We start from the raw sequence: 72,089 nt of genomic DNA, 5'->3' as shown, positions 1-72,089 counted from the left end.
ATCGCTTGAGGAGGTTAAGCCGATTTTGTGCGTGGCGTATGATCTTAGTGAGGTGTGGAATCCAAGTAAGTTTGGAGTCAAATATGACACCAAGATAAGTGAGAGTATTTGACGCCAGGACAGGTGTATGATCTACTTGGAGGTTTAATCGGCTTGGATTCCTGTATATTCGTGAACGACATCTATGTGGAAAACAATAGCCTGAGGTTTCGTAGAATTAATACTTAGCCGCCATACATTACACCAGTGAACGAATGCGTCAATTGCCGTTTGTATGGTTTTACTGATGGGTAGCACTGTGCGGGCCGTCGTGAAAAAGACAATGTCTCAAACTGAAATATGTTTATGTTGTTTGGAACAACAAGGTTGGCAACATAAAATAGGTATAGTAGAGGAGACAGTGACGAGCCTTGAGGAACGCCAGATTGGAGGAAGATTGGATGAGAAAGTGTTCCGTTAATAGAGATATATTCTAGCCGCCCTAATAAGAAAGAATGGATGAATCTGATATATGAAGATGGTAGAAGATATTTATGAATTTTGTATAGTAAACCAGGGTGCCAGACTTTGTCAAAAGCTTTTTCTAGATCAAAGGCTACCAGACAAGAAGGAAAATCTGTATTATATTGATTGTAAACAGCCGTAGATAGTCTTAATAACTGATCCAGCGTACTAAATTGAGGTCGAAAATCGGTTTGATGAATAGGAAGTAGATTATGAGTTGCAAGATGAGCGTGCATGCGGCGGACTAGAATGCGTTCCAATATTTTGCAAAGGCAACTGGTGAGGTGAATAGGGCGATAAGATTGTACGTCAGATGGAGGTTTTTTAGGTTTGAGAAATAGAGGAACTTTTGAGTATTTCCAGTCGATTGGAAAAATTCCAGTGCGCAGGATGAAAGTATATATAGTACTGAGAAAAAGTAGGAAAGCAGGTGATGCTTGCCTGATGAGAACATAGGTAATAGAATCAAAGCCTGGGGCAGTGTTCCTTTCACGGAGCAATGTTTGGCGAATATCGTCTGGTTGAATCGAAGTGGTAAGTTGATTATTTATTGGGTTCTAAAGAGTGGTTGGTAGATGGGCACAGAGAAGCAGAGGTTGGATCTGTACGTCGGTTTATTGGATTTTGTAGGCGCTGCGGTATATGCCAACCTGGGAGAGGTGTAAAAATATTTTGAAAAAATGAAGCAAACGTATTAGCTTTGTCCATATCAGTAATAACTGCCTGATTATTCTGGACAATGGGGTATGGTGTGCGGGATACTGTCCCGGTGAGTTGATGGAATTTGCGCCAATACAGGGTTTTCATAAAGTCTGGACGGATTTAATTTGCTTATAATTTTCATAAAAATGCTCATAATGAAATCAAATAAAGTGCAAACGGTAGCGGAAGGATTAAATTTTTAGTTGGCAACACAACCCAAAGGAATTTGAGACACATGAGAGAGATAGCCCTAAAGTGAACGTTTGGTGCGCTGTGTCCTATGATCATCTGATTGGACCGTTCTTTTTTGAAGAGGAGACCGTGAATGGAGATTCGTACCTGGATATGTTGCAGAAATACCTTATTCCGGAACTGGAATCACGTGGAATCCAGAACGACATCGTGTTCCAACGGGACGGGGCACCCCCTCACTATGCAATCAAAGTGAGACAGTTCCTTAACGAGAAATTCCCTAACCGATGGATTGGCCGCGGTGGCCCGACCGCTTGGCCGCCAAGATCACCCGATCTTACCCCCTGCGACTTCTGGCTTTGGGGTCATGTGAAAACGGAAGTTTATGCAAATAAGCCAAGTGGTTTGGAGAACTTAAAGGACAAAATCAGGGCGTCTGTGGCTGGCATTTCGGATCAAACACGGCGGAACGCTGTGAGTGGATTCCAGTGCCGCCTACGCGAATGTGTGGACGTAAATGGCGCCCAGTTGGAGGTGTGGCGGTGAATGAACTGAGCTGGTGCAGATTACAGGTAAAAATTTAATCCTTCCGCTACCGTTTGCACTTTATTTTATTTCAATATAAGCATTTTTATGTAAATTATAAGCAAATTAAATCCGTCCAGACTTTATGAAAACCCTGTACTTACTGAAGTGTGATTCACTTGCAAGTGTGTTGCAAGTTTGAATCCAACGGCGTTTCTTATATGCAACAATATAATTGTGCGTAATTCTAAGGTATTGTCGATTAAGTCGAAGCGCTTCAAGATTACCCGTTGCGAGATACTCACGATGTGCTCGACGAGAACTAGATACAAAAGGTAAATAGTGCGGAGGCAGTTTTGGTTTATGTAATTGTATTTCTGTTGTTGGAATGGAACGGCGTGCTGCGTCTTGAATAGATTCAGTAAGCGCAGCCATTGTGTTATCAAGATCATATTGTGTAGTAGGCATGAGTAGGGTTTTAGTAGCATTGTCCAGATAGGTGCGATATTATTCCCAATTAACTCGCTTGTAACAGAATACTTTCTGAGGAGGTAGCTTAGGTTGAGAGTGTGGAGAGCAGTAAAGTGCAAGTTTGACAGGCACATGATCGCTACCAATGCACATCGATAGCAAGCACATCGATATGGAATGACAAGCACATCGATATGGATACTCTGCAAGAGAGATGTTGATGTGATGACATCAGGATTAGTATTGCTGACGGGGCGTGTAGGCTTCGGTAACACAAGGAACTCTGCAATTTAGCACAAAGACATCGCCTTCCGAGCATATCAAAAATAACTCGTTACTACTCGAGAGAATTTGCATTGGTATTTATCATTTAATATTAGCAAAGCTTTACGAAATATCTTTGGGACTTCTGCCATGTAACGAACAATGTTCTATGTTTTCAGTAGTCGGTCACAATAATATTGTTGTAAACCTGAGAATCGTCTGACAACAGTAACACGGGCAACAGTTCTGTCATCTTATGTTCATGTATGCTAAGACAAAAAAATAACAGATAATGAAAACAGATGGAAGCACAGCTATCTGTTTAACTGCTGTCAGATGATTCACAGGTTTACAAGAATATTATTCTGACCGATTACTGAAAACATAGAATATTATTCGTTACTTGGCAGAAGTGCCAAAGATATTTCGCAATGCTTTGTTCATATTAAACGATAAATTTCAATGCAAATTATCTCAGGTAGTAACGAGTTATTTTCGATATGCTCGAAAGGCGATGTCTTTATGTTTCATTTCCGATCGATTGCTTAATCGATCAATCGGCTGTGACGTACCAGACGTCAGAACAGCTGCTTTTTGGAAATACCTTCCTGCTCCTCATCCTCGGCTTTCTTTCCTCGTCATTCTGTCGAGTTCCGTTCGTCAGACTAATCAAGCCAAGGGCGAACGGTACTACAGGTCTGACTGGAAGCTAGCTGCACCTAGACTACTATCCAAACGGGTAGTCTTACCTTTCATCAAACATCACGTTTCATCAAACCATTAGCAGACATTGACGCAAACACACTTTGGGCAGTAGCCCACGGACAGATTTTCCATGGCGGACCCGCGCACAGTCTCTGGTTACAAAGGGAAAGGTACACATGCAGGTCTCCCTCCTCTGGTAACCGGCCCATCGGGGAATAGTACGAAAGTGCGACCACGGAAGGACCAACCATCGGCCAGCTCCAGCAAAACCAAGGGTCAAAAACGCCATGATTCTGCAGAGTCCATTGCCTCAGCCGTTTCTAACGCTTCCATCCGCTCCAGATCGCCTCCAGCGTCCGACAAAAATATCACCTATGCCGACAGAGTACAGCACTCTCCACCGTCCAAGAAGCATCACCTGGATTCCACTACGGCTTCCGAATCTGACCAGATGGACGTAGGAACCTCCAACACTGATGATCTCTCACCTCCGATTCACTCCATGCTGCTTACCAACTTCGATCCGAAGTTTAGCAATGCTAAGATGGTAGCGATCCAGTTGCGCAAATATCTGCCACGTGCTACGATCTCACAAATAGTGCACACCAGGAATGGGATAATCCTCAAAACTTCAGATGCTACACTCCTCAGCACCATTAAGAACAAAGTGCCAATTGACATCTTTGGGAAGAACGCCCAGCTTCAGTCTCTTACCTCTTCAAGGCGCAAGCAACCTCCACCACCAAGACGTCCACCAATGCTCTCCGTCGTCATCCGAGGGGTTGACCCTTCCTACACAGATGAAGAAATTGAAGATGAGCTCAAGTACGAAGGACACACCATCCACAAGGTGCTGAGGATTCGAAACGATCGAGGTCCCACATTTATGGTTCGAGTACTTTCTCCGAATCAAGCCACCATCGATGAGCTGTTAGGACACGGTGCCTCTATCTACAATCACATCCATCGAGTAAAGCCTTCTCGATCTTCAGCTCCTATGCCGATTCGATGCGAACGTTGCCAGATCTATAACTCTCATCTCACCAGTGATTGTAAGAATCCAATTAAATGTGGTTACTGTGCTGGTCATCATAACACGCGCACTTGCACCAATCTACAACAGCCACCGAAATGCGCCACCTGTAACGAACAACACCCGACCTATAGCTATAAGTGCAAGGCAAAACCGGAACCAGCTCAAGAACATCCTGAACTCATAGTTCCTCTGCGACCTCCGGCACAGGCTCCTGATACATCTCATCCGCTTGAATCACCAGTTACCCTTGATCAACTTCTCACTTTCATAACACTTTCACTACAGAACATACATCCATTCATCCGACCACATATACTCCAACAAATCATCCATGCAGCCAAAACGACGTTTCATATCACCTTCACAGCTACGTACTCTGGCAACACCGTTCACTTTCATAGATCACAAAATATATCGAACTCATAACCTCATCATGGCTTTGGATTTCCTGTTTCTAAATATTCGTTCTTTGCCGAAAAACAAACTTCTATTTGAACAACTTCTTCTTGAAGAACACGTAACGGCTTTCTTACTAAATGAAACCTTTTTAACGCAGTCTCGCTGTTGTCGCATACCGCGCTATACCATGCTTCATGCCGAAAATCCCACGCCGGCTCTTCGTGCCAACGGGGGTGTTGCCATTGGATTTTCTCCCAACCTACCATACCGTCAACATCACTATCTGACGACACCTTTACCGGAGTATTTGCTTACCACAATTTACTTTAAAAACGTGATCATTATACTAGCCACTATCTATATACGACCAGGTCATCCACTTCCGTATCAATTTCTACAATATATATCAAATACTTACAAAACATATCTTATCATGGCAGACTTCAATATGCACAGTTGCACACTTCAAGACAAAACTACCTTTCACAATTTCATCACGACCAACACTACAGGTATCGTACTAAATCTGCCAAAAGCCACTCGCCCAATTTCGAATACAACACCGGACATTGTCATTGCATCTTCTAATATCATCTCACATTGTACAGTTGAAATACTAGATACTCTAGGCAGTGACCTTGCTCCAATTAAAGTCATTTACAAACCATTAGCAGTCCCTAACTCACATTCTCTTGTACCGCCTCGTACTAGCTTTAGGTACGACAAAGCTAACTGGGAAGAGTACCGTAATCACATTACTCAATGCACCATTCATCTCACCGAGTCCACCTCTGAAGAGACCTTATACGCCACTATTGATACTATTACAACTACCATACAAGAAGCCAGCACATTATATATACCCACTACCACAGCTAAGCCATACCATCCTACCCTACCACCCAATACCTTACGTTGATTCGTCGTTCACGACAGTTTTATAAAGAATTTCTACGCACCCGCAATCCAGATGCACTGAGACACCGCAGGCAACTCCAACGCACGGTCAAAAATTATGTCAAAGCCTATAAACTACGATGTTGGATGAAAACATGTAACTCTCTTTCCGACGTATCACACCCTAGTAAATATTGGACTCGCTTCAATGCGTTATGTGGCAAATTCTCCAAAACTCCGTATCCAGTCTTAACTGTCAACAATGCTCTCTCGACAGACAAAGACAAAGCTGACGCCTTTGCTGACCACTTACAACAGATTTTCACTCCAACTGCGCTAGGTCACGCCCCACATGCTGCTGATACTCTCAACCTATCATCACCACTCCTTCAACCGAACCTTCATCATGTCTTATCACAAAATACACCTATCCTGGCCCCTATCACCGTACAGGACATAACTCAAGTCACTCAAAGTAAACGCAACACAGCCCCCGGCTTCGACACTATGACTTACCGCCATATTAAAGAATGTCCTATCTCATTACTAGTATTACTAGCTACTATCTATACCTTTATCCTACGCACTGGATACTATCCTTTGCCCTGGAAAACATCCAAAACGTTAATGTTTCCAAAGCCTAACAAGTCTCCTCAGGATATTACGTCATATCGACCTATACACTTAGTAAGATCTTTGAACGTATTCTAGTCAAACGATTACATGCTTATCTGAACGACCATAATATCATTCCTTTCACACAAGCTGGCTTTAGACCATCCTTCTCCATAAACGATCAACTTCTCCGACTCACAACTCTTATCACGGAACACTACAATTCAAACCAACCTTCTTGTTTAATCCTCTTTGATTTAGAAAAAGCTTTTGATAAAGTGTGGCATACTGGACTTATCTATAAGCTACAACAACTTCGATTACCCATAGTATACATTCGACTCATCTATAATTTCATTACTAATCGACTGGCATACATTTCAATTCATGACTGTTTATCTCATCCCATTTTTCTTCTTTCCGGTGTACCACAGGGTTCAGCTTTGTCACCCTTATTGTACCTTCTTTATGTCTCAGACATGCCTCGACTGCCCGAACATACTCATTTATTTCAGTACGCCGACTATACGGCATTCCTCACTCTTGCTACAACCATTCAACAGATCAACCTTCTCCTTCAAACCGCAATAAATCGCTTTATATCCTGGTGTACTAGATGGAGACTTACAATTAATGCGGCCAAAACCCCAAGCCATAGTGTTTTTACCACGTGGACGCTACTCTAGAGTTCATCGAAATGAACGACTGCTCACTTTACACGTTGATCACGTTCCTATCCAACCCCGTCACACAGTTACCTATCTAGGTAAACATACGACAGACATCTAACTTGGGCTAAACACCTGGAACATGTCACCCTTAAAGCATACAATAGGCTGAATTTGTTAAAGCGCTTGACAGGTACTACCTGGGGCCTTCGACCGAACACCATTCTAAATACTTATAAAGTGTTCCTACGCCCAGTATTAACATATGGCTTTACCGCCTGGGTAGCCGCTTCACCTAAATTCTATAATAAGCTACTAATCCTTGAACGCCACGCTTTTCGCATCGCCTTCCGCATCCGATTACCTAGCCCAACTCAGGATTTATACCGCCTTATTTTATTCCCAACTTTACAATATCACATCGAGAAACTTCGCCTCACCTATATCAGTAAACGCCTACAAACTCAGCATCCTTTACTTCAAGACGCAATGCATCATCTCGCACTCTACCCTACGCCACACCGACATCTTCATCCTCCATTATCGCTACTGTTTACCAAACACCATTATACTTTACCATTATACTTTACCGCCCGGAGATCCCTTATTATTAGTCATTGGAGATTACATTCTTCATGAACATCTTCCTTTCATCCATCCATCTTTTCCTGCACAGTAATTCCTTTTGTGTCTAACTTGGGCTCCCTTCGTCTCTCATTATCGTCTAGAGCTACCCCTAGGCAGAAGATGACTTCATTTGTCTCACTAACAGAACCTATGTGTTGTCCTGTGTAATGCACCTCACTTCATACCTCATCTCCATTTTTCATGTTACATTTTAACAATTCCCATGCCTTACCTTTCTCATCATAGTGGCTCCCATTTTCTACATGTTCAAACATCATTTGTTATTTCGTTATTTCCACGATTATTAAGTAATATTATTCTTATCATTCTTCTTCTTCTTCTTATTATTATTATTATTAGAGAGTATTATTATATTAATATGTTACATTGTTTACTCTGCATGTATATAATATGTGTTATGTAATGTGTTTTATCTATGTATAAATATAGATATGTTTATTCTCCTTTCCTTCCACACCTCATGTTAAGGAACGAAGTTCCTTAAGTCCCACCCATTACAAGATTATGAAATAGATATGATAATGCAATAAAATAAAATAAAATCTCTTAGCTCACCAATCTCTTTCCCATATCTCTCCTTTCTTCCTTCGCACCACGCACCTCAACGAGGGCGTAACCCTCTTACAGGTAGCTAGTCACTACGACTAGCACTTAAAAAAAACTTTATGTTTCCCGAAGAAAGGGCAAAACCCTTTAGCGGGACGACGGAGAAAAAAAAAATCTTTATGCTGAATTGACACACAAGTAACACGCTAAAGTGGTAGTCATTTTGTGTTATTTCAATACCTCATTTTTTACAGTGTAATGACTCTCACAGGACAACAGTACCTGGCTCAAAATTATTACAGATAAAGTCTAATTACTTTAACTTTACTAGAAAGTTAAAAGAAACGTACCATACCATTATATTTCTCAGAGCCGCTCATATGTGGTATAAGAAAATGAAAGGAAAGTTTTATTTCTATCTTTTACCTTGCAACGACATCTTGTATTTTCAGTGTAATTTTAAATATCTTTTATTACATTTCCGGGCAATGTATGATTTTAAAATATGCACTAACCAGTTTGAAGAAGAAGAAGAAAATACGAAAAGAAATAGAATGAAAATTGATTCTAATATGATGATTTTTGATGAGTTTTTGTCTTTACGTTGTCAAAACAACGTTTTGTAAAATAAACGATACAATTCAGGAACCATCATATAAAAAGATGTACGCATTATCATAAAGGTGTGTATTTATTTCAATAAATGTGTGCCACAATAAAAGCCAGGAAAGCTAAATACAAAATAAACTGTTTTAAGTGATTTTAGTAATATAATCTAGCTCTAATTATGACTGAGGACTTGTGTATAACGAGTTACGTTGCAACCTTACATCACTTCTATAAAAAGCTCTCTAAATGGTCTATTGTTTCCCAACGGCCTGTTTTTGTTCCAGCACCCTTTATTGGAAACGAGAACGTACTCTGGAAGCCCTTAACTCCCATATTCAGACTCACTGGCAAAAACAACCATCACGCTCGGATGTGTTTCTTTTTGTGGAGTTTGTGTTTTATTAACCATTCGTTCATTTTTTTTAATTGTTTCCACTTGTCCCTCACTTGATCACAAACGATCAAAAAGTGGGTCAAGCGTTGCCAAGTGGAGAAATTGGTGGTTATTACAGGAATAGATTGGCTATTATCTACTGATACTGCAAGCACTTGTCCACAATACGAGAAGAGTTTAGCGGTATACAGGTGAAAAATACCCATTTCAGTGTCGAGAAATAGTGAAACTCCTTGCCATACATTAAATTACACTGAATATGGTTGAAGTGCTCATCGAACTTTACATGTCAATCATTTCCCATCATATTTTTTTTTTTTTCAAAAATATTAATACTTTAGACGCGAATCAATATTGTCTTTTGCTGAGGGATGAAGTTTTACTGAAACAGATCTTTGATAATTATATATAAAAAAGTTTCTAAGGTTAAACAAGTACCGTAAGACTTTGCATAAGATTTAAGGAAAATCGCATGTAACGTACAAGCTTGATGATTTAGAATTAGAACATTTTATTTTAAACATATAATAACTGGATATATAAGGAAAATATTAGTGCAAGTTCATTAGTAAGCATTCAGTATGACCATAGTTATTGAAATATAAACTTTGATGTAAAGTAACCCCATTGGCAGGGTAGTTTGCACAACATACAAAAAGTATGTTCAACATACGAACATTATGTTTCTGAGCAATGTTTTCCCTTCAGTATTTATACATTTTACTTTCTACACAAAATTACAAGCAGTCTACAAATATTAATATTAGAATTAGGGTACCGTTATCGATACTTACTAGGGATGTTACCATACCGGGACCAAGTACCTGGGGACAATATATATATGTCTTCTGAAAGCTATTGCCATGAGAAGTACGAAACCGTTTTCAAATAACGGGCAAACCCGCAAACTGACCCTATATCGGGCCAGTTTGTTGGTATTTGTGACCCTATGTATGGTATATTCGACAGAAGTAAAAATGAATGTTACGATACATCACATGTAAGCCCCTGAGCCCATTATGTTCCTGTTTGGCTCACTGCTAGAACGTGACTCGGGTAAGGGCTTGATAATATCACTTTGACCCAAACGTACCCATTTCGACAGTGTTGCCAACGACTTGTAAATATAACGTGGCAGATGCTTTTTGTACCACTCGATGTATATCCATGAAACGTGGCATAAACATCATTCGTCACTAGAGAAAATATACTTCGTACATATTTCTCTCTCTAGGACCTCAGTTTGTAAGTATTGCCAACCAAGTATAAAAATAAGAAATTGGGAAACAGTTTCCGTTCGATGAGACGTTTATACACCAAGCTTGGCAGAAACATCAAAAGAACTATAGCAAAGGATGTTCAGTGTGGCCGTCTCCCAACCATTCTAGGTTGTTAGTGTTGCCAACACGTGTAAACATCAAAATTTTGAAAATGGTGTGAATGCCATTGAACGAATGTATGACAAATGTGACAGAAGCAGCATTGGACAATGGAAAACATAGTGTGTGTCCCCGTCTCCCAAGCACCCGAGTCTGGCAGTGTTGCCAACCAATGCGAACATTCAAGATTTTCGCAGGAAGTCTACCGCATTGGTGGACATAACTGACAACATGAGTGTTTGTGGGTTCACTAACATACTACAAACCTAGTATGGGTCACACTCTAATTATATCCGTCAATGCTCTAGACTTCACGCGAGACGGGGACACTCACACTATGTTTTCCATTGTTCAATCCTGCTTCTGTAACTTTTGTCATATATTCGTTCAATAGCATTCACACCATTTTCAACATTGTGATATTTACACTTGTTGGCAACACTGACAACCTAGAATGGTTAGGAGACGGCCATACTCAACATCTTTTTGCTATAGTTCTTGTGACGTTTCTGCCAAACTTGTTGTAAACGTCTCATCGTACGGAACATGTTTTACAGTTTCTTATGTTTATACATGGTTGGCAACACTGACAAACTGGGATCCTTGGGAGAGGAATAAGTACGAAGTATATTTTCCCTAGTGACAAATGGTGTTTATACCATGTTTCATAGATATACATCGAGTAGTACAGAAACCATCTGCCACGTTGTATTTACAAGTGGTTGGCAACACTGACGAAATCGGTACGTTTGGGTGCAATGTAATCTTATCGAACCCTTACCCGAGTCACGTTCTAGCAGTAAGCCAAACAGGAACATGATGGGCTCAGGGGCATCGTAACATTCATTTTTACCTCTGTCTAATATACCATACATAGGGTCACAAACACCAACAATCCCCATATAGGGTCAGTTTGCGGGTTTGCCCGTGATTTGAAAACGGTTTCGTACCTCTTATGACTAGAGCTTTCAGACGATATATAGGTTTTCCCCATCACTATAGAATCATCCCTAGTTAGTATGAATTACCAATATTTGTAAAGAAAATCATGTATTTTCTGGTACAGGCACAGGAACTACATTCTAGTAGTTTAACATATGCCCCACAAAAATAGCAACTCAGGAACAGAAAAAAGTCTCCTTAAACTGATTTGCCTTGGTTATTTCTCATGTGCAAGAAATTCATCCCAACTGTAATCAGTGGAAGATTTACGGGGTTTTTGGGACTTTCAGACTCAAGCCCACCCAAATTGCATTATTTCCTTTTAAAAGAATCTAACGTTAGTCATTTCTATGCGTATAAACTTCAAGCCCCCCAAAAAGAGCCTAGTTATTTCTAGAAAAAGAAAGCCTTTGTGAATGAGGGTCCTCTCAAATTATTTTTCTGGATCCGCTACTGTTCATAATTTATTTCCCAACAAGAAATTTGTTCCGGCATCTACCTAAATAGGAAATTTACCTAAATTTAGAATGCAGGAGGTTCCAGTAGTAATAATTTTCTTGGAGCGGTGCAAAGTAACCCCTAGTAGAGGTAGAAATCGCCTTCTATCAGCTTTACCGTTTTATGATTTTAAAATATTTCACACTTCAATTTCAACTGTTGCTTCAATGTCCCATTATACGCAGTCGTATTCTACGAAACTGACTTAAATTTGATCGGAAATAGTTGTACGTGATATATTTCAAATTTTGGCGGCCTTTATAGTGTCTGCTTTTCAACCTCTACAACAACAAACCGTTCGTGTAATTAGGGCTGATGTTAACCGTCAGCATTATAGCCAAAATACAGTTAGATGTTCTATTTTACGGTGGCAGTTAAAACTATCTCTTTACAATTCATGGTTTTACCGATAGAGGACTGTGAAACTCTTTTCATATTTTGTGCAAGGTAACCCCTGATATGCAAAGTAATCCCATCTTACGGTAGTAATATCATGTGTACGCAACGTGAGAAAGTTTCATTTAAACTGCGTGATTTTTTATCAATTAATATTGAATCCGGAAGTAGTAGAAGATTTATATCATTTCCGGTTTTAGAGGAGAGATTAGAGTAGAAATAAAGTATAGAATATTCTTAGAATGCGTAATTGCAAGCAGAAATCTATTTCTCGCTATTTATTACCGTTTCACGCATACCGATCAAAGCTGAAACCGAAAGTGATTTTTTTCTGCCACTTCCGGCTTCAGGAGGGAGATTAAATTGCAGGTGGGATATGTTCGTGACACTGGTAATAGTTACTAAAAAAATAATTTATCGCAATATATTAATGTTTTAAATCTATAATCAATTTTAAACAGGAAATGCTCCTTTATTTCTGCCACTTCCGGCTTGAATAGAGATTTATGAGAGAAAATGGTACCTGTTCTTAGAATGCAAAAACGATGAACATTGAAACTGGTACTTGTAATGGGTTTATATCACTTCCGGTTTTAATACAGAGTAATGGGTAGAGATAAAATTTATTTATTCTTGGAATGGTTAATTTATTGCAGATAAATGCATCTCGCCATCTGCTATCAATTTCGCTCTGTAATGATGAACGTGAAAAATCGGAAATGGTTAATTTTTATTACTTCCTTTTGAATTTAGCTTCTATCCAACGAACTCGATTTCTAACTGGAGGCGGGGTTGCTCACTGGTAGAGTGTTCACGTCAAGTGCTTGGGGTTCCTGGTTCGATCCCAGCTCGCGCCATGTGGACTTTTGGTGGACAAATACCGTGCTCGTGGGTTTTCTTGGGGTTCTCCCGTTTCCTCCCACTTTCTTCATTCCACCGTTTCATTCATTTCTCATCACCACCGTCTCCTATAGTCTAACCGGCATAACCGTAACTTAAAGATTTCATTTCATTTTTCGATTTGTAACTGTTGACTGTGTCTAAAATTGATAGAGATGCATCAAGTAAATCTTGAAGTAAACAATATTCTTTCAAGATTAGCAGCTACTGTACCTGAAAACCTAAAGAAGCGACCGAGTCTCATAAATTATAATAATTTTGATAGTGTTTTAGAGTTATTTCAGTCAATAGATGACACTCAAATTATTACTTTCAAAGAGTGCTTCATAACTGTAAGAGGAGTTAAGAAATCTGAAATCTAAAAGTTGATTTTAGTACATTCTTTAAAGTTACATAGTTTTGCAGAGTTGTAGATGCTAGTGCTCAAAAAGAAAGAAACTTATGGCCCGACTTGACTTGAAAATCGTGAACCCATATATTACTAACTCGATATTAATATAGAACTGACGATGAATACTTTAGAATAAAATGAAATATGGCAAATTTTATGACTAAAGGTTATGCCGGTAAAAGAAGACGGTGGAATAAATAAAGTCACGCACAGCCCACTTGCCGCGAATTGGCATCAAATCAGACACCACACACCAGAGGTGAACGCTCTAGCATGGAGCCAAAGTGCTCCCAAGTTTGCGTTATAGACATCGTTGATGACACTTGTTGATAGTCATGTAGTAAACGTTACAAACTTTATGTCACTGTTAGGGATAACAATAATACGATCTTAAAAGAATTTTATACAATATTCGTACCAAACATATATGTTCATAGTTTCCTTATACTGTACATAAATTAATATATAAAAGGTATTCTAACAGAATATAAACTACTAACTCTATGAGATTAGAAACGAACGACATATTTTTTTTAAAGACCATGAAAATTTATTTGGATTTCTACAAAAAATGCGCATAAGAATTCACCTTCAAGTATGGCATTTTGTTCACCTGCTCACCTGTGATCTATCAATTCATATGTATTTATTTTGGACATGTTAACTTTAAAAAAATGAAGAGTAGATCATAATTTTAGGTTATATGTTATTAACTGTATAGTATATTGTTGTTTTGCCAGTGGCATAAAGAAATACTTGATTATTGTATATTTCAAGATCAGTTCTACCTTAATTGTGGTACGATTGTTCTACAACATACTTTATCAGCATAATCATCACCATATTTTTTTTTTTTTGCCATTGTCGGCAGGTCATCGCAACTGAGGAGCTTCCATGATCTACGGTATTCCGCTAATCTCTTCTCTTTTACGTCCGATTTTTCTGTTTTCATAACGTCCATCAATTGTAACCTTTTTCGTCCCTGCCCTCTTTTTCCTGCTACTATACTCTCTAAAACAACCCTCATGATACAGTTCCTTCTTAGTCAACGCCCAAAACAGTTTCTGTTCCACTTCTTAATAATATCTAAAACTGTTCCTTACCCCCACCAGTTATGACACCTTCTCATTCTTTTTCCGCACAACCCAACTCATTTTCTCCGTCCTTCTCTACACCCACATTTCGAAAGTTCATCATCCTCCATACATGATTTAAAAACGTGTATAAACATGAAGATTTATACCCACCCATATCATTTTGTTCATAATGAAAGGTATCGATTGCCATATATTTCGTTTTAGAACATTTTTTTTGTTTGTTTGTAAACGCTATCAATATTGGATATCCAGTACTTAATGTGAAACAGTTTCATGAATCTGGGATTTTGTGTTTTTTTAATCGTGCCAAATAGTTACGAGCCTAAAGCTTTTATTTTGTGATTATTCACAAAAGACACTGGCTTCTTAGAGAACCTACTTTATTATTAAGTTATCTTGTGGATCAAATATATAAAAATAAATTAATATTTCTACTGTACAACTCAGAAATTATAATATACAGTAATTGGAGAAAACTTCCTCTGTAAAGCATATGATTTTGTGCTTTTATATAAAACAGTAGTAATGTTTGGGATTGGTTATGAGCAGTGGCGTATTTACGATTTTGTTTCGGGGGTGGTCTTTGCTAACTTTTGGGGAGGGATTTGCCTGAAAATGTGAAAATTCTGCAAGATATTTCATATACTTTACTATAGTAAGTAAGATTTTGGGGGGGGATTAAGGTCGGAAGCCCCCCTAAATACGCCTCTGGTTATGAGAAGAAAGAAAATATGAATATTACATGTGTAATGGCTCGTCCCGTAGGAGAAGATTTCTCCCTGAGATGCTACCTCCCATGTGGTATGCTATATTCTTTCTTGTTACATTCATTCAAAGTTTATAATATATTCCATGTTATAAACACATTTATTTATTTCTAATTGTGTTATTGTGTATATAATTCATTGTTTTCAGTACACTGTTTTTAAATTTATGTTGTCATATTTCTTCACGTTTATGTACATTGTATCTTAGACTATTCACTTTTAAACCTAATGAAAATGGTAGCTATATGGAATTATAATTAACTACATTACGAAGTTTGTGAATTCTTATTCATAGGTTCTAGTATTGAAAAAGATACAAGAATATTGGTAAAAATCGAATTAATATAGCGAAATGTTGCAAGATATAGTAAGTTCGTAACTGTTAGAAGGAGGATTTTTTCCTTATCACTAGAAGTGACTGTATCACTTTTAAAAGAATACAAGATCTGGTATTAAACAGTTATTGTTTATATTTATATACAGTAAACAATGATTGCTATAAGGAATCTGTAAAAGTGGAACTACCCATTATTACTTGGGATGGAACGAGATACTTTTTATCGTGACATAAGTTCATTTATTTTTAAAAATCAATAATAAGCATTCGAACATATCTTTAAGCATGCCATTTTGTTAATTCAACGTGATCCACACAATATATGAGTTATCTTCGGATAACATTTTAATTAAATAGAAAACAAAGTTTAAGAGTCTTCATCCCGGCAAAATTAAAATACCGCTAATTTTATAGTAATTATGTGATATCTTCAAATAGATAAAAGATAATTAAAATATGGATCAAGAGCGCGCTAGACAATATTATTTTGCGTGAGGTATCGTTATCACAAGTCACCTAGTGGCTTTGCGTTTTCAGCTGTTTAGAAACGCGAAAATAAATGCCGATTTTCAAAATGGCTCGAAATCGAAAGCAAGATAAGTGAGTCGTGACAACGGTTTCTTATGTAAAATAATATAGTCTAGGGCGCTCTTGTTCCACATTTCGATTATCTTTTATCTATTTGAAGATATCACATAAGTACTGTAAAATTAGCGGCATTTTAATTTCGCCGGGATGAAGACTCTTAACTGTTAATCATAATTTTGGGTTATATCTTATTAGCTATATTCCGTACCATATCTTGCTATTGTCATAACGAAATTAAAATTAAATTAAATCTTTGAGATTAACATACCATGATTTTGTCCTGTTAGGCTAAGGAAGAAATATTATCAAGGCACGGTGAATGTTAGAGGAAATAAGGTTACCACGAGAAAACCCCACGGACACGATGTTGTCTACCACAAACTTACTTGAACTGGAATCGAACACGGGACCCCACGCACCAGAGGGGAGCGCTCTACCATTGAGCCACCGTGCCCCTTATTGTCATGATGAAGAGTTTCATAAGAGTATACTTCAGTATTAGCTTTACCTTACTACTTAGCATAGTTTTGATTCAGCAGCAATTTTTAAGTTTACAAAATAAATTCGATTTTCTCTATTACTGGTATGTCGGAAACACCCCGTGAGCTTTTACACTGGTGCGTATAATTTTGCTGTACTTAATGAGATCGATGCATTGGAATTAAGCTGAGCTTTCGACAATTTTCTTTCCTTGTTTAAAGCCTAATACTATTATAAAATTTAATCTAAATGTCTCAATATGTATGTAGAATCTATCTGGGAGCTTTCTTTGCTATTAAGAAGATTCCGGGTTCTATTCCCGGTGAGACGACACTAAATCCACTGCAGTGGTTTTAGGTCCTTCATGAAATTGTCGATTCCCGGTGGGGGCACTCGGTTGAAAAAGTGTAAAACGCTTTCTCAGGCCACCCACCCTAAATGAGCTTTTCCTCATTCACATCAGGCAAATGCCGGGGTGGTACCTAATTTATAGCTCTCAGGCCTCTTCCTTTGCTCCCTAATCCTTTCTTCCTTCCCTTTCATCGGATAGTGTTCTCGCCGAGGGACGTCATCCCTCATATAAGTGACGGGCTAAATGACTTACGCTGCCGAAAGCCCAGATATCTATCTCCTAGACCTAATCCTAATGAACTTGTGGGCCGCGGTGGCTCAGTGGTAGAGCGTTCACCTCTGGTGCTTGGGGTCCCGGGTTCGATCCCAGCCCCCGCCAAGTGAATTTTGTGGTGGACAAACACCTTGTGCGTGGGTTTTCTCGGGGTTCTCCCGTTTCCTCCCACTTTCTTCATTCCACCATTTCATTCATCACTCACCATCACCGTCTCCTGTAGCGTAACCGGCATAACCGTGGGACGTAAAACTCAAAGATTTCATTTCATTTTCCTAATGAACTTGTCGTTCTCGTTCTGCATAGTGTCGGTACTGAGGAAAGGAGGTAATAAATACATATCACTGAAATCAATTGCTTATGTTTTTTTTTTTTTTTTTTTTTTTTTAATGTATGGAGATTTACTAAATGCTAATCCTACTTTCTCACAACGTTTTAATTTGTTACCACTAGTATTTACAACTACTAGACTCCCGAGACGAAAAATATCGACTTTTATTTTTAATCTTTCACTATATGCATGCTTTGGGTTTCCTTGTTTTTTTCTCTCAGTTTCTTTATTACAGAATTGCATTAATTCTAATAATTACTCCATCCTTTAGCTTATGTAACATGACCATGTGACAAAGAACTGAAAGTTTATTTATTTATTTATTCTTTTTTAAGTTTCTACTGTCAACTCAACTCTCGAGAAGCTCATCTTACTTGGTTTCGAAATTTATATACAACATTTACGTCCTGATTTCTTTCTTTCTCATGTCACCTAGAAGTTATAAGAATCATTCTGAATCACGAGAGGTCCACCAAGGGTGTGATATAACAAGATTTAAATCATATTTATTAGTGTTGTATATTGTGTATTGACGAGGGATGACACAAAGTTACGGTTCTTGCGGAACCGGTTCTTGAAGATCATCTTTTCAGAACCGGTTCCAGACCAGCATCTGAAAACCCTGTTCCAGAACCGGATCTTAGGAATCGGTTCCAAACCTGAATCCCAAAAACCGGTTCCGGACCTGGATCTGAAAACCCGGTTCCGAAATCGGATCCGTTCAGAGCCGAAAACCGGTTCCACCAAGAACTGGTTCTGGCCAACCTAGTGTTAACTTGTGCATCTTTAAATGTTGATAAAAGATCTTCGTTATATTCGTATAATCACTTTATGAACTTATTGCTTTTATATTTTGAATTATGTAACACTGGAGCAGTGCTTGAAGTCTCAAAATTGGGTGAACTAAAGTGTTTTTCACAGTCCTTTACACCTTTCAAAATCAAACCGCGTAACTTGATGTTGTATCACTGCGCGCACAACTATTTAGTGATTGGTGAAGAGGAAATTGTTTCGTCTGTTTCCCGCAATATTTCTGCTGCAGCACGTGCATGTATTTCTGCTACTGCGATGTGCATTACTCGTCTCACTCTCACACCATTGCAATGCATTGCCGTGATATAGAGCAAAATACCCAATACTATATAATCCCCCCTCGTTTAAGAGCAACTGAACAATGTTATTTTTCTCCAAACTGCAATTATAGATGAAATTACAATGAGTTATGTCAAATTATCAACTGAACGATAAAGAGATGGCGCTGGTATGAAACAGCAAGATTATTATTTCTTTTTCATCTATTACCTAAATCATTATGCATATCCATTGAAACCAGATGGTACTTTCCCCCTTAAGTTCAATTTATTGATGTGCTTTCTTACATTGTATAGCATTCGAATGTATAAATACTAACTTCAGTACTACAAAGTAAGTAAATAAATATTCTATGAGAACATGAAAATTAGTTATTATAGATCTTAATTTTCTTCAAATGAATTGAACAACGTTGATATCGTTTGGTAAAGTATTTGCTTTTCTTCTGCACTTACGGATTTGCCTTGTTTATGTTTAACAGAATAACTCGGAGCAGTATGTAACCTGCTGGCTTCCTTGGGCGACATCTTTTAATTGTGGCGCGCACTTCGTGTGTTTTGTCATTTGTTGTAACAGTTCTCTCTTACAAATTCGATTTTGGTTCAAGATTTCGATCCCATATAGATACATACTTTGAGTCGAAACCTAAATGTTCTTACTGTGCCTTAACAATACATTAATTACCATAATACATTGCAATGATTGCATTTGTTGTGTACTATTTGCTCATGGAAGAATAAACTATTATTAGTCTCATTTTCAATGTTGCTAACTCATAGTTATTTTTCAGTTTTTCACAAAGACTGGTTGTCAAACAGTTGTGTCATTTCGTGAAAATGGCCTATGAAAATGAAGAAGAGAAATCAAGTGAACTCGCTGTTCTTATTGAAGATAATAACTTCCTTATAGTATTTCAGATCTTTGTTTGACCTTTCATTAGAGATGAGGAAATAATCAATTAAAAAAGAGAGAGAGTGAAGGGATAGAGAGAAGTTAAAGAGAATAAATCCTGTTTTAGTGATTCATTACGAGGTAATATGAGGCTAATATTTTTAGTTATAATTTGTATATCGCGTTTTTACAATGCGATCAGAATAAATGATCATTTAAAAGATGCAAAAACCGAACATTCGGTGCCAGAAATGAAATAATGTACAAAGGAATCTTCAACACTTAAGAATTTTTATAATATTAGATAGAAATGTTCATAACTTTTGAGTCTTATTTTTTTCTGGCTGCAGTGAAATTAAGAGGAGGTACTATGTGCATATTAAATAATGTGTCTTTATTCCTATGTAGAATCTAAAAAGTTTCTTGGAATTTGTAGAATAAGATGTCGATAGAGTCTTCATACTCTCGTGACTGATATTAATTCATGGCGTACCTTTTCTGTTAGATATCAAATGAAAGGATAAATCACGAGAATTCAAAATATATTTTAAAGGTATTTTATTACATATAACAAAGGAAATAAAATAAATTCTCTATTCAATAAATAAGTAAACTCAGTAGTTTTCAAGTTCTTGTAGAATGAACAATTGCTTGTTCCAAATACCCGCTCGCCTATAATGGAAACGTACAAGGAGCTCAATTTTGAAATGAAATGAAATGAAATTTTTCTAATTTTACGTCCCACGTTATGCAGGCTAGGCTAAAGGAGACGGTGATGATGAAAACTTGAATGAAATGTTGGAATGAAGAAAGTGGGAGGAAACTGAAGGGCCCAGAGGAAACATACGCAGACGGTGTTTGTCTACCACAAGGTTCACTTGGCGAGAACTGGGATCGAACCAGGAACCCCATGTGCCAGAGATTAACGCTCTACCACTGAGCCACCGCGGCCCCCCAAGAGCTCAATTTTGAATAGAAGTCGTGAGTACAACTGCACATGTTTCTAGATCTGATAATTAACTCCTCTGTGGCTATATGATCTGCGTACTCGTCGTCGGGCGGGAGACCCGCGTTCGATTTCCGGACGAAATTCATGTAGTTCGGATCACTCATTCGGCTGTAGGTCCAAATCTTATAGAGCCTTGTTGTTGAAGAGGACGATAAACTTTAATCCATCCATCCAACCATAGATCTGCTAGTAGGAACACTAAGTCATCATGTAATAGTGGCTCTGAATCCTAACATTTTAGGTAGATTCTCAGCTAGAGGAAACGTAGGAGTAGGGATAGTAAATTTTAGTTGTAGTTTACACTGGTAGAAGAAGTTCAACGTTCTGCTCTTCTTCCTCCTGATGCGTGTCTGCGTTTACATAGTAGCTCAAAGATTCAGGAGAGCAGTGCGTACGTCACTGCAAACGAGAGAAAATGGTTTCTGATTCTCTTATCACACAAGCCCATGCCATTTTATTTTAAATCTCATTGTTTTCCCTCTTCAGTTTATTTATTCATTTCTTAGCACAAATTTGCATATAACATTTTTTGTTTAATTAGTTGGCAACATTTCTGCACTGCAGTCTGCTTTGTTTACAAGGGGTGCAAAGCTTCGTGAAAATCAGAGTAATGTTGCCTACAAGACTCATGAAATGACTCTTCTCTATTAACCTCTCGAAAATTGATTGTTTCTGGTCTCGTTTCCAATTAAAAAAAAAAAAATACTTTTCGCCTCGTGAGTAACCATACAGTAGATCACCTTCCACATAGATAAGAAATCTTTCAAACTTCTTGTAAAATCTATAACTAGTTCATAATCAGGTAGGCATTCATGATCAACATTCCTATAAGTTTTGTCTGATTACACACTACGTGTTTGTTGGAGATAATTTTCAAATCTATCTTGCTGGAAAGGAATACAAAAATACTTTCAACTAAATAAACTGTTGTAAAATTTTGAAGTAGCTACATTATAGTACCAAAGATATGGTGTAACCATCTACAAAGACTCGAAACAGAAAATATCTAGTTTACAGGATTAACGGAGGTTTGGACTGTGGTTCTAATGATTTTACTTCAGCGCTTCACATCTTAACTCACTGAATACAGAGAAAACCCTATTATGATACTGTCCATCTCTGATTGGAATAAAAGTCAAAGAGAAACACATTTTTATTTCCTTCGTTTGTCCGAAAATCATTGTAGATCTCGCCCTTCCTTTAATCCTGACAAATTTACCGATTCGCTTACAAATTTATACTAGTTGGCAGAGAGCCTTTAAAGAAACGACTTTTAAATATATAACTCCGTTTAACTTAAGATATAGCTCATAACATATAGATAGTAAACGTACAAGTATTATAATAGCTTTAACATACAAACCTCTCTTTTCTACCCAAGCGAAGATTTCGAATGTCCTTTTTCACATGTAATTTAATTATCAGAGCTTTTCCCTCCTACATACTAATGTCTCTTTTAACTCGTTAAGTGCAAGATTCAATTATAGATTTGACCACAATCAAGCTGTAAACATACGCACTCAGTGCATAATCTACCACAAGGAACGTAGGAGTGACCACACGTTATGCATATTAAATAACAGAGAGATATGTATCGGTTGGACTCATATAGGTATCATAAAACACAGGTTATATATTAACAGAACAGACATCTTCTTTGTAATGGATGCCGGATAGGGAAAGTGCCCATATACTATCTGTTTCAAGAGAGAGAGAGAAAAAATAACTACCGGAAGTTCTTGGTCAAACTCGATGACGTGACACATTTAACAGCCACATGACGTCACGTTCTGTTATGTGCCCTTTCCGGTTTCCACTCGAGCGCTGGACAATGGTGGATTAACAGCAAAAGGCCTACGACAGGGAACGGGTGGATTGGTAGGTATTCTAGTAGTTTCGTGAGTGTCAAAAAGAAAATTGACGAGTAAGAAAGGGGGGAGGCAGGGTGTAAGTAAGAGCCGGTTTTTAGCTGAAGGGGTTGTTGTAAAAGAAGTGACCAGCGTTAATCATGTAAATGAAGTGTCATTAGTTCCATATCAATTGACACAGATATAGACGCGTAAGCTTGCGCTTTCCCTAAGCTCAGAGACACAAGGGTGATAAAGAATAGCCATCACAATGAGGGTTTGTTCTTGTGGTTTGAAAGGAGGGGAAAACGACCCACTTGGTAGCAATTTATTTGATTATCTTCAACCCACACTACAAGCAGCAGCTGGGTTAAGACAAGATAACAGAGGGGGACGTGTAATTTCTTCTTACAATTACCCAAGCGTCTACTATAAATCCTCCCAGAGAAGGTAAATAAAAATTTAATCTCAATACTAATTCAAATAATTATTAACATTAAGCTTAAAGAAATAATTAAAATTGGCGGAATGAGATGATTTTGCTACGGATAATGAATATTTCGTATCAGGCCTACTCAGAATAATAATTGATATATATCTTTTTCAGGTTTTAAACTCTAAGAAATAGTATGGGTGAATGGTTAGCAGTATTACAGTGTAATTGTCTTTTCTGAATTTTCTGTTATGGGACAGGAGAAAATTCCCATTCATCTAGTGAAACCAGTGGCACTACTAAACCAGGAAAATAGGGGTGGGATATTCAGTTTCTTCCATTATTTTTCTCTCCGGCTTTGCACTAATGTAAGATATTAATCTTTAACAGCAAACAATAAAACGCGGAACATGTTTAACCGTTACTTGGTTTATTAATCACTGATTGAATAAATGATATGAAACGTTTTATTTAACCGACTCGAAAAAATGGAAGTTCTCGGTTTGAACTGAAGTGTGAATGTATCTATGGTTGTATGCGGTTATCTCAAGAACCGTTTAGTATATTTCGAAGCGGTTTTCACTAAGCGGATAAACTATTCCCAAGGAGAGTTAATACATATAAAAGGTTTGCAGAAAGTAATAATTAATTAATTAACTTCTAAAAAAATCAAATAATTCCTGCAACGATTGAAAAAAAAAACATCCTAAATAAACTGCAATCAGAAATCCAATAGAGTAAGGCAGGTTGTATGCAAATGAGGGGTAAATAATTTTTTAGCCAACTTTGTCCGAATGATTTAAATACAGTGGTGATGGATGTTTAGGTCCTTTGGCGATGTCATTAGTGTGTACATGCCGGTGTTGCTCAACTTTTAACAACATATCATGCACTTTTTCTCTGATAGCAGATAAGCTCCTTCAGCAGATAAGGAATCATCGTTGGCAGTAAAACTAACAATTTTCATTTCTCGAATTTCGACTGTTACGTTCGACTGAGAAAGTTTGTTTGTTATGATTCACAAAATCACAATCTTCCTCGGAATGTGAATATTGTCTCATAAATTATTTATCCAATTCTAACCTTGCATGTATGAATATATCGTCTTTGTCACCACATTTGAATTTTTCTCCCTCCCTCCTAATGTCACCCGCCACTAACTCATGTGGTCTGGGATCAAATGGTCAGAAGAGTGGAGTAGATAGGAAGAGGATTAGATGAAGACCAAGAAGGAAATACGTGGATACGGTTAAGAATGACTTCGAGGAAGGTCTAACGGGGAAGGGTTTCCAGGATAGAGCTTTATGAAGAAGACGTTTAAGAAATGTCGACTACATAAGAGCGAAAAGAGGGAGAGCAAGAAGAGTAAGAAGTATATTTTATCTAAGGATGCGCACGAGTCGAGTCGAGTCGAGATTTAAGCCTGTCTCGACTCGACTCGAGAAAATGTTGTCTCGACTCGTGTCTCGACTCTAAAATATGTTGCTGTCTCGACTCGTGTCTTGACTCGACAGTCTCTGTCTCGACTCGACTCGAATTCGAGTCGAGACAAAATATACGAGTTAAAATATACACACACACATCATCCCGACCATTATGACTACCTACCTAATTGTTAGTATGTCCAACTTTTGGCACGAATAACAACGGTAACGCGTCTTGGCATGGTCGCAATGTTCCTCGGTGGGTCGCTGGAGAGAGCTGGCACCACATATGCACACACAGGTCATCTAATTCCCGTAAATTCCGGGGAGGGGGTGATGCGCCCTCAGTTCACGTTCAATCACATCCCAGATGTGATCGATTGGGTTCATATCCGGAGAGTTTGGGGGCCAGCACATCACTTGGAACTCGCTCCTGTGTTCCTCGAACCACTCCATCACACTTCTGGCCTTGTGACATGGTGCATTATCTTGTCGAAAAATGCCACTACCAATGAGAAACATGGCCGTCATGAAGGGATGTACGTAGTCTGCAAGCAGCGTGCGACGCCTCGGCCGTCATGGTGCCTTGCTCGAGCTCCAATAGACACATGGATGCTCACCTGAATGTTCCCCAGATAATAATTAAGCCGCAGCCAGTTTGTCTCCGCCCCCCAGTACAGATGTCAAGGAGCTGTTCCCTTGGAACACGACGGATTCGCACCCTCACATCATCATGATGAAGACGATATCGGGATTCATCAGATAATGCAACGCTCTGCCATTGTTCCAAGCTCTAGTGGCGATGGTAACGTGTTCATTTCAGTTGTAGTTGCCGATGTCGTGGTGTTAATATTCGCCATCGTTAGGAGTGTTCGGTGCACTGTGTGTTCAGTGTTGTGAAGGTCTGTGAAAAAAAACAGAAATTTTGGGTAAAAAAACAGTTTTTTTTACGGTTTTCCCAAGCTGGGGAAAAAACGGAAAATTTGGGTATTATCAGAATCATCATTTTTGTTAATCACAGAATCATTTTAGTTAATATGTTAAATCAAACATACACGTATTTCATAGAGATATCTTCATTGTTCTATGTAAAATTCCGGAAATTTTGAAACCATTAGAAAAAAATCATTTGTTCGGAAATATTGGCAAAAACAGGAAAATATAGTTTAAAAACTATTTGTTGGTCTGATGCTAGTAATCTTACTTGCTGTAACATGTCTGCAACATATACAGTGGGAAGTCGAAAATTCGAACTAATTGGGACCACAGGTAGTTCGGATTTTCAAATTGTTGAAAATGACCAAGAAAATGCCATTTAGGCTTACATATACTGTACGGTATGTTCTTCTATCGATACAGTGATTATTCAGTACATACAGTAATTACAATACCGTATGCAAGGCTACTTACATTTAATGTTTCTGAAGAACTTGCTTGTACTCTAAATAACATTGTTCTTGTAAGTCACACTTAAAACTTATAGGCCTAAGAAAAAAATAAAAATAAAAATACATGACGAACAATTACATTTAAATAAACTTTTGTAAAAACACTGACTTCACATAACGTCGATAACGTCGCTATTGTTTGTTTATCGCTAGCGTTAAGACAAAATGTAAAAAGGTTCTAGAGGCCGCGTTCGGATTTTTGACGTTAGGATTATCGACGTCCTACTATATATACAATGTATTTCGCTAACGGAAAAATACTTAAAGCAACAGGTTTTAATTCTACTTTACACACATATACCGCAAGTGAGTAAATTTGAGCAGCGAGAAATATATTAAGTGAAACTTCCGTTAGTTATTATTACAGACTAGCAGAATATCTGTTCTTCGCACGGGGAGAATACGTTTCATTTTGGACACAAAGGGCACCAAAACTGTCACCAATGAAGTTGTGGAGCCCCAAAACTATGAATTTGACATTAATACCGATAATTTTCAATTATCTTTACATGTCACCATTCCCCTTAGAGTACTAATGGGGCTGAATTTGTGGATTTAAACGGCATCTTCTGTTCATCTCAGCGAGTATGGATTCGAGTCCATTTTCGATCATGTATATATATATATATATATATATATATATATATATATATATATATATATATATATATATATATATATATATATATATACAGAGGCGGATCCAAAGGGGCTATCGCCCCCTCTCTTCACACTCAAGTATACACTGCATAAAATGGGCTTCAATCCTGCTTTACACTGGATAAAACTGCAAACTGTGGTTTAGCCCCTCCCTTGATCATATCCTGGATCCGCCACTTTACTGTATATAATGCTCAAACATATTAGGCGTTCAGCTGAAACATCACACAAGACCTTAAGATAGTGTATGAATAAGCTTGTGTTTGACTCATATATATATCATACAAGAAGGAATGCTTTAAGATACACTAGAAAAATGGGGCACATACTGCTGTTGGGGCACGGAAAACCTTGTTCACCTGGCTCATGACACAAGACGGTTATGTGTGTACCTCTCGAACTGCTCACAAACAGGCAAGGCAACAACACTGATTGTTCCTTAATATGTCATATGATCACTTCGAATAACCAACAGAGCCTCGCACCTGCGTGGCATGGATTCAATCAGATTATCGATGAGTTCTTGGGGAATGTTGTGCCACTCATCTAGAAGAGCAACTTCCAGCTCTGGAATGGTTGTTGGGTTTACTGGCCTAGCGGCAATTCGTCTGCCATGCATATCCCAGACATGGCCACTTCATCCGAGCGATACCCTCAGCATCCAGCATCTCATCCACTAACCGAGCTCTGTGAGGACGAGTATTGTCATCCATGAAAAGGAACGAATCACCAATGGCACCAGCATAAGGAAGAACAAGAGTTTTCATGATATCATCCCTATATCTGAGAGCCGTCAAAGAGCCATTTTGGATGATGTGGAGCTCAGTATGCCCACCAATGCTGATTCCTGCCCACACCATCAGTCCACCACCATGATAGTGGGATCTTTCTCGCACAAACATGGGATTGTGTCGTGTTCTGTGTCGTCAGATGAAAACACGTCGATTATCAGGCTCCACACTGAATCGAGACTCGTCAGAGAACAAAACATTGCCCCATTCATTGCGTCCCAACCCACGATGTTCCTCTGCCTACGCTCTTCGATCAACACGGTGTCGTGCAGTTAATGGGACACACACCATAGGCCTACGTGCGTAGAGACCACCTTCTCGAAGGCGATTGCGGACCACTTGAGTGGATATTGTGCGTCCTGTTGTTGTTCGGAAGGCTTGCGGGAGCAGAGTTGTATTCTGACGCCAGTTTCGACGGGCTGTTAGCAAGAGATAACGATCGTCTCTGGCTTTGGTTGCTAGTGGACGGCTCTGTCCTTGTCTTCTTCGAACACTTCAAGTTGTTTGAAATCGATTCCACAATCGGGAAATCACACTTTGTGCCACTCCTATGGCATGTGACACCTCCCGCTGTAACTGACCAGCTTCCAACCTGCCGACAGCTCGCCATGCCAACGATTCTGGCAAATCACGTTGTTGCGCAATTTCACTACGTAGATTTGTGACGCACTAAACACAATGAGGACAAAGGTATCCTGGATCTGGAATGTGTTGGCAGCGCCACACTACAAAATGATATCTGTTAGCACCACGTCACTGATCACGTGCACAGATGTTTCAAACGGTTCGTTTGCACGTTGGGCCTTCATGATTTTAATCTGAACTGGACAAGATACAGTGTTCTCACATTATTCGTAATAAGTTTTACATGTGTTTTCATCTGATTCCCTAATTTTTTGGATCAGTATATATATATATATATATATATATATATATATATATATATATATATATATATATATATATATATATATATTAGCTAAATATACCCATTCTTCGCATGGAAGCCAAGGCCTGTGGAAGTATTACCCTCATTTCCGCGACCGCGAAAACTATGGATCTGAGACTAAATCGATCATTTTGGATTACTTTTACACGTCTCGGTATTCCTCTCCCCTTGCTGATTCTCGGTCCGCATACAATGGTAGCTGAATTTGCAAATCATCGCTAATGGAAGTGTCACAATTCTTCTCAGCGATCACGAAAACTATGGATTTGACACTAATATCGGTCATTTTGGATTACTTTTACTTGTCTCGGTATCCCCCCCTCCCCGCTGACTCCCGGCCCACATGCGATTGTAGCTGAATTTGCAAATCATCGCTAATGGAAGTGTCACTATTGATCTCAGAGACCGCGAAAACTATGGATTTGACACTAATATCGGTCATTGTGGATTACTTTTATATGTCTCGATATCTCAACTCCCCCTTCCCGGTGACCCCCGACCCGGTGCCACATAGCATGAATTTGGAAGTTAATGCGATCGGAGTTTCACCATTGATTTCAGCGACCGCGAAAACTATGAATTCAACACTAGTATCTGTTATTTTCTACTACTTTTACATGTCCCGGTAAAAAACCCCTGAGACCCCCTTGGTTCGAATTTTGACAAAATCGTTTAACTCTGGTCTGGAGCCTGGACCAAGGTATTCGTGACTAAAATTTGGTAACTCTCGGTCAATTTGTCTGGTTTCCAAGCCGGTTCCGGTAAACGCCTCCCCCTGAGACTCCCCTTGTTCGAAATTTGAAAACAACTTTTCGTCTTGATCTCGGGCCTAGGCCAAGATACCCCTGACCAAAATTTGATAACTCTCGGTCCACTCGTCTGGTCCCCAGGTCGCATACAGACAGACAAACACACAAACAAACTATTTATTTTATTTATATTAGACTAGATAGATTCTTGCAAATTATACCAGATTTTTATATTATCCTTCCGAACTAATTTTAAAGACCCGCTCCTACTTATCTTTATATGTATACAGTATATCTATATTTATATCTATATATGTATATAACAAACGCAGGAATTGCCCCATAAATAACGCTCCTGGACTACCCCTTTCTCAAAAAAATTGCTAGGGAAACACTTGTACAAACTTCAGTTTTCGTACCGGACGATTACCGAGACCTGGTGAACAAAAAAAAAAAAAAAAAAAAACTTTTGCGATCGAATTAAAAAATAGTTCTCCTCAGGTTAGTATTCACTGATAATATTTTTATAAAATTTAAATTTGATGGGTAAATCAGTGGACTTTGAATACATCCACATCGTATCCACTGAGTTGCGAAATTGTGTACCTCCAGACATAGACGGCCGCAGAAAATTTTCTAGGAGGGCATCTTTAGTGTTTGCTATATTAGTCTGGCATTTAATGTGCATGGTTTGTTATATTACGTATACATTTTCGTGAGCCAGGGAGGTTCATTCTTATCAAACACGGAGATTATGAAGGAGCAGATCTACTGTACAAAATATAATAAAAACATCTCTTTCGGATTTCTATCATCCCGCAGTTCAACCCCGAGACGGAAACGTAAGAGAGGGGCTTTTTGTTTTTAAACAAGATAACGTATCTTGCGAATGCTTTATATTGTGAAGATTATATTAGTGAAAATTAAACGAATATAATTTTACAACTTAATATACATATTACTAAATGTTGAGCTCCCCGTTGCTATGTTGTTAGCGATGCGCCTTTCTCGAACGAGGTTTGATTCATGGTAGGAGCTCATGTGTTTCAAATCCGACATTAAACTGTACGTTCACGTCTTGTAAAGCTTCGCTCCTAAAAACGACGCAAAACTATAATCTAATTTAATATTACTAAATATTAAAAAATAATGACTTACCAATGTGACGTCAATTTGGCAGTCATCAAATCCATTTTATACTTTCACTTAATCCAGTGGATATTAATATAACAATCACAACACACACGCGCATATAAATACTCAGAAACAAGCACATACACACGTACACATACACAAATATGAACACTTCAAATCTATTTACATGTGGTGGACTGCACTGCATCAAGCACTGTTATATTCGTCATCTACTCATGTATCTGCATTTTCTGATTCATCCACAGATTTGTTATTTGTACGCATCAATCATTTTAGCATTTTCGGGAAGGTTCAGGGTTCGTTCTTCATTTAAAGAGTCGGTTCTCTGTATTGGAAACAGAATGAGGGGAGGGAGGGGGAATTTATACTTTATGAATGAAGAACATTTTAAGAAATATATATACAAACATGCCGCTTCCGACGCAGCACTAAAGCATTTCTTTTAGCGGTGTACTACTAGTGGTACCCTGATGATAATACCCCCTCCCCTCTCAAGTTGTAAAGTGAGAAGGGACAGAAACATCCCATACACTCAGGGTTCAGTTGACTATAATAAAACTATGGGTAAGTAAACATCTTGTGCAGAGTCACGTTTTGCTTATTTTTGAACATTTCTGTGAAATCAACAATACAACAGCGGAAATACTAACTGGTTTCATTACTCCAACCATCGCTTCAACTAAGGGATAATTCCCAACGGTCAGTGAGCCATCTAAAGTTTCGTTCTTTTTATGTTTCTTTTTCTGTTTTCGTTTTCTTTCTCTTTCTCTGTCCTCGTTCTTATTCTCCACATCTTTAATGAAGTAGGGGGCGCCCAACCCCTCGACATTTGGACGTCTTTTCCTCTTGGTTTCGCCACTTGTTGAAGACAATCACCACAGCACTCCTCGAACACCTGACAAGACCTGCAGTTTCCGAAATTCTCGTGCCGAGTGTTTCTGAGCGAGTACTTTCTTCAAAATAATATTAAAAATTATAGAAAGATTTTCGAGACATTCGAGTCGAGTCGAGATTTTTACCAGCTGTCTCGACTCGACTCGAGTCTCGACTCGAAAATTCGAGTCGAGAAATAAGTTTGTCTCTATTCGTCTCGAATTTTACAAAGAGTGTCTCGACTCGAATTCGAGTCGAGTCGAGTCGAGATTCGAGACATGTCTCGACTCGAGAGCATCCCTAATTTTATCTTAGGTAATCAATGCTTAACATTTCGATATTAAAAATCTACAACCCTAAAATCCTACGTTTTACTTTACTAATAATGAAGTGTAGAAATGAAGTGTGATTCTTGAAAACACTTCTCAAAATATAAAACAAAAGAGACGTTTTCTTCGATAGTTGTTCACGCATTGGAGTTTTACCCCTCCTTTCCGAGCCACCATTTTCGCAACACGAGAAAACAATCACTATAATCATGTTTATGGGAAGTTCTTCAGATACGATAGGAGTGGCCCGGTGATACAATGCATTATAACATGACGAGATCCGAAAGAAGCCCAAGTCAATGAACAAGATTTGTCACCACTTACAGAAGATACTGCACTTCTCAAGGAACGATCAGCTACAGGTCAGGACTGGTCAATTGGAGAATTTATTTAAGTTTCTGAGGAAGAATGAGTGAAAGTCAGGTAAGTTGAATAGTAAAAGTTAAGAAAGTGGTTGTATTTGTTTGTTGTTTATGATGTCGTAAGCGGCAGTGTATGTGGAGGCGGATGGACTATTTCGCGGAGAGGTACACGTATTATGATATAATTGCGCGAAACAGCGGCGCAAATCTGTCATCAATATTGGGGTGGACGGGTAAAAGCCGTTCCCATAATCTTTCTTTTTTTTAAAAGTAATGTTCAAAATATTTTTAAAGTTAAAAACAGTGCTGTGGAGGATCAGGGAAGCATAGGAGGGTTGTCTTAAAGATTTGAGGCTTATTCTGGAGGGACATCAATTTCATCTCACTTTTCTTTGTGACAACTCATCAGATTTCTCCCCGAAAAACACATATCAAATCAGATTATTGGGGGACAGTCTCCCTAGTTCCAAGATTGGAGGGGACATGTCCCCCTCATCCCCCCGGGATGTGCACTAGTGGAGGGAAAGGCAGTGTGGAAATGGCTCGTGTATATCAAGGGTGTGACATATCATGTGTGAGTTCTAACAACTATTCAAAAATAATGACCGACAGTTAAGAAACTGTTGTAACGATTTTCTTCTTGAAACTGCAAAAGTTTACAAGCGTCAGTTTTGAAGGTAAGTGACTTCTAACTCAATTGCAATGTATTTGTGCAGATGCTGTATTTTATGTTTACAAGTGTGAAGCGTTACTAGTATGAAACCAGCGCTATTGAAGTGGTATTGACTACCAGCCAGTGCTATTGAAGTTTGAATGATTTCCAATACCCATATGTTTTCACTACCCTCAATTCCGCGTATACCCACCGTCATTGACGCGCCTACTCCCTTCGGACGCACCTTGCGCTACAGCGGGGACACATCAGCTTCACTCTGCCTGACTCGTTTAGATACAATTCGTGCTTTTTGGTGACCACCTAGCACAGGTTTGTTTTTTGCACTGTAGTTTTTATGCTCCTAACCTAATGTAACTTAATCTACTCCAGTCAAATGCAATCAAATATAACCGAATGCAATATATTTTGGTCCTTTTTTTTCGATTTTCAAATTGGTCCGGCGATACAGCACTAATACCCTATAAACTTCCAAAAACATATAAATAATAGCTTCAATAATTTTCTTCACTCATAAAAACTTTTTGGCTCAAGACCCCCGGCCCCACGACTAGATCCGTCATTTATTCAGATCTTCAGATAAATTTTGAAACACACGTATGGCAGTATCTATTATTCATTGTTAAGAAACATTCAGGATACTTTTGTTCACTGATAAAACACTTCAGGATATTTTTGAACTTGTTAAATAATGACGAAACTTGTTTCTAAAGTAGTATTTAAATTATGTTTAAAAACTGTACTGTGTTTGCTGAGTATGCTTTTCAGATGGCACAGACTCTCAAAGATTACATATAAGATTTAACACTGAAATGTCTGTACGAATTATTATTATTATTATTATTATTATTATTATTATTATTATTATTATTATTATTATTTTAATATTAGATTGATACAATAGTTTTATCCTTTATTGTTGGTTTAGAAGTAAGATGAAAAATAGAATTAGCATTTTGGAACAGCGTTTACAAGAGGTGCGTGAACTTGCCCCCTCCACTTGACGCACTAACGATAAAATTAGTGTCAATCGTTAGTTCTTCTTAGTGCACCAACCCCTAAGGTTAGTGATTCATTAGTGTAGGAGCTACAAGTAAAAACCTTTGGGGGGCAGTTCACGCTGCCCCCAGTTCAAACATTAACGAAATAACTAGTGCCATTCGTTAGTGCATCGTTAGTGCTTCCTATTGCACCAACTCCTGACGTTAGTGCTTCATTAGTGTAGGCTTTACAGCCAAAACAATGGTACACGCTGCCCCCCACTTCAAGCAATAAGGAAATAAATAATGTAGTTCGTTAGTTCATCGTCAGTGCTTCTAGAAAATACTAAAAGTTTCGTTAGTGCTTCACTATTAGTGTAGATATAGCCAATTATGTCACGAAACTCCCATAAGAAATGCATGGTTAATTTTTCATTGTGTCAAATTACCGCCAAGTTCAAAAGCACTAACGATCTCTTTTAGTGCAATCGTAAGTGCATCGCTAGTGCTTCTTAGTGCACCAACACTAACGTCAGTGCTTCATTAGTGCAGGAGCTACAAGTAAAAATCCTTTGGGCCTAGCGTGAACTTGGCCCCTCACTTTGAGCACTAACGAAAAGATTAGTGCCATTAGTTGGTGTACCGTAAGTGCTTCTAGAAAATACTAATCGTTTTGTTAGTGTTTCACTATTAGTGTAGATATAGCTAATTATGAGTCACGAAACTCCCATTAGAAATGCACGAGGAAGTTTTCTTTGCGTTAAATTCCCGCCAAATTCGAAAGCACTAATGAGTTCATGTAGTGCGATTATTAGTGTATCGTTAGTGCTTCTTAGCGCACCAACCCTAACGTTAGTGCTTCATTAGTTTATGAACTACGAATGAAAAAAACTTTGTGCCTAGCATGAACTTCGGCCCCCTGACTTTGAGCACTAACGAAAGGATTAGTGTCATTCGTTATTGCAGTGTTAGTGCTTCTAGAAAATACTAATAGTTTCGTTATTGCTTCACTATTAATGTAGATATAACTAATTATGTCACGAATCTCCCATAAGAAAAAGATAGAAATTTTTCATTAGGTCAAATTCTCACGAAATTCAAAAGTAGTAGTGGTCTCTTCTAGTGGCATTTTTAGTGTTTCGTTATCGCTTGCTAGTGCACCAAGACCGAACATTATTGCTTCTCATCGTGAATGCTTTTATAGGCTAGCGTATAGTTAGCTTCCCCTAAGTTTGATTTTCTACCGTCCGTATTGTTGAAGCACTAATGTTAGGAGTTCTGCAATAAGAGCTACTAACACTACACTATACTATAACCATTACACTATATGTGGTTAATAGTGTTTTTAAAGATGGGGGAATTTTACAACATAAAAAATGCCACGTGTCTAACTTTAGCCCCGCACGCTTCTCGAGTGCTACTAAAACTATTTACATATTTACTGCTTCGTTATTGCACATTAGTGCACTAAACACTAACGTTAGTACTATCATACTTTGGAAGTTATTAATGAATAATTTGGGCGGGGCTAACTTTAGACGTTTCAACTTTTACACAATTTTTAGTAATTGTGCCACAAAGGTGGGACTTACACCAGTGGTTATAGCATTAATAGAGCCCTATAAAACATTGAGTGCTGTCATAGTTTAGGAGTTATAAGTAAATAACACACTTGGGGGTAAATTTAAATTTATCGAAGTTTACAATAATTGTCTCACAAAGGTGCAATAAAGATCAAAGGTTAGTATAGCGTTAATACTCCAAAAAGCTCTAACGTTAATGCTACCTTAGATCTAACGTTAGTGAAATCGTAGTTTGGTAGTTATTAATGAATAACTCGGACGAGACTGAATTTAAAATTACCGAATTAACACTAATTTTCTCACAAAGGTAGGACAAACGCTAAAGGTTAGTACATCCTTTAATCTTCAAAACATACTACTACTAACGTTAGTGTTATCATATTTTAGGACTTATTAATGAGTAACTAAACCCGGTCTAACTTTAGATTTTTTAATTAAAGAATTTTACAGTAATTATCCCACGAAAGTGGGACAAACACAAGCTCTTACTGCATTGCTAGAGTTCTATAAAACATTAAGCATTGTCGTTAGTGCTTTCATGAATAATCCGGATGGGATTGAATTTAAATTTATCGAACTTCACACTAATTGTCCCACAACGGTAAGATAACCACCGAAGATTAGTGCACTGTTAGTGCTCCATGAAACACTAATCACTTAACGTCAGTGCCGTCACAGTTTAGTAGTTTTAACAAATAACTCGAGCGGGACTAACTTCGGGTTTTTAATTTTTACACAATTAGTGTAAAATTCGATAAATTTTAATTGAGTTCTGCCCGAGTTATTAACTGATAACTCCTAAACTATGATAGCACTATCGTCAGTGTTTAGTATTTTTGAAGCACTAAAAAAGCACGAACTTTTAGCGATTATCCTACATTTTGATGCACAATTCTTGAAAAATTCGATTAATTTAAATTTAGCCTCGTGCGTTTATTTGTTAATAACACTTATATTAAAATAACACTAACATTAGTGCTTAGTCAGCGGAGGAATAAACGCTGGTTTTGTCCAATTTCCGTCAGAGAATTAGCGTAAAATCGTATAAAATTTAAAGATCTAAAGTAGCAAACCCTTCGAGTTATTCATTTTTAACTCCTAAACAACGATAGCAGTAACGTTAATGCTTAGTATCTTTCGGAGCACTAACGATGCACTAATCTTTGACGTTTATTCCACCTTTATAGGACAATAATTGTAGAATGAAAAAAAATTCAATTGTCTCGTAAATGATATTCACTAATGGACACTAACGAAGCACTAACCATGTGAAACGATTTTTTTTTTTTTTTAGTATTTGAGATGCGTGCGGGGCTAAATTTATACACGTAGCATTTTCCATTTTGTAAAATCTTCTCCCAAATTTAAAAGCACTAATAATTATTTATTAGTGTAATTGTTACTATTACGTATGGGAATTTAACGCAATGAAAAATACCCATGCAATTCTTATGGGAGTTTTGTGACATACAATTGGCTATATCTACACTCATAGTGATGCACTAACGAAACTATTAGTATTTTCTAGAAGCACTAACGATACACTAACTAATGACACTAATCTTTTCGTTAGTGCTCAAAGTGGGGGCCAAGCTCACGCTAGGCCCAAAGGATTTTTTACTTGTAGTTCCTACACTAATGAAGCAATGACGTTAGTGTTGGTGCCCTAAGAAGCACTAGCGATGCACTTACATTTGCAATAAAAGAGATCATTAGTGCTTTTGAATTTGGCGGTAATTTAACGCAATGAAATATTCCCCATGCATTTCTTATGGGAGTTTCGTGACATACAATTGACTATATCTACACTGATAGTGAAGTACTAACGAAACTTTTAGTATTTTCTAGAAGCACTTACGATGCGCTAACGAATGACACTAATCTTTTCGTCAGTGCTCAAAGTGGGGGGGGGGATCAAGTTCACGTTAGGCCCAAAGGGTTTATTACTTGTAGTTCCTACACTAATGAAGCACTAACGTTAGGGTTGGTGCAATAGGAAGCACTACCGATGCACTAACCATTGCACTAAAATATATCATTAATGCTTTTGAATTTGGCGATAATTCGACGCAATGAAAAATTCCCCTTGGTTTTCTTATGGGAGTTTCGTGAAATATAATTAGCCATAACCACACTAATATTAAAGCAGTAACGAAACTTTAAGTGTTTTCTAGAAGCACTAACGATGCACTAACGAATGGTACTAATTTTTTCGTTAGTGCTTGAAGTGGTGGCCAGCGTGAACTTGGCCCTCATATGTTTTTTACTTATAGTACCTACACTAATGAGGCACTAACGTTAGCGGTTGGTGCAGTAAGAAGCACTAACGATGTATAAGCGATTGACACTAATTTTATCGTTAGTGTGTCAAGTGGCGGGCGGGGGGAGGGCAAGTTCACGCACCTGTTAACAAGAACTATTCTTACTTCAGTACATTTTTCATATAAATAATTTGTTTTATGAAATTGAATTGAGAGTTGTTGTTTTTAAACCAGTTAATTTGACAATGTAGGCCTACTTAACGAAGCAAATGAAATAATATTTTTTGGTATACGTCTTATATCCCAGTGGAGGCGAATCATTGTGAAACAATTGGTGGAATTCAAGAAATTCCACGAATACCATGTTGTCCACCACAAACTCGATTGGTCGAGGATCGAGCCATCCATCTAACACACCAAAGATGAGAGCTCGATCTATCAAGCTAACACACTAAAGGTAAGCGGTTTATCCCTGAGCCACTATCTCCAAATTCTACTAAACAAGTGTAGTATTTCTGGAGTAGTACGAACGCAGTATCCTTACATACTGAAAAGAAATTGAACAATGAAATGTCTTTTCTAATAATTGGAAAAGTTCCTAGATACAAGGATAAACTTTAGTATAACTGTTTCAGAAGCCTAAGAATTAGTATGGGGCCCCGCGTAGCGTAGTCGCTAAGGCTCTTGCCGTCAGAGTGATCGGTCCCGGGTTCCATTCCCGGTGGGGGCACTCGATCGAAAAAAGTCTAAAAAGGCTTTTCAGGCTAGTCCTCCTGAACGAGATTTTCCTGGGTTTTCCTCATTCATGCCAGGCAAATGTTGGGGTGGTACCTAACTTATAGGTCCCAGGCCGCCTCCTTCCTTCCCCAGTCCTTTCTCCTTTCAGTTTCCCCGGATAGTGTGCTCGCCGAGGGACGTCATACGTGACGGGCTAAATGACCATAGATGCCAAAAACCCAGAAATTTAAATCCTAAAATCCAAAATTCTAGGAATTCGTGATCACATGTTCGTTGCTTCTGATGCCTGATCATGGATACAATTTCAGTAAATTTTCGGAAGTAGGACTGAGAAAGTCTGAATTAAGAGGCATACACTTTTTGTTTAGAAATCCATCTCTGTAACCGGATTTCTCAGACTAGGAGTCACGGATTATTTTTTGTAGTTTGAAGCTGAATTGGGTTCACACCTCCCAATATTAATTGTATCTTAGTACATAAATACTATTATTAGATATGAAATACAACTTTCTTTTAATCTTAGTCGGACGCAATATGGGTTGTGTAGGGTTGCCATTCTTCCCGGAAAATCCGGGATCATCAGGGAATCGAGATCTGCGTCCCGGCGTCCCAAAAATATTTCTTGGGACGCTTAAAGGTCCCGAATTTCAGAGAAGAAGAAAGAGAGGGAATATTATAGTTTGCTTTTTCTATAGAATTAGGTATAATTATTCTGTTCAACTTCTGAGTATGGCAATTCAAAAGTTATCGTTGCATTGGGCCATTAACAAAAGGTTTTACTGCTCAATTTTATTGTTATCTTTCGTACTATGTTTCAATCTGCATCTTGCTTCTGAAATATTTTAATCAGTAATCTGTTACCGATATTTTTAGTAATTTTCTGCTGATCATTCAAGAAGAAAAATATATTGTTTTAATTAATAGAACTGAACAGATAACAATGGGAAAAAAGTTGGAGTATTTTTTAAAGAAATAGAAGCTTATGAGGTGTGGGAAAACATATTAAAATGTTTTCGGCAGACCTCTTTTGCCTTCTTTATAAGCAACAATGTTTACGCGTTTCCGTTGCCCCTTCTGAGCAACCACTTGAACGAGCCTTAAATGAGCTAAAACAGACTCTGAAAGCCACGAAACATAAGCGATCCTAAGAAATAAAAAGAAAATCCTCCCTCACCAGGGAGAAGGGAGTAAATCATCTGTTTACGTTTGCTTAACTAGAGATGAGAAGGTCTATTAAAATTATTACGTAATACTTGAACAACTCTATCTAATGGAAGAAAGCAAATTAGTATATAACGCTTCTTTTATAGATAAAAGAATAGATAAAAAGTAGAGCATGTTTAAATTATATATTAGAAACTAAAATTGAAGAATAAAACGTCCATTAGAATCATGGAATTCCTAAGAAAAATTTTGTGGAGGGAGGCATCTCCCCGGTTGCTATATTACGTTTTTTATTTTTTGAGTTTTATTAAAAAAATCTTAAGAAATTTAAGTTGTTTTCGTGAGCCAGGGGGGCCGGGCCGCACCCAACCCCCTTCGGGCGCTCATGATTAAAATAATAAAACTGCACATTTTAAGCTTTAAATTAAGGATTTAATCTGACAAATTTCACCTACGCGCAAGAGTGACAAATAAAAAGAATGTTACTCATAAATCATCTCATTGAGTAACATGTTAAGAACTTAATCAGATACAATTAATCTCTCAAGATTATTTCGCACAAAAGGCGCCACGCAGAAGATACTGTAAACTAGTTATGGCGGTCAGAAATAATGACATATTTGTGAAGAGAATATTCAGGTTTGGAATATAGCGAAAAGTTACACGATAGGGTGCAGATAATCCCACAAATTTCAAGTTTACTCCTGCAGAATACATTAAACTGATAGGATGAACATTGTGTTTACCACTTAAATGACAACAAAATGGTAAGTTACATTTGTGCCAGTAATACTTCCCAAAAAGTACCCATTTTCGCAAATAAATGTGTGTACTCTCCATCTCATAGATAAATGCTGCCAATAGTGGGTTAATAAGCTAAATAGAAATACAAGTACTTTATCGGTTGAAAATGATTTCTGCATGCGATCTGGAAATTGGTATGTACCTTTGTCAAGTAAACCTAGTGATTGCCGGTTCACATAACAAAAAAAGAATATTATCTTTCTTAGGAAAGAAGAAAGAGAGTATACCAGAGCAGTCATATTAGAACAGTAAATGTAATGGACCTTCCTCTTGGCTACAATGGTTAGCACACATGCTTTCTGTGCGGCAGATCCAGAATTGATTTGCGATTAAGGATACTGTTTGGCGATGGGATCCGCGTTAAACTTTAGATACGCGTCTCATATAACGTTGCTACTGAAAAGAAAGGTAAATTCTATATCAACCAACCAATAAATGAATGAAATGTTGCTTAAGATAAAATTTCAATTTTGATATTAAAAAAATGACTGAATCTGTCCGTTCTTCAGCGATAGAGGGAATCGTTATGAAGTCAATAAGGACAGAAATACGCCTGATAAAAAAAGTAGAAAAAAAAAACTCAGTGACATCTCATCTTGGAAAATCAATGACCTGGAAGTACCAATATTTGAAGTTTGGATTTCTCTTCTGCCTGAAAAGCAATTATTTTTTGTTGTTTTGCTTCCTAGACAAAAATTTTAACTACTGGTTTATGTTCTTTGAACCAGGGGTAAAAGTAGAACTGAGAAGGTTGTAATTTTTAACCCTTTCAGTGTGGAAGGCGACGGAAAAAAATTTCCCTAACCTGCGAATGTCGATTATAGTCGACGTGTTAAAATTTGTCTGTATCTTGGGTTTGTCAATTGTAGTCGCCAAAGGTTTTCTGTGTGATTTCTATTGTTTATCGAAAACACTACAACACAAACAAAAATGAACGGTACAACTTTGGCGACTACTCTCGACAAAGCCAAGATACGGACAAACAAATTTTAACACGTCGACTATAGTCGACATTCGCATGTTAAGGAAATTTGGTTCTATCGACAAAAGTCGACTTCCTCTGTGAAAGGGTTAAGGAAGTGGAGGTACTCCATAGATATTTTTGGAAGTGAGGGAACGGCGTACTCCGCGTTCCCTTTCACTTTCATCCCATGCTTTGAACATTTAATTACCTAAACACACAATTGAAAACATCAGTACTGCTGAAGATGGTTGTATATGTGCGAACCCTACACGAGTGGTAGAATCATTTATCTAAAAGACATTTGGCCGACTGCAACTTAGTGTAGACTGTAACGAAAGAAATACAAATTTAATTTCGTATTTTCGTTAAGTATTTTAATAGGGAAAATATACTCTAATAATAATTGTTGATCTTATGGGACAAATGCTGCCTACTCTGATTACGATTAGGGATTCGAGTTCCGGGCATTCGGCACCTATTACAATGTCCGCCCGTCACATATAAGGGACGACATTCCTCGGCGATTACATTATCCAATGAAAGTGAAGGAAGAAAGGATTGGGGAGGAAGGAAGCGGCCTGCAAGTTGTAGTGTTAGGTACTTTCTCGGTATTTTCCTGGTGTGAGTGAGGAAAACCCAGAAAAATCTCATTCAGGGTGAATGACCTGAAAAGACTTTAACACTTTTTCGACCGAGTGTCCCTCCGGGAATCTAACCCGGGGGAGCTCTCACGGTCTATTTTGAATCCGGTAATACTCTCACAACATTCGACAGTCAAACGTACAAATTCTTGCCGTATGTATGTTTTTTCTAAAGAATTTGGAATAATATGAATAGTGTGTGGGAACACGGTTTCTCCGTTGTAGAACTCTCACAATTAGACCGTTTGGATGCCAAGCAGGTTGTTGAAACTTCAAATTTTAAAGGAGAGAAATTTGAAGATCAACATTCATGTACTATTTCATATTTATATTATTTTGGCAACTAAAACAATAATAATGCAGTCTATGGCCTTACAAATTTATGGTTTACAGGAATGGTTTTGAAAAGATACCCATATATAGAAGCAGTGATGTAGTTGGGCATACACGGGAGTGTATGTCGTATATCTAAATTTACCTGATACTTTTATAATCTTGCGTATAGTAAGATTAATTTTACGAAAGAACGAACGTATAAGGGACTGGATATCGGCTATAGTTTTTGAAATCGTTTGAACGTATTTTACCTATCAAAAGTGATAGCAGTAGATCACTGTTGTATAGAAGTGAATGAAAGTAATTCCCATTTTTTGCGTAGATTATTTAGTGTCCAAGTGATCTAATTAGTGTAAGAGAGAGGTCAATTCCTTTCAGTCCTAGTCATTAGAGCTTTTGGTGGTCAACATTGAATTCGTGGTTTCTCTCACGGTCTAACCAACTAATTTTAATATTCATTCTCTTTTATTATCACCCAAATTTTTTAGTTTTCAAACATGACCATGAGACAGGAAAATATTTTTCTTAGTATTTTTTTAATATTCAAATCTTTGTTCACTCAGGGAACTTTGCATATGTAATTGCTGCAAATCAAATTAGCTATTTCACGAATTAATAATTAGTTTTATTTTATTTTGGAAGATGCCTTTTGAGTCGAATTCAAATATACAGGGTGTTTCAGATAAAACGTCCAGTGCTTATAAATCCGAAACGGGTGAGAATAAAAAGATGAAACGAAAACAGAGATAGGAAAATGTCATAGGGCACATTATATGGTGTTGTTGTGATCACCCCCAGGGTCCTCCTTCAAGGGGGCCCAGGAGCCAACTTCAAATTTTCAAATGGGAACATGTATTGAATCATTCCTCGTTCGATAGTACTTGAAAAACGAAACAACTTTTGTAGGAAACAATTTTCGATTTGGGCCACCGTTTTCAAAATGGCCGCAAAAAGTGGGTCCTGTATCAGATAAAACGTCCAGTGCTTATAGGCCTAAATCAGAAACGGCTGAGAATAGAGAGATGAAACAAAAACTGAGATAAGGAACGATGATAAAGCATATCAAGTGGTGTTGTTGTGGAGATCCTCAGGGAGCTTCGTGAAGGGGGCCCAGGTGTCAACTTCAAACTGATACAGTACTTTTTGCGGCCATCTTGAAAACGGTGGCCCAAATCGAAAATTGTTTCCTACAGAAATTGTTTCATTTTCCACGGACTATTGAATGAGGTATGATTCAATACATGCTCCCTTTTGAAAATTTGAAGTTGGCCCCTAGGCCCCGTTGAAGCAGGGCCCTGGGGTCACCATAACAACACCATATGATGTGCCCTATAACATTTTCCAATCTCAGTTTTTGTTCCATCTTTTTATTCTCAGTCGTTTCGGATTTATAAGCACTAGACGTTTTATCTGAGACACCCTGTATATCCCCGTTCACTCAGGGAACATTGCATATTTAATTGCTGTAATTCAAATTAGCTATTTCACGAATTAATAATTAGTTTTATTTTATTTTGCACGTAGGTCTGAGTTCAATAGATGGTAAATGTAGCTATGAGTAAAGAACATCTGTTACCATGAAAATACTTTTGTTTTATAATAAGAAACTACTTAAGAGTCTTTTGTGAAGAACAGAACTTGCGTAACCTCGCCAGCAACTTTCGCTCCAATTTCAAAGAACAAAAGCAACGTTGACTCGATGCATTCTGTTTAAAATTTCTATGGCAACGAAAAGCTTGACCAAGTTGTTTTCGCTACTAGCTTTAAGTACATTGCATGCTGAATTACGCTAATGGAATGAAACAATCTATAACTTTATGTTAAAAGTTTTGCTCTAATCCGCAATTATTTTAAAGTCCGGGTAAAGAAAAAAACCGCATTTGATGGCGCTTCAAGCAATATTTTGAATTATACTCATTGCATTGCTAATGGAAGCATTCATTAGGAACTCACATACATTTGGATAATGCATTAGTATTGATTTAAATAACATTAGCTAAGAGATTGAACTAGGAAGTATTCATACATGTATACAACACAAAATTCACTCTGTCATTGCCTATTACTTTAGATTCATTGCATTATAATAATCCTTTTGAAAAATATAATGGATGGCAAATCAAGAGAAACTATCGTTTTGGTACTCTGACAAAATGACATATATTATACTTTAAATAGGTTTTCTTAACGACAGACACTATTGTTTGACTTGATTAAAATTATTAGGAACTAGGTGTTTACACACTAAAAGGCAGAAAAGAGGACAAAAAATAACTGGGCCGCGGTAGCTCAGTGGTAGAGCGTTCACCTCTGGTGCTTGGTTCGATTCGAGCCCCCAGCAAGTGAACTTTGTGGTGGATAAACACCGTGTGCGTGGGTTTTCTCGGTGTTCCCCCGTTTCCTCCTACTTTCTTCACTCCACCATTTCATTCATTACTCAGCCAAAACCCCCACACTCAAGAAATGTCAAAACGCCCACACAATCGGTCATAACTCCCACACAAATGGACAAATCTCCCAAATGTACGAACGGTCATAACTCCCACAGCCAAAACCCCCACCCTGGTAATCGGTCATAACCTCCAACGGTCATAACTCCCACACAAATGGACAAAACTCCCAAACATAGCAATGGTTACCATCCCCACATAAATGGACAAAACCCCCACACAAATCGACAAAACTCCCACATGCAGAAATTGTCACAACTGCCACACAAATGGACAAAACCCCCACACAATCGGACAAATCTCCCACATTCTGAAATGATCCTGGTTGCATGTCTTGCCCTTGTACTTTTTAATAACATTTTTATTCCACTTAAACTGATGTTGCAACTATCCTTCTTGCACTGTTTTCTAATGACAAAAACACTAAAGTAGGATTCATAAAGAGCCGCAAAGACGTGCAATCACGATCATTTCAGAGTGTGGGGGATTTTTCCCATTGTGTGGGTTTTTTCCATTTGTGTGGCAATTGTGACAATTTCTCCATGTGGGAGTTTTGACCATTTGTGTGGGAATTTTGTTCATTTATGTGGGAATTATGACCGTTGCTATGTGTGTCTGTATTGTCCATTTGTGTGGGAGTTATGACCGATTGTGTGGGCGTTTTCACATTTCTTGAGTGTGGGAGTTTTGACCGTTCGTGCGTTTGGGAGATTTGTCCATTTGTGTGGGAGTTATGACGGATCGTGTGGGCGTTTTGACATTTCTTGAGTGTGGGGGGTTTTGACCTAAACACAAAAAATCACTTAAATTCTAACAAGTTACAGTGTCACATGTAAACCTGTAAAAGAATTTGGTCCCTAGGGGGTAATATTTTCTCTATCAATTCTGAAGCCAGAAGTGATAGTAGATTTATACAGCTTTCGGTTTTAGTAGAGAGATTAAAATGAAATTGAAATTAATTGGAATGCTTAATTGATTGCACAAATCTGCTACTCGCTACCCATGACCGATTTTATTCTATACCGATTAAACATAACGTCCGTCTGGAGACGAAGAGGCGTATCTAAAAATTATTGAAAATGAGTTATGGCTACCTTCTTAATGGCCTCATCGAGCTCTAGTCTACATGATGGTATAACTGTTGTATTTCAACGAGCTTTGGCTGCTTAGTTATATAGTTTTACCAAAAGAGCGTACGGGAAATCGAGAAAAACTATCTCGAGACAAAGAGGCGTATCTCCAGATTCGCCTATTCATCTTATTCTTGGAGCGCATTCTGTTATTTTTTTTTTTTTTTTTTGTGATACGCTCATTTTACCTACTTCTGCATTGTTATATTTTCGTAGTTTGTAAGTAGTTTTACGTCAATTACAGTGCTTTAAAGCATAGTATAGTTTGCTTGTGAGATGTGTTACCCTTATCAGTTAAATATTTGTTCCTGAACCCTAAAAGATGTTAAATTTGCTGCTTTTCTTTCTTTTCCTTTCCTCTTTTTTTTTTTTTTTTTTTTTTTTTTTTTTAAGAAAAGGGGGTGTTGACATTATTATACTTATGTAAATCGAGCTAGCATTTTTTTATGCTTGCCTTCAAAAGGCTGCTAAAAATTTGAAACAAAGATGCAATTCTACTACCTGTGCAAAACTAGGTAGGAAATATAATTCGTTCCCAAAAAGTGAAAGAGTTTTATTATTATTATTATTATTATTAGATTTCTACGGAATTGAGAACATCCAAAGGCAACGTGAACATGTTGTTCAGTACGTAAACCGCAAATACACTAAACAACCGATTTGCAAGAAAGGTGATTATAGAACATCAATGAGTAGGCCTACTTGCTATTTCCTCCCCAAACAGAGAAATCAGATTCCTGTATGTCAGACAGTGGTTTTAAATACTTTAAGTATTTAAGTATCAAAAAAGTAATGAGAACTGCGTTGGAAAAGAAAGGAAGTACAGTTGTTGCCAAAGATAAGCGGGGAAGCCGATCAATAAAGATGGTGAAAGAAGATAGACGAAGAAGGGAAGTAATTTCGGAAAGTTATTAAGATTTCCTTGCATGGAGTCTCATTATTGCCGGCAAATTCGAAAACGGAGTACCTACACCCTGATTTGAGCAAACCAAAATGGTGGATATGGTCAATACCAGTCATTTGCAAGATGAATATCACTCCATAGTTTCAAACAATTCGTTCCTTCTGTCACGGAACTGCAGGATCGTATAGGAATTACTATCAACTGAGAAATTCAAAGACCTAATGGCCCAGTGCCACGGCATAACACCTGTTGTGAAATCTCCAGACTATGTATTGTTTTATGAATCTAGTCCACTGAAAACCAGTCAAAAAATATTTGTGTTCATGAGCACGGTATTGAGTTATTGTAAGACTCTTTATTATTATTTCAATTATTGTTAAAAAATGAATACATTTTTTTAAAAAAAAATCATTAAATATTTAGAACTATACAGAGATTTCAAACAGTACTTGTAATTTCAGATATTTATTCCTTGAAAATTTTGTTCTTTTTGTTTTATTGTTTTTGGGATATATGCACTAGGGCAGCACGAAACTAACTAATAAATATTCCCAATATTAACCTGTACATCATAACCAAAAAACCTAAAATAAAAGCTTATGCTCTACGTTAGAAATCAATTTCATAATTAAACTACGTGGCGTAACTCAGCAGAATTACTACACAACTGATTTCGTTCACACTTCGAAAAGACGTATCTCATTTTCTGAAAGAAATGAGGGGTTAATGTTTAAAATATTCGAAGCTTACAATACTACTTTACATAAGTTGTCCGTACTGCAGTTACGCAAGTTGGAATCATTTCGGTAACTTTTCAACTGGAGAAATCTTAAACATAAGAAATACTGCAAAAAACTTTAAAACGCTCCCTTGAAAAATTTGAAGATATGAGATACGCCCCTTCTTCTCGAGAGGGACGATAAGGTCGAAAGTGGTTGATTTTTGATACTTCAGATTTGATTAGATTATCAAAGGAGTAGCTACAAATTGTCAAGAACCGAATTGGATGACCAAAAATCGGTTTTTACACTATTTGTTACAATTTTTATTGTTTGAAGCTACATATTAAAATGGAAGTGTTAGCGGAGTTCTATCACTTCCAATTTTAGTAGAAAATTAAGGATAAAAATATACTGTACTGTAGGCACACTTAATACAATAAATTACAACAAACTGCTACTTGCTATTATCAAGTTTGACTTACAGTGATCAACGATTAAACTGGAAATAGCTGAAGGATCAGCATCATCTAGGAACTCAATTTATAACTTTAGATCCTTTACAACCAGGCCAAAATTTATTATTTAACAACTAGCTTTTGAGGTCTTTCTATTCGTCTAAGTTGGACAGACACACCCACCGACTGAGTAAAAATGTGATGGAGTTTTGGTGAACCAAATTCTTAGAAAATAGACATTTATTAAATTAATGGAAAAATTAAGAATTTAAAAGCATACCTGATCAATTATGCCTTAAAAACAGAAGTTATATTAAATTCTTTCCATAGGCCTACATATCTAACAAATAAATGATTTATAACACTTTACTGTTACCAATGTGAACGTTTTTTTGTGTGTGTTTAAAAATACGTTTACACTTCAAAAGAGCCAGAATAAAGCAATTATCAGCCACGCTAAAATGAGTAGACACGTTTGTTAGTCATAGTTAATTTAGTTTATTTTGACGGACCGTAACTTAGAACAATTAATTGCAATTGCACGCAAAAGCAAGATATTTGAAATCGTTTCCAACAGGAAAAAAAAGTGTTTTTGATCGTAGAACACTAAAATAAATAAAGTGAAAGTATAATCTTTCTATGCCCACGGAGGTAATCGAGATAGATTTTCAAATGACAGAAGAATATACGGAAAAGTACAAATTAACTTCTTAGCATGTATTGAATTGTTTACGTTATTAGCATCAATAAAGTCACTCAGATTTCTCATTGTTGTATTTTCTTCGTTTATTGTAGTGAATCTAATTTGGGCATAAGTCAAATTTTTATTATTTTTAAGAAACAACTCCTTTATTAGTGGCGGATCTAGTGCTCCGGTCCTAGACCTTCCAGCTTTTTGACTGACAGAAATAAATTAAGCAATTAATATTTTTATATGTTTTATTTTAAAGTTTATAGTAAACTCATGATATACCTATCATAGTCTGATTCTGGGTGCCCACCCGAGTTTTTATCTTCTAGATGCGCCACTGTATTTTTACCCTGTCTGCTCCTAAATCCAAGAAACAAAGGATGTCAAGAACCACTTAACGAATCAGAAACTATTTTGCCTACGATACAAAGGGTCAAAGGTTAGACACTGAGTTCGCTAATAAAGGGGATATTCAAACCGGGAGTGGAAGAAATTAACTAATGCCTCTTTCAATATTAATCTAAATATGGCAATAACGATAAGCAAAAAGCTTTATACATACATATATATACAGTGGCAGATCCAAGGAGCGTATAGGGGCTATAGCCCCCCCTTAACGCTCAGGTACACACAGAACACACAAAATAAAATGGGCTTCAATCTTGCTTTACGCTGGATAAAACGGCAAAATATGGTTTAGCCCCACCCTTGATCATATCCTGGATCCGTCCCCGATATATATATATATATATATATATATATATATATATCGCTCTATTCAAACTAACAACAACGTAAATCAAGCATTTGTAATGTTGATCACTATAGCGTAAAAACGATAATAGATAGCCGAAAGCGGCTTTCTGGAATCAATGAATTTCAGAAAGAATATGTTTTATATATTTCAACTCTAATCTCTCTTCTAAACCCAAAAAATGGTAAGAGAAAATATTTCCACTTCGAAGTTTCAATGTTGAGAAACTTCTTTATATGCAGTACACGTGATAGTGTTAGCCCTCCCGGTTGGTTTAGTGGCTAGCGTCTGCACTTTTGGTACCCGTGGTCTTTGGTTTGATTTCTGATTGGAGACCAGAAAAAATAAATTTGGCAATTGTTCACGTTCATTAATCATGCCTCCTTCAGCCTTAAGGTTATAATCGATTAACGTTAAACTGAAATATATCACTTTTCTCTGATACTATTTTATTTTTTGTGAAAAAAAAACCAAACAGTCCTTAAAAGTACAGGAAGCTGTAGTTTTCTAATGAAGTCCTAATTTTGAAGAAAACACAAAGAGTTCGCAATATTTGGTAGTTAATTAAAAAGAATTAGAAGCAAGAATATTCAATATAGATTTAAAATATGCAAAATAGATAAATATCAAATATTGCTAAAATTGAAGCAAGTACACCCAAAATGACCGTTAAAACCATCATTTTACATTGTATCTTTAATAGTAAGGAAGAGTTAGGCGTTTTACCTAACATCCGCTTTCAACTAATCAAACAACATTAACAACACAACCTATATTTTATATGAATTCCGAGTTTATACATTATAACAATTGACTAAGCGAATTAAATATCACACTTCTGTGCTATCCAAGTTGTGTTAAATTTTTCACAAGCCATTTGCTACATTAATTTCACGGTAGTTTAAAATAAAGTGTTAAAATGGTAATCGTTCAATTAGCTTCCTGGCATGATGAACAGCCGTTTTAGAAACACGCCATTAGTCTTACTTCATATACAGTTAAGAAACAACTACTTTTTTTGAAAAGACTTTTCTTTCGTATTAAACGAACACGAATCTTATGAGGAATAATAGAGATGTAAAATATATTTAGTGCAACATAAGAACAACAGTTGCAGCACTTCTACTTATGTAAATGTTAATCAGAATATTCAAACATTCACAAAACTTTTTTGTAATATATATATATATATATATATATATATATATATATATATATATATATATATATATATATATATATATATATATATATATAAACCATTACTCGTTATTTGGTATGCTGCATAAAGGTCTGTTCATAGAAAAAAGTAATAACTACTTCAAACTCTAAATGTCAGTAACTTAGATATTTATCTTGTTCTCGGAAACCATGAGCAGGCGTAATATTATAGAGAAGGTTTATATACTTGATAGAACAGAATTTTAAATAGACTGGTACACCTCTGTTAAACCATTGTTCTTGACGAATAAAATATTTCGCCGGTCACTGTGAACAATGGAGTTATTAACATTGGTATCTGAATTCATTGTATTCAACATACTAAGGCTTGTGACAAACATCTTGGCATTTCAGCTAAACGAATAAAACGCAAGCTCTGACGCGACGTTGCCGAGTGTTAAAGGGGTGTGGCTATGGCTAAGCAGACGAACTACAGCGCGATCAGGTGGCAGGGGATAGACGTAGATGTATATGAAGTAAACGTCTCAATACCGCTGGCCTCTCATTTGCTAGCAGCATTTAAAGGGGCTTGGAGCGCCGTCTTCAAATGCCAAGATGTTTGTCACGCCGTTTAGTTGGGGTGTTACTAACAAGATATGTTGTGTATATAGAAGTATCTCTATAGTGCTATTCATACGTATTTCCGAGTTCATGTACCCAGTTCAGTAACACCGCCACAATATTATTTTCATAGCTCTTAACACCATCTCTGTGCTAAATCACTAACATCATGTTTGTGTTAATCACAGCAGCAGACTCTTGGTGTTGAAATACCGCGCTGTAGTAGTGGTCATCCTGGGACCACTGTAATAAAATTATTTTACCACAAACACAGCACCAGACTCTAGTCACTATAGTCGCTATAGTCGTAGTCATCCTGGGACTATTGTAATATAGTTAATTTAACAAAATCAGTCCTTTTAATTTTGTACGAAACTTGTCATGCTTCATGAAAATCCGAGAAATAAAAACTCTTACATTAGTGTATCTAACAAAGAAGAACTTAACTTCAAAGATAGAAATAACTAGCAAACAAGAATAACTCACAGCTACCCAGTACGGCATCTGAGCGTTATGATAATCTTTCAAGCAACATACAATTTATTAGTTCTACTCTGCTAAAAACTAACAATGACTAGAAGTACGTTTGCCTCGTACAGTAGGAGAATTAAACAAATATCTAGACTAAATGTTATTTAAGGAAGCGAAAGCAACTGAATTGTTCTCGATACACACCCACAAGTATTCCACTCCTTCTTCTTTCATTAATCGCGCATTTTGACTATGAAAATAATTGCTGATTCAGAATATGGGTGGCAAGCCTTACAAAATTGAAACTAAAATTGCTTAACATATGGATGAAAGATCACCAAAAGAACACATTTTCCTTAGAAGTCAATGGACCGAGCAATGAATATATATAAGGTAACCAAGAATGTTCTGTAGTTTTTCACCCACTACGTATCTGGAAGATCAAAAATAGTCCCCATCAGTGTCAACGATTTCTGCCAACGATCTGAAAGGTCATGGATTCTATCGTGGTAGAACTTGGTGGCCCGTGAAGCGAAGAAGGTATCAAGTGCATTTTACACATCTAATAGGGATTTGTCCTGGCAACCTTTAAGGCGATCGCCCAAGGAATGGAACAGGTGATAATCGGAGGACAGTGCAATTTTTGAGGAGTATGGCGGATGCAAAAGTGTTTCCATTCCAAGGCGTAGAATGGTGCCCTTTGTATTCCTAGCCAAGCGGGGCTAGTGTTGTCCTGTAACATGAGAAAGCCTTTGCCATTCACAAGTGCTGACTCCAGAGTTTTGAGCTTTTCTTCAACACGGCTCGACTGCTGGCAGTATACAGTTGTGTTGATGCTCTGACCAGCTGATAGCAGATTCCGATGCACGACGCCGCCGCGAGCAGTCCACGAAACACACAGGAGGACGTCCTTCTGGTGCAGTGATGGTTTCGGCTGTTTTGGAACCGGTTAATGGGATACTAACCAGTGATGAGGCCGCCGTGAAGTTTCGGATCGGACTCACTTCTCACATGTCAACAACCGGTCCACAAATGGCTCCTTCCTCAGACAAGATACCAAAGAAACACATGTTGCTTCCTGGTCCGAAGTCAAATGATTTGGGGCCATCGAACCAACTTGTAGTACTTCCCAAGTACTGTAGGTGGAGGTGTAGCCGAATGGTTTCTTCCTAAACGTGGTGCGGTTTCGATTGTTTCGTCACCGCCCTTAAACTTGTTAAACTACCGTTGCACTGTCCGTGGAGTCACGACACCCTAACCTAAACCCTGGCATATCTTTCGCCCAACGGCAGCAACATTTGACCCCAGTTTGAACTCGTACATCATACCCGCCCTTATGACATACTGTGGGGGTCCCATGTTAACTCTGTTCCTACGCAAGTTCACGGTGTAACTGAACTGCCACAACCAGGTATTATGTTGTATATACCCACACCAACAACTGACCTTCACATTATGGTCATTCGTATTCAACTCACTGTGTGAGGGACAATGGAACACAAACCTCCACAAAAATCGACTGAACTCTCCTGGTTACTTTTAATACATATATGAGTCTACAGTTCTCAGCAGTGGACTATTTAAGGGGGCTTCCGAGATTCAGCCCCTTCCCCCGAAATCTTTTTTTATTGTTTAAAGTAAATGAAATATCTTGTAGAATTTTCACCTTTTCAGGAATACAGTTACCAAAGCCAACCCTGAAACAAAATCGTAAATACGGCGGCAAAATCGTAAATAAATGTTCCAGGAAGAGCCGGAGCTAGAAAGGGCTATGAGAAGCAGAAGCAAGCTAATATCGAATAGAAATAAGATGCCCAAGGTACGGAGGCGGACGGTAAAGTATAGCTATTGCAAATTAAAATATCTTAAGGAAATACATTATTTTTTGACGAAAGTTTTACTTAAAATATTATATATATATATATATATATATATATATATATATATATATATATATATATATATATATATCAGGTGGTGGAATATCCATACTGCATACCTAATGAACAATTTCATAAGCGTAAGACCAACTTTCTTCCTGGCAATTTTGTCCAGGAAGAGGGGCTAAACTTAGATGTGAGGAGGTCGTATTTACAAAAGAACGTAACCTGCTGAAAACTGACATGCAATTGGATTATGATGCATCTTTATACGGTTGGCCCACTACAGTGTAAAGAATAGTAAAAATAAGTATGTACGCCTGGAAGAAACCCTGAGTGAAGATTACAATATTCAAACAAAAGAATAGCTAGTGCGGTCCTCAATCTTCCTTTAAAAGTGCACATTGCTTTTAGGAGTTCTTTTCTTTAGGATTTCGACAGATTTAATCCGTCTGGCACTCGTGCAACAGAACCACATGTTTCTACTGCGAAACATAACTTCGCTAAAGCAAATGTTGGACTTAGGAAGAAGTTGGTCTAGTGGTTTATCTGGAGCATTAGACTGTATGGTTCAGAGACTTGGACATTGCCAAAGTTAGAGAAGAAATATTTAGAGAGCTTTCAAATGTGGTGTTGGAGTAAAATGGACAGAAAGAACAAGAAACGATGTTTTAAAACTGATAGGAGGGAAGAAGACACTTGTAGACAGCATCCTTCGTAGGAAGGCCAATTGGACTGGACACATCTTGCAAAGAAATTGTCTTCTTCATACCCCCATAGAAGAAAAGATAGAAGGAAATCGATCAATATGAAAGAAGAATACGACTGATCGATGAGTTAAGAAACAAGAAAATATTGGGAGTTAAAAGAGGAAGCTGAGGATCAAGAAACAAGGAAGAAATTTCCAGGCCTAAGTCTAAAATTGAAAAAAAACTCTTTAATCTCCCGACCTGCCTAAAGGCAGAATACTTAATAATAATAATGAAACAGATTGGGATAAATACGGACCCCACATCTGGTGCTAGCTATAAACACTAATATCAGCTCCTTATATGACATAGACGCCATCTCTACGTCTTTAAGTACTATAATCGTCAACGCTACCGAGCATGCAGTTCTGAAAAGTAGCTCGGATCTCAATCAGTTTAGTTTACCTACTTACATCATCACTCTTATTCACCATTCTCATGACTATTTAGTGATTCATCTTACTTTCAAATAGCTCCTTTTTTTAGCCAATTGCCTTACCAGTCCGAGTAAACTCGGATTTTAAAAACATTCTTAATACTATTCTCCCATGTTAACTCGGAAAGTTTTTTAAACAATACGTCATTTTTGTATTTGCCCTTATAGTGTCGACTGATTAGTTTCACGTTACAGTTGGTAAATTGAGTTCATGCATAGGAATTCGCATGTTAAGTTACACCGTTTTTACCGATAGATGTTTCTATAGTACAACTTTTGTGTACAGAGCAACAAATGGAAAATAGACCTACAGATGTTGTAAACTACAACAACACTATGAATGGGGTCAATCTCGTTGACCAACATCTTACAAAATATGCAACGACCAGGAAGCGCGGGAAGAAATACTAGAAGACAGGTTTTTTCACCTGCTTGATCTATCCGTATGGAACTCATAGGTACTGTACAAAAAATTATGTAATGCCCAGAAACACAGAATTATCTCCACCTTTAAGAGCTCTATCACTTGGGGTCCAGGTCATTTGCAGTTGTGAGAACGCCTGCAGATGCAACCCACCTTACACGTAACTTTTCTCGTTATTGATAGCAGTTGGTAGCACTAATCCATGTGTTTATGCAAATAAAATTGTGAAGTAGTTGACTAACGAAACAATTCTCTATTTTAAGATGAATCTTTATGATCCGGATCGTGTTTTCCAAAGAAAACCATATATTAATATTAATATTACTGTGTATATAATGTGTTATTTCTTTAAATACTGTATTTTTAGAGAAATAAAAGTCAGACCACGTATGAATCAGGAAATGCTTGAAACTATCTGAAAGTATCAAATCTAAAACAGGTGCTGGAAATAATTCTGGACTTCTCCAATTCTCCTCATTCCAACATCTATTTCTTTCTGGAAGAGACAAGATCTAGCTTGCCGCACTGAGTGTATATTGAAATTCTAACATTTTAGAATGTTTCAACCTGGCCAAGATTCGAACCGGGACTCGCCGAATAGAAGTTCAATATGCTAATCACTTACCTACAGCGTCACTTCGTCTCTTATCTAAACTTTAGCTAGCTAAAATCATTGCACGTAAGACTATACAAAATACGTATAAGACGTTCCTTATGAGTGTCACATTGGCTTACTCCAGTTTCCTTCTGTAGCCCAAAAACAAGTTATATAGACTTTCGTCAATAATTAAAATATAACGAAGCCTTCTTCAAGCTGAGGCTACTTCATCGTTTTTAACTGCTCCCGATTTACATTACTACTATTCTTCCTCACGTAACTTCTAATTTTCGAAGAAGGAAAGAAGGCAGTATTTATACCGATCCCAAGAGTTTCAGTATTCGCGAGCAACCCATGTTTAAATTTCGTCATGTAAAATGTACAGAAAAATATAAGACAACAGACAAAATGCAAGACAACAGAACCGAACCAACCTCTGCGAGGCTTCTCACCCGTGTCTACTACTACTACTACTATTACAACAACAACAACACCAACTACTACTACTACTACTTTTACTATGGATCCGTATAATAAAACTGCAAGCTTATTTTCATGAAAAAGTGCTATGAATATTTTAAAAAATAATCCGTAAATCACTTTTTTGAGTATTATTTTCAATACTATTTTAATGAAAAAGTGCTAGAAACTTTGCAAAAGTAAAAAAATCCTTGGGCAGGGTTTGAACACACGCCAAAAACGATTTTTATTATTAGCATATTGCGCTGGGCTGCAAGGGCCGACAGCAGTTGGCCTTTACTTTCCGCTATATGTAGGTCATGACTTGATGTCCTGTTTGTATCGGACAATAAGATAAGATATTATCTGAAATTCTTGGAATCCGCGAAAATGCAAGTCGGCAGACATTATTTTCGCATTGTTTGAATTGCATCAACACGTGTAGAAAAAGAAAGTTCTATTTTTATCTTCCGTAACTACAATTTTAATGTTATATCTTTGTATGAGGAATTTGTAGTAGATACGCAAATTATGAAACTCGTATGGCAGAGACACGGGTTAGAATCCTGTCGTGTCATTCCTTTCTTAACAGTTTAACCGGAACATGGGTCTCTGAGACCCAGTGGTAAATTTTAAAACACCACTGTGGCACCCCTGGTTGCCCGTGAAAGGTTAAGTTTATTTAGCTCATGAAAGTATAAAATATAACAGTCAAATAAACTTAAAATTTCACGAGCAACCAGGGATGTCAACATCGGTTTTAAAATTTGCCACTGGGTCTCAGAAACCCATGTTTCGGTTTGTGTACGTAATTGATTTTGTTTTTCCTTTCTTCTTCTTCTTCTTCTTCTTCTTCTTATTATTATTATTATTATTATTATTATTATTATTATTATTATTATTATTATTATTATTTCAAAGTCCAGATTTGGCTACATATTTTATATTTTATAAATTTTCTGATTTGCTTTCAGGTCTTTCTGTTGAATAATAAACACAATACATTGTAGGGGGTTTGGGGAGGCAAATATAACCCTTGTTGCTTTTTATTTGTTTACTTGCACGCTACACCAAGCCTGGATTCTACATTTCACCTTTCTATATCTACGGGAAGTATCCTAAAGGTTTTGATGATCGTAAGAGAGTAAATAATTAAGTGATGAGATCAATGGACTTTGTTTATTAACATTTAAAGTATCAGGTTGTAGAAAAAGTCATGACGTATGTCGGTAAAATATGACAAATGATGATTTGTGGATATACTAGAGTTATTCGGATCTTGCAATAGTTATGCCATAGCTAAGATGTCGTGCGTTTTATGTATTAATATTGCTCTTAGTTTGGTTTGGTTGGCGTAGGTCAATGAAAACTTGACCCACGAACCACTGACCTCCACCCACCGTGACCCACTCAGACCCACGAAACACAATGACCCACCACTCACCGTGACCCACTCTGACCCATCACCCACCATAACCCACCACACACCGTGACTCACTCTGATCCATCACCCACCATGATCCAATCCAACATACCACCCTCCGTAACCCACTCTGACCCATCACCCACCATGAACGACTAACCCACCAAAACAGATCGTCACCAACTCTGACACATGATCCACGGCCTCTTCTTTACCGATTCTATAGGTGTAATAAAACCAGGTTGTCAAATTCTAACTAATCAGAGTTTGAATTTCTACGGTCAATCGCTCAAGTGCCGCTTTGTTACAATAACGATGAATCTGGCATTTACGATATAAAATGGTAACGTGTTCATCATCGGCAAATTTACGATTAATTTCAATTAAATTATCATGATCTAATTATTTTCTTCTTGAATTATGGATATTTTTCAGTGGAAAAACGGATGAAATATGAAAGTCCCAAATCAAGGTAGGTAGACCAACGTACAGAAGCTTAAAATACAAATTTTTATGGCTACTTTTTCTCGCAACTTTATGGGTTGTTTGCCCTGTGCTCTAAGCGCTCCATATAATAAACAAACGCCAGCAATTATTATAAAGAGCATAGTAACCATATATAGATATATGATGTGAAGCACTGTATTTTTTGTTGAGTTGAGTTAATTTTGAGTTTAACGTTCCTTTCAGAAGCGAGGATATATGAGACGTGGACCTACGAATTAACGTGAAGCCGAACCACATAAGCTTCCTCCGGAATGGAACCTTACTGTATTTCTAATTTCTCAGATTGTTTCTCAACAAATATCGATCGTTTTCGATTATTTTTACAAACTAAGAAACTATCAATTAACTATATATAGAAAGTGTCACCCTTCCCCATAAAGGAGAATGTTCAAAATGCTGGGAGACTTTCTGTTCATTTTCAATAAAGAGATAATATACGGAATTTCAGCTTCGTAAGTTTAACGGCTTTTGAGATATTCAATTTTTCACAAATATTCAGATCCCCACTATCCCTTAGGATATTATTATAATGAAAGCAATCAGTTAACATCCCAGTTTGGATTAAGGCCTAATTATATAACAAGAGCAATTTGATTTGACTGCAATTAGGCCGTGATGATTAGGCACCATAGTTTCATACAATTTTTATATAATAGTTTATATATTACAAAACTCAAAAATTATTTTTTCGAGTAGTTAGCTCCTCTAAAACTCACAGGCTGTTTGTCTCGAAAGCCAAATAGTAGTATTCGTCCTATTGCTATTATCACAATTTCAAATATCAATATCCAAAAATGCCTCAAGTCCTTTTTTCACTTAGAGATTAGGTAGTAGTCTCAGGTAGTAAACAGAAACAAATGTAAAAGGGAAATAGAGTCCTTGAAAGCAAAACGTAGATAAATTGACCAGTGTTCAGAAGCATATTTTTAAAACACGGTAGGTCACATTCTGTTGACCAGCGTCCCACTAACAGACTTAGAAAACTCGATCCATTTGACCTACTGACTCACTCCAACTCTGGATTTGACAACAGATAGAATATGGAAGATCAGAAATAACCTGTGCACCATATTTTATTGTTTTACTTCAGGCAAGGGAAGAACTTGCGAATAGTGTTTGTGATTTTGCTGTTAATGTTTCTGTGTTTTTGTTCCTGTTATTAGGGAGTTACTAGAGAAAACTGTAAAAGTTAGTAAATTGCGTTAAAACAAGAAACAAGGTAGTGAGGAATGTTCGTTAAATTAGTTAACTTTAAAAAAATAATCCAGTGCCCTGAAACAACAGATTACAATCAATATGTATCTGGCCAATGCCGTGCGGCAAAAAATCAGGGTCCGAGGCGAGAGCATATGGCAGCGCCTCCGTTCAATATGCGTTATGAATTTAAAGTATATATTTGCAATATTGATACTTCTAATGTATACTAACATGAAAAGAATTCAATTTTTCTGGTTTTAAAAGTTGAGACAACTTTCTTCATAGGTAAAATGGCAACAACATAGTATTACATCATCCGTATCAACCTTCATTCGTAACTGTCTGAGAACGTAACGTGTTTGGACAAGAATTGAAAAATACATAAGGACTAAACACGTCTTTACTGGTATAGTATGAGCCAAAAATGAGTTCCAAGGAGTTGTTCCTAGCTGTGCACAAATTGGAAATAGTGATCGATCCTACAACCCCCTCAGTGCTCTAAATACTCCATTACTTGGGTTCCAGGTATTTTGCAGTTGTGAGAACGCGTAGACAGATGCAACCAAACTTACACATAACTTTTCTCGGCAATGACAGCAGTTGGAAACACTGAGTCAGGTTTTTATGCAAGTAAAATTGTGAGCAGATCACGCACGAAACATTTCTCCATTCTGAGATAAATATCTCTGGTTCAGAGCGTTATTTCCAAGGAACACCATGTGTTAATATCAATATTGCTGTGTATGTATTGCATTATTTCATTGGATACTGTATATTTAAAGAAATAAAAACACTGATCACGCATGATTAAGAAAATGATTGAAGGAATACGAAAATATTAAATGTAAAACAACTGCTGGAAATAACTTTATAAATCATTGTCTCAATTGACATACCCTCTCCAATTCTCCGTACATCAACAACTTTTTTCTTTCGAGAAAAGAAGATTCTCTTTGTCACACTGAGTGTGCATTCAAATTAAAATTGAAACATTTGAAAAATTTTCAGCCTGGCCGGGATTCGAACCCGAGCCTACTGAATAGAAGTTCAATTCGCTAACCTCTCACCTACAGCGCGACTTTTTCTTCCACTCTTCCACCTAGTTTTGTGTACTAATATGTCTTTGTTTGGTTTGATTTTACTGATTTGACAACACAAAATTTGGAACACGAAAAACTGCATGTTCACCATATGATAATTTTTACTTCAAGGAAAGGAAGAACGCGCGAATAGTGTTTGTGACTTTTGCTGTCCTCAGTGTTTCTGTGTTTTTGTCCCTCTTCTTAAAGAGTTATTGGAAAAAACTGTAAAATTGAGTAAAACAAATAACATTGAGTAAAGCAAATAACAAACACCAGATGCAATCAATATGAGTATCTGTCCAGTGCCGTGCCGTGAAAAATCATGGCCCGAGGAGATAGTATACGCAGTGCTTCCGTACATATGAGTAAGATCGCAAGTAAGGCGGCGAAGCGCCACAATGATTGGCCTAAGACAATTTTCAAAAATAAACCCAGCTTTTCCTTGATTTTGAGCATTTTTGATACTTTTTCTTGTTTTCTTTTTTCTCCCAAATTGTGCGCTCCCTTACTTCTGCGCCCGGGGCCGTGGTCCTGCTGAAATCAGAAAGTTTTATCATTATTATATTGGAATCGCAAAGTGTGTAATTACTGAATTCACTGCACATTCAGTTTTTTTCCTTTTCCCAGAACAGTAAATATTTAGTGTAATGGCTTTAGCTTTAGTTTAATAATGTTTGGGTCGTGGGTTTGATTCTCGATGAGGCAATTAAGAATATTTTATAATTTGCAGTATTGATACTTCAGATATATACTAACATGAAAACTGTTCAATTTATCTAGGTCTCAGTGTTGAGACGACTTCCGTCACAGGTGAAATGCCAACAACACAAAATTACGTCATCCGTTATCAAGCTTGATTCATACTCTCTAGGAACGTAACGTGTTTGGACAAGAATTTATGAATACATAAAGACTAAATACGTCTTTACTGCTGTAGTATAGGCAAAAAATGAGTTCCTAGAAATTGTTCCTAGCTGTGCACAAATTACAAATAGTGATCGAACTTACAACTCTAGTCACAAGAATGATCTTATTTAAGATGTCACGTCACCTTTCTACCTAAAAGGGCGAAAAAACTATCACTGTAATGAGCTAACAAATATTTATATTAAATTTCTTGTCAGAAAATCGTAATTCTATATGTAAATCCATAAACGTAAATAATTAATTCATTCTTGTGAAAACCTAAGAGACATCTGACATAATGTATATCTTCTCTGTTCCTATGAATAGCTTCGACTCTCTGATTTTTCATTCCTTCTGTGGTAATAATAATAATAATAATAATAATAATAATAATAATAATAATAATAATAATAATAATAATAATAATAATAATAAAGGAATACCTTCCCATACAGAAAAAGTAACAATTGCCACAACGGGATTTAAACTTAGGTAGCTGCGTTGGGAGTTTCCTTTTTTCAGAATCTTTTTAACACTTAAATGCAGAACATGGGTTTAAGGGCCCGGCACCTTGGAAAAAATGCATTTCTTTGGTCATTTTTCAGATTAGGAGGCTAAAAGTCTCTGCCATCTCCCAAAATATATTGAGGTCTGTTTTCAATTTACTAAAATTTCCGGAAGTAGGATATTTATAGGCAGTTTTATATTTGTGCACTGTTATTATATAAAATGGGTCTCAGCGGCCCGCTAAACCTTTTACCGCTAAAGAAATTATTGTTTTATACGTATTATTTTCTGTCATTTTCTATTATATATATATATGTATATATGTATATATATATATATTAACAATAGTTGTGGGGCGGCCATTTGCACGTTTGTAAACCCTGAGACTGGCAAAACAGTCAGAGTGGTTTCCAGACCTTCATCAATTTTTAGTAGCATAAGAAGGTCGAAAAAGCTTAATTTCCTGAGCTGCCTTTTCCTCTGTACCGTTAGATGATGAAGACATAACAGATATAGAACGGAACGAAGACTGGTCGAGTGAGGAGGAAGATAGTACATTACTAAGCGTACATGCCTGAGATGATGAAAAGTCAGATTGGAAACAGTTATGCTCAATGTCTTATACTGAATCGTCCGATTTCCTGTGATAATTCTGCGAATACAAATGTTTTTTTCATGTAGGCATACACGAACGCTTGAAGTGAATAGCTGTGTGTCTATGTATGATACAATTTGGTCCTGTGATCCTGTATCAAACTCTCAAATACCGAGAGCTCCTCCGTGGCTAAGCGGTTAGCGTACGCGCCTTTGGCGCGGGAGACCCGGGTTCGATTCCCGGCGGGAGCTCATGTGGTTCGGATTCCACGTTAATCAGTAGTTCCACGTCTCATATAGCCTCGCTGCTGAAAAGGACGTTAAACTCAAAATCAACTCAACTCAACTCTCAAATACCGATTTGGAAGATAATACATTTTCAGGCATGGACCTGTTCATAATGTAAGTACTTCCGATATAAAAGTTCATTTCTGCTCTTTATATATCCGGAAACAATTTCCGAAATTTTGATATGAACTAACAAGGAAGGAAAAAGATTGGCAGTAAAAAACAAAATTACTTGGAAGAATGTAACTGTGAAAGATCTCGAATCTTTCATTGGAATATTAACATTGGCGAGAGTTGAAAAATAAACGGAGACACTTCAGTTCGTGAGTTATTTTGTTCCTTTGATAGTACTCCACACTATGGAGCATGTATATCTATGAATCGATTTGAAACAATAAGTAAGGTGTTACGGTTTTACGATAAAATGGCCAGCAACAAAATGTAAAACATATTGACTGGCTCTTCGATACTTTTATACTCTTTCGTGAAGAACTGAAGAATAAAATATGTTCCGAGTGAATCCATGACTATTGACGAACAGCTTATTCCTTTTAGAGGACGATCCCAATTCATTCAATACATGCTTAATAAACCTGCCAAGTATGGACTAAAAGTATTTCGTTTGCGTGATATTAAAACTAGCTATGCATTTGATGGAATGATATACATGGGAAGAGAAGCAAATAAGCCTGTAGCAAAAGATTTGGTCAAAGACGTAATTCTTGAGATAGTAAAACACATCAAGAATTCTGGGAGAAATGTTACTTGTGATAATATCATTTTACGTCGGTTCCTTTAGCGAAAGAACACCTTGCCAGAAAGTTGACAGTAGTGGGAACTATAAAACAGAATATGTGAGAAGTTCCACCTATCATGAAAACAAAGAAGAAATGTCCCTTCCAGTCGTCAGAATTTGGCTTTTGTAAAAATATGATAATGGTAAATTATGTTACCAAAAGAAACAAAAGTGAAGTTCTCAGCACAACATACCGAAACAAAGCTATTATTCCAGAGATTAAAAAAACAAACCGGAGATAAGCATATACACCCTCCATTCCAAAAGAAACCGAACGATTTAAAAAAACAAAAAAGCAATGTACATTTTGGAACAAATCATTTTTATTAATCAATGTATTCCCCTTCTGCATCGATACACATATTTGCACGCTCCAACAAGTTGTCAAACGACTTCTCCATGTCCTTTATTGGAATGGTCTTTAGGACGGCGGTCGTCGCCTTCTCAATGGCATCAATCGATGCGTGCCACTTTCCTTTCATCGCCAAATGCAGTTTCGGGAACAGATAGAAATCGCACGGAGCGAGATCTGCTGAATAGGGCGCATGATGCAACCGAATAATGTGATTTTTGACCAAAAATTCAGTTACAAGTCGCGTACGATGTGATGGTGCATTATCGTCCAAAAGAGTCCAACTGCCGATTTCGCGATATTCGGGCCGTATACGACGAATTCTTGCCAGCAAACGCTTCATGACGCCCAAGTAAAACTCTCCAGTGACTGTCTGGCCGGGTTGAACAAATTCTTTGTGGATAATTCCTTTTGAATCGTAAAAACAAATCAGCATCACCTTAACTTTTGACTTCACCAAGCGACTTTTTTTGGGTGTTCCTTCATCCGGCGCTCTCCATTCAGCACTTTGCCGCTTTGTTTTGGGCTCATATTCAAAACACCACGTCTCGTCACCAGTTACAATCGATTTCAAGAAGTTTCGATCCTGCCGAGCACTTTTAACGATGTCTTTGCAATGCGCAATTCGATCAACTTTTTGGTCTTCGGTGAGTTTGTGTGGTACAAACCGCGAATTAACCTTCTTAAGGCCTAAAACTTCGGTCAAAATGCGGTATGCGGTTGTTTGAGGAATGCCTAATTCCATTTCAAATGTCATGACATTTATACCAGTTGTCAATGAGGGACTACGCCATCTACCGGTAAAATATTACAACAGATGGCACTAGTGGTACTATTTGTTTTCAAAAGTTCGGTTTCTTTTGGAATGGAGGGTGTATTACAATACAACGAAAGTAGCAGTCGATTGTCTGGACAAGATTAAGAGAAACTACACCGTAAAACGAAAATCAGAAAGATGGGCATGTGTTGTTTTTCATCATCCTAGATGTAGCACGTCTAAATACTTTCCTAATATATGAGTTACAAGATATAGATTTCTTTCCCAAGAATTCACTAAAGAGAAGAATTTTTATAAAAAATATGCCAAAAGAACTAATGCTACCATACATGCAAGAAAGAAATATAAAACGTCCATCTTCCCAAAACAAGAAGAACTGCATTGGAACTCTGCACACTCTTTTTTTCTTAAAACAGACGGGATCCTCTTTCGGGGGAATGAATAGAATGTAATAAGTGATACGCAATCTGAGATAGGTTGACTGCAAACAAACTGTAAGTGATGAGTACAGTGTAATTATATACAGTGAATGCAAGCAGTAATAAATTAGTTTCAAAAGAAAACATTTACAGAGATGATTCAGAAAGAAAATTAAACAGTTGTTATTGTATAAGTTGAGTTTAAACGAACTGCAAAGTTTGCCATAGACGGTAATGAATATCTTATTCCAAAAATATTCTGTGTTATATTTATTAGGGTGCTTTCAACAAAAATTGTCATATTGTAGTAAAATAGTATAGTTCTACTGTTATATACCAATACTGTTTGTAATATATTTGGTAAAAAGCAGAAACGGTCGTTTGACTTTTAGTTATGTTAAACTCTGTTATTGTTCTGAAATATAATAAAAGCTATAGATACAATTTGAAGTGCGGGCTTGAGAGACCATATTATGCATTTGTGTCGGAAAAAGTGGCCATGCATTAGAGGGTTAAAACAAATCGCCTCAACCGGGTTATTGTTCGCCATTGCTACCTCATGACCTTTCGAAGTATTCCAAACACTACAGGCACACAAACAAAGAAATACCGAGAACAGTTAAAATTCCAACCCCCTTCTTCAGAGGAATTCGAACCCCTTGTGGATTGCGCCTCATGATCAGAAGCCGAACGCCCAAGATCACTCGCCTAGTGAAACCGGCTCAATTGGCAACAGATTCCTCATATAAATATAAGGAAATAAACTAGTAGTTATGACTGATATTATTCCTAACTTTCCATTCTTTATGTTTAGTCTGTAGCCTACATGAAGCAGCTACTCCACGAACCTAATCCATGCATGTAATGTAGAAAGACCAAAGGGTTCGGGATTTTCAAGCTTGCTGATGGAGGTCTTGTAACTGTTCATATCTTTAGGTTTTGTGTCGAATACATGAAAGGTTTGTGCAGACTTTGCGTGATAACGTTGAAGACTTTGCCATCCACCATCATCAAATGAAGTCTGTGTTGGGCTTGAAACTCCATTTCTTCAACGAACACCTTACGTGATATTAACGCTAATATTTGTTTTTGAATTCGCTGCACTTCTTCTTATGCCAGGTCCTCGGTTTCTTTCGTGAATTGGAGCCGAACTGGACTGCAGATTCTTGGAGATAATTTCTGGGGATTGTACCACACCACAACTCTTACACCTTTATTTCTTGAAGAACAGCTGCAATGGTATACATGAAATAAAGAAAATGCCTGAATCTTGAAACCCAACCTCACTAGCTCACTGCTTGCATTGGGCATGGCCACTAGATCCATCACAGCTCCACTTGCTGATCAACGTTTGTCACATACAGTATTTATGAAGCATCCTGTTAAACCTGCAAAAGTCGTTTCACAGTGTGATCTACTAGACTCTGATTGGTACATCCGACGATTCACTCACTTGTATTTACTCTGGGTAGCACTTCTTTATTAAATTCCTTACGTGATTATAAGCGGGATAAATATCATGGCCTAGTTCTTCGTTTCACTTCTAAGAAACTAGTACTGATGTTTAGCTAGATTTGTTTCGAAAAACAATGCCAGAAACCTTATATGACTTGTACGACGTTGCAGTGTGTCTTTCAAATTGTGTCTAAGACTTCCTACTGTAGATCGCTCCAGTTTTACTTGACTCGATTTCTTGTAGTACTTTTTACTTGTCAAATTTTCTTTGCTCTCTATACTTCATAGCTGCAGCGTAAGCGACAGTGGTTCCACTCTCGGCTGACTGAATTGCCTCAGTGTTTCTCTTGTTTGATCTTTCACTGTTTTCTGCAAAGTCTGTTCCTGGGCGTCCGACTTTCGCCGAGCTCGATAGCTGTAGTTCACTATCACTCAGATTAATATCAGTATCCTGCGAGTCCCTTTATTTTCCCCCTACTTTACCGTACTCACGATTGCATTTATCGAGCTTCTGGAACATCTGATAGCAAAAAGCGATTCCCATTTTTTGGTCAGTACTATATAACGTCTCTCCATCTGTTATTTCATTTTTCATGAAGCACAGGAGCTGCTGTTTTTGACTTCTCTCTTCCCTTCTGCATTCCTTAGAAAGTCAAATCGCTTTTTTGTAGGTATTTTATGTGGCATTGCTTTGAAAAAAGAACAAACTTGCACTTAATATGGTGTATTTTGGTTAGGAAATTTCATACACCATGTAATGCCCCTCGATCTCGGTCCGATAGGACTCAACACTGAATTTAAAAATAAAAAAAAAGAAAAGGAATCCTTACCCCACAAGACCAGAGGCTCGTATCCACTAAGGTTACCGCAAGCAGCCGTGAAATTTTTCAGAACGCAAGACTTAATATTATTCCGTTTTTTGAAAATATTATGGCAAATCAGAGCAAAAATTTCATCTGATAACAATTTATTAACAATAATTCAAAAGTCAAAACAACTGAATAAATAATTTGAATTAAAGATTGAATTGAATATGTATGTAGTGATAATTTCCTTCAATTCAGCAATCTACCTTACAATAATTAATATTTAATTCAAGATACAATATACAACACCTTTAACAGATCAATTTTCCAATTTAATCAAGGATCTTAACGATTTGACAACTTACTAATTTATGAACGATGTAGCAACAAATGACGTAAGGTAGTATTTTCGGAACTAATAACTTAATAGAAACGAGGCAGTAATAAACCTCATACGCTAATAACTTAAGTAATGATTACTTAAATAGTTAAATACGTTAGTCTTTCTTAAAGCTTATCTTGCAATTTCTGGAATTTTACTTTTTTAAAAAAGTATACAGAAACGGATCCGAGTTCGATTTCTTTTACAAATTAGACTGATCAACCAAATGGAACAAATAACACAACCGAACACATACATTAACAGTCACAAAGACACAGAAAGGATAGAAAAGGAAGTTAACAAAACTGGTTTCTTACCTTTAATTATCCGCAATCTGCTCACCCTCCTATTTCCTTCTCTGTCTGTGCCCAATGTTAATAAATTCAGGAAAGAAATACAGAACTAACAACCAGCAAACAAAGACAGGTTCCTTCAACAAATCCCTCCTGGACTCGGCCATTCAACAAATACTCGAAGCGAAGGCGAACGGAAACTACTCGCAGCAATACCCAGCGGAAGCAGCGACAGGTCACAACTGACCTCCCACTACCTACGGAGCCACGAGGCAGGGAAGAAAAGCGTTGTTGCCACATCGTCATAACTACAAACTCTTATTACTTCAATTCACATAATCCAATATTATTTCTGTTCACAACATACATTATTTAATTATTTCTTCTTTCTTTTCATGTCCATAATAAGTATTTTATTTAACAATTTTTATTCATTTATTCAACTTGATTAGGTTAAATAGACTCGTCCATATTTCTGGCGGAGGTGTTTCCTAAGCCGTCAAACCAGCGCAGAAGTATGTTCCAAGGAACGTCATCCAGTGGCGGCTAGAAGGGAAGTCACATCAGTGGCGGCTCCAAAGTATGAACCATTACAACCATCCACAGTAAATATGCACTTACAATCTAAAAGCTGCAAAAATGGGCAAAATTGGTTCACTGTTCCAGAAACATAAATAATTCAAATACCACATTAGCAAAAATAAAAACCGTCTTGTATCCACGTTTCCCGGATTAAAAACCTACGAAAGCATAAAAATTTGTTTTTCTTCGTGGTTTCAAACCTACTTCTCCATAAGCATCCATAGAATTATAAATTGCATATAACATCATAACTAATTTAGATGTTTATCATTGATTTATAATATACACAGGTGGAGTAAACAATAGTTACCCACTCGTTAATATGACGCTAATATCCGCAAAAACATAGCAACCTTCTCTATCATAGAAAATACACATAAATACATGAGAACAAATACAAAGTTTCGGTTTGGCTCTCTCTCCTGACCAAAACAGTGAATATATGTCAGTAACCCTCATACTTGTATACGATTGGAACCTTCCTGGATTATATGCGTTAAGTGATCGACCTTTCCGTGAACTTTCATTTTTGGAGTTTTGGCCAGGTTTTCGGGTTTCCTGGCCTACTGTGCAATGGAGACAATGATTTACAAACTTATTTCCAGCTGTTGTTCTAGATTTGATATTTTCGTCTACCTTCAGCCATTTTCTGATTCATACGTTATCAGTGTTTTTATTTCTTTGAATATACAGTATATAATGAAATAATATAATACATACATAGCAATATTGAGATTAATATATTGTGTTCATTGGACAACACGATCTGAACCAGGGAGATTCATCTCAGAATACAGAAATGTTTCGTGCGTCATCTACTCACAATTTTACTTGCATAAAGACCTGACTCAGTGCTACGAACTCCTTTCAGTGCCGAGAAAAGTTATGTGCAAGTTGGGTTGCATCTGTCCAGGCGTTCTCACAACTGCAAATTAAATGGATCACAAGTAATGGAATTAAAACACTTAGGCGGGAGATACTTTTGTGGTTGAGTGTACCATACAGTACCTAATATTTTTAAAGTAGAAATGTGTAGTAGATGCATATGGTGGCTGATAAAGTGTTTGCAACGAGTTAACTCGGTCTAATAACTAAATAGTCGATCTGTACCAGTAACACTTGGTTATTTTTGCTTCCTTTACCCAAAATTACGACATATATAATACAATAGTTGGCTAACGTAATAAGTTTTATAAGCATAAGAAAGTAACACGATTTTCAGGCATATAATATTGTTCCGAGTAAACTCAGACACTTTTTAAAAACAGAAGTATCTTTGTTATGTTAAGTTGTGGAACCAAAATTGATTCATTGTAAGCTATGCCATATAACGTAGTTTTGTAATAAACAATACAAAGATGTGTATTTTTTACATCATTTGGGAAAAGAAAGTTGTAAGGCTATTATATAATAAAACGTTCACCATTCAAGCAACACATACCACCAGCGATTTCCATGGCCCACACTTTCCCTTTCTTCGTAATCCTCAGTTTCACTGATTTTGCCACCACGTTTCAAATGCTGAGAATTATCTACCAATAGTGTACAATTTTCTGCTCCTTATGATTCAGAAGACTGAATTAGCAATCGTAAAAACTTGTCGACACCAGCTATATATGGCAACCATGTTTCTTTGTGTCGTATTCTGTAAGTGTCTGGATATAAACTGATATTAAGCAGTCTAGTTTTGCCGTGCCAATGTCTTGTCGTAGTTCTTTAACCTGAAATATTTTATGGAATATTTTTTCGGTGAAGTTTCTTATCCTCATGCCAGTTTTGTTTTGTGGGTAGTGTATTACAGAGATTTTTTGATTCTTCACAAAAGCTATTTCTTTTCATGTTGCTATTGTCTTCTACCTGTCTTCTTTTTGTTTGCATTTCTTCCTCAGAATAATTGAGATGACATGGACTTCAGGACGAATGTGCTATTATCAACCTACAAAAAAATAATAACACAAAGAATATAACAGATTGCTTAGTATTACAGCAATTAAAAGCTATCTATTATAAACTATATTAAGTACGCTTGCCCTGTGTGCCTATGCAATAAGAATACATGTACTTTTGGAATTGTATTTATTATAGAATATCAAGTATCTTCAAACGGAAAGTGTAATCGCTCATCAGTAAAATTATTGCTTTGAAATATTTATTATTTCATCATGGACCAGCAGACCATAAAACCTTCCTGGGGGATTTCCCGGTACTCGGAACGTATCATAATATGACGAATGACAGATAGCAACCGAAAAGTTTATATCATTTCTTTACGTTAGAAAACTAAACGGAACAATGACACAAAGTCGCACTTTATAACCGCTCTCCGGATCTACCCACCTATTGTCCCACCAACGAGTACTTTCAGGAAACCTGAACTTACCTTGCTAAGACACCAAAGAAAATTTCCCAAAAGGGATAACAGAACTTTTTCCGGATCGCCCTCAGGTCTCAAGAAGGAGATGAGCATCAAGCACCGAGAGGTTCAGATGTCTTATCTCGAAATCCTCACGGACATTCAGATGATGGCTCAGACCGTGACCCACAAAAGTATCATTCACACATGCAACGAAAGCACATTAAATAAAATAATACTATGTTTATTTATTAAATGCACTATGTGTAAAAGAAAAACAATCACAACACTAAACACTGATATGGGTATAGACACTTGACTATTTCCACAAACAAAATTACACTTCACATTTCACGATGTCAATATCCCTTTGTATTATGTATATAGATGAATGAAATATTATATTTGGGGGTTCATCACAAAAACTTTTCTCACACTACTAACTAATCCTCGTGAAGGTTAACACTGTGGGCTGACACAAAAATAATTCCACGAGGTAAGTTCCTGGCTGCTGCGAGAAGAATCAGTAAAAAGTTGATGTTGGTATCCAACAGGATGAACTCAGACAGTCGCAATACACAATTAGGACATTGATAGGCCTTTTTACTACTGAGACAGAGGACCTGGGACTTGACTGATTGGGGCTAGTCGTTGTACAAGTCCTCGGTGGGCTATGAAATGTATTCCCCTTTACTTAATTCTATAGCAAATTCCACGAACGTGTCTATTTTGATACGCAGAGAAAACTCCTAGAGTTCCGACCTGGGTTGACCGACTGGTCAATGTTGGTAGTTCATTTTAAAATGTAATCAAGTTAAGCCACCTGTATGGATATGCAAATTAAATGTTGAAAGAATCTGCGTTAATTTACAGTTCACTGGCCACGATATAGGAAAGTACGTGAGAAGGTCCAAATAAGAACGGACTGAGTGATATGGTTGACGTAGGTGGGTCGATCAAACATCTGGTCTGTTCTGGCCTGCTGCAGTATTTCCATCAATGATTGAAGAAAGCACTTAATTCAATTCCAAATAACTATAGAACGTAGTCTTTGCATATTAATGAGTAAGGAAGAAACACTGAGGATCCAAGTAATAGAAATAAAATTTCCATATATATATATATATATATATATATATATATATATATATATATATATATATATATATATATATAGTTCAGAAAATGAATGTAGTATTTGTTAATCATTGACCACAAAACAACGTTTCCCATATATGTATGAATGAATGATGAAAGACTCTTTTGTTATATTGCGTAGGAAAGAAATTGAAATATTAGCAGTTCCCACCATAAAACGAAATTATTTGCGTCGCAATAATAAAGTATAAATTGAAGAATGATGTCTGTCTTTCCAAAATATACAGAGCGGCCAGAAAAGTTA

Source organism: Thermobia domestica, chromosome 10 (assembly GCF_964235325.1).
Source record: "Thermobia domestica chromosome 10, izTheDome1.hap1.1, whole genome shotgun sequence".
NCBI lineage: Eukaryota > Metazoa > Arthropoda > Insecta > Zygentoma > Lepismatidae > Thermobia > Thermobia domestica.
This window is presented reverse-complemented; position numbering follows the sequence as displayed.